Source organism: Athene noctua, chromosome 4 (genome assembly GCF_965140245.1).
Source record: "Athene noctua chromosome 4, bAthNoc1.hap1.1, whole genome shotgun sequence".
Taxonomy (NCBI): domain Eukaryota; kingdom Metazoa; phylum Chordata; class Aves; order Strigiformes; family Strigidae; genus Athene; species Athene noctua.
This window is the reverse complement of record NC_134040.1, coordinates 3,803,090-3,875,178: the sequence shown is the minus strand read 5'-3', so window position 1 is coordinate 3,875,178 and position 72,089 is coordinate 3,803,090. Positions and strand designations below refer to the sequence as shown.

Genomic DNA, 72,089 nt, shown 5'->3' with positions numbered 1-72,089 from the left:
ACACTTGCAATTCATTCTTTTCAGCATCTTTAGCTTGTATCTTTTGAATTTTGACTTTTGGGATTATCACAGGATTGAGACTACCTTCATCTTCACCCCTTCATTACCTCTAAGAAACACTGAAAAAACAGACCTATAGGATTGAAACTACCTCCATTTTCACTCCTGTTCCTCTAAGAAACACTGAAAAAACAGAGGTACAGGCGATAAAAACAATATTCTGTCCTTGGAGGTGTTCCAGAGTCAACTGGGCATGGCCCTGGGCAACCTGATCTGGTGAAACCTGTTTTGAGCAGGGCTAGATGACCTCTGGAGGCCCCTTCCAACGTAAAATTTGATGCTACAGTTCTACGAAATTCCAGCTGAACTACATTTCCCATGATGGCCAATATCAGTATACGGGCCAGACATCTTCATTCCCAGCAGAGTGACTGGGACCTAAGGAATGTACGGGCATGAGTGTGGCATGGTGCCTAACATTTAAATCCTTGCTCACCTCTAATTATTTGTGGCACCTTTCATAGAACTGTGATACTATCCAGAACCTGGGAGACAAACTGACCAGCCAGCATTGCTGAGCTGAAGACACCTCGAGTGTCACCTATTACCTATTTTAATTAATATCCAGATTAAAAGTGTTTTTATATCCAGTATTTAATATCCAGATTAATAGTGGGGTTTAGTTAATATCCAGATTAAAAGTGTTTTTATATCCAGTATTTAATATCCAGATTAACAGTGGTGTTTAGTTAATATCCAGATTAAAAGTGTAATAAAAGGTAATAAAGATATCCCAAATCCTGAAAAAATCATAGAATGGGGAAAAATTATATTAATTTCCAATAGATTTACAGCAACATGATTCCACACACTTTAAGAGTGCTATGTCATCTTAGAAGGGTTTAAGTGAGAAAAAGAGTTGCCATGAAGTTGATAGAATTTTACTTACAGCCTGGTGCATTCTCATCTCTGCAGGGCAGCTTCCTTTTCCACAGCAGTATGAATTCCTGACGAATATTCCTTGTGTGCCTGCTGTGGCCCCAGTTCTCCTCCTCTGGCTGCTGCCACTCATCCACTCTCCTGTATCGCACAGCTGATTATCCCTTCTGAGAGCTAGAATTTTACATTTACCCTTATTGAATTGGACTTTATTTTTTCCAGACAATTTTTTCAATCTGTCAAGATAATTTTGGATTTCAGTCTTGTCCTCCTGCTCGTTCACGTTGCAAACGCCATCAGTCTGCAGAATCTCAAAGTCATTAATAAAAAATGTTGAATGGTACCTGTTCTACGGCAGACTTATGCTTTTGCTTTTTAATATAGTATTCTGCTCTGATACTTCTCAGAGAATAGTTATTAATGCTTTTCTATTTTCCAGTCAAATGCCAGTACAATAAATAGTAGCATTATCTAATCCTTGTTTTCCAAAATTACGTAGGAGACTATCTAGTGAAATAATGTTCAGACCTTAAGTCACAATATTTGACATCTATGGTTTCTTTCCTATCCTCCAGGTCTATTGCTTTGCCAAAAAAAAAAAAAAATTAAAAAAAAAAAAAATTATTCAATATAGACTGTTCCTTAAAAAAAAAAAAAAAAAAAAAAAAAGTTTTGACTTTTATTCAGCCCTCTGTTGTCTTCACACTTACAGACTTAGTATTTATTTATTCTGAATGATGATAACTCATTGTATCGCCCCAAACTTCTTTCCAAGGTTTGGCACTGTGTTAGTCTTTCCCCACATCACACCCCACCCTGTGTTCTCCAAGGCCACTACCATATCTCTGTGGGTTTCTCTAGCTATCTCCCAGAATACACTAGGGGAAGGCTGTCAAATCCAGATCATTTAAAACGCTTACCTGTCATATCTCTTTCATTTTCCCATTATAGCCTGACTTCTCATTTCTTTTCTGTGATGTTAATTATGCCAAACACCTAATCATTCTTATTATAGTTAATTTTTATGTCTTTGGCCGGCATTTTCCCTCTCCCTTGAGATGAGGAACAACTGTGTCATGGATATTCATCTCATTCTTCTTATACTTATCAGATGCTTGTTTGTTCTTCTTTCTCTGACGTTTGTCCCTATATATTCGTGCTTGCCTAATAAACTTGTCCATAGTGCTTTGATGAAGTTTCTGGATCCTGCGTGTTTTCTGCCTGTCTGACATCCCTAAAGGTCTGTTTGGTCAAGTAAGTTTCTTACAACTTTCTTAAGCCATTTTTCACGTTGGGATAGTCTGTATGTCTGCCTTTAACAGAAATTGCTTAAAGCATTGCCAGTTCTCTACAATTTTTCCCTTAAAAGTTCTCCCTTCTGGGTCTTAACAATTTCCATTTGAGGGAATGCATTTTTCTGAAGACCATTATCAATATCTTGCTTTCTTTTTCTAAGGCACATCCATCCTGGTTCAGATTCATCCAAGCTCTGCTCTACCTTCATGTTCTCAGTCCATTCCTACCTATTTTATTTAAAGTTATAACACCTCTTTTTCTCTTTAGTTGGGGTTTTTTTAGTTGCCCATCAAAAATTTATGATTATTAACATCCAGAGTTTTATGGGTTCTTTATATACCTTCTTGTACTCTTCTTTGTAGACATGTCTGGGTCAAAAAATTCCTTTCTCACATCTGCCAGTTGCTACCTATAGGTATCACTGTGACTAATTCCGTTACTTTTCCAGAAATGGAATCAAAGATGTAAAATGAATCTTTCACATTGAGAGTTGGAAGATGGTTGTGGCACATGACAAAGATACAATCAGTGTTTAACAAAGGAGGGAATTGTTGCTACACGAGAGACCTTTCTACCAGCATATCGGTTCTGGCATCTCTCATAAACACTAAAACCAACTCAAACATCAAATAAAGCCAACGGGTGCACACAGCAGGAAAAGCTGGAGTGTTTGTTGAGGTCATTCTCATCCTAGCTTTATAGAAAAACCCAAAGACTCTTCCAACCCCAGCACTGACTCTGATTGCGGTTCTTGGATACACAATTTTATATAAACTGCGGCCAAGCTCCATGGAGAAGAGCTTTTTTCCCAGTTATTGGCTGGGTTGTTTATATTCCTTGTGGTTTATTTGTCTGCTTAATTAGTGCTTGAATCTCTTTGCATTGTATTTCCTCTAGGAGCTGATTCTAGGGTATTTTAACATCCTCTAGGAAATTTCTTGTAATGCTTCAATTAGAAGCTCTCTCACACTTAGCTTGTTTTGATTTAGGGCTCTGCATTCAACTGACAGAGGAACAGTAAGAGGCAAATTGTTTGGGTCCTGCTATTTTGATAGGTTTAAAAGATGAACGTTATTGATTGCATGGGTCAGCTCTTTGGTTTCTTCTCCTGCTCTGCATTCTTACTGATATATTCATTGCCCTTGTCTGAGTGCTTCTTGGTAATGCACTAAGCTATACGACTTACACACATTATTACATGGTCTTTACTGTTCTCTTCTTTCCCCTTCCACTGTGTGTGGGTAGTCTTTCCCTGTTTTTTTTTTAAAAAAACTTATTTACTAAATACGCAATTTGTACTAGACATATTGCTATTCACTGATGTTTAAAAAGTCAGGATCAAGGAAAAGAAAGATGGTGGTCCTTAGCTCAGCAGCTTCACTGACAGCTTTTTGCTGTGAACAAGAGTTTTTTTCCAGTTCAAGGAAAGTTCATTGCATTAGAACAGTGAAATAATTAGCCAGAAATTTTGTTTGATGGATCTTGTTGATCTTCTACATATTTCAGCCAGAACCCTTCTTCATCTCAGAATCCAATCACTAACTATCCTTTTGTACAATATAATTAACTGTAAATGTAAACCTCTGTTTGAAGCTTCCAGTTTAGTTTCTGTTAGGAAGTGTTGTTGTCCATGAATTTTGTTAAAATCTTCCATCTTTATGACTTTCCTAGGTGAGCCATGCTCATCTCTTCCCTTCGATTTGAATGCATCTAGCTGGAAAAGGTGGTTTGAAGGGGATGTCTATGGTGATTTGTGGTTGTGATTGCCAAGAATTAGAGGCAAGCGTACAATGTAAATGTTCAAAATAAATCAGCATGTATTGGGCTGGTCAGCTTGTTCAACATCATTTGGAGGAGTGTCCCAGAAACCTGGATATGTATCACATCTCGCACAGGCCTTGCCTGACATGCCCTGCTTTGGCTGCGCATCACAATTAAAGGATCATCACTGTGATTTGCTACCGTGGAGCTGAGATGGTTTCTGGAGAGAAGCTTCAATTAAGCAAATATCTCAGCTGTGTAGTTTTTCTTAACAGGAACGTGCTGCTTTGAGTACATTGTTTTGAAGGATATAGCATGGCTTTGGGAAAGCCAGCACTGCAAAGAATCCGCTCAAGCTGTCCAGCAGATACTTAGGAATTAAGTATATCACATGAGAAGGAAACAGCACATTCTCTAAATGTTGCCAACCACATGGAGATTCATCTCTCTTACGTTTCATGTCCTGAGATGATGACCGTGATAAGAATTGACTTAAATCCCACAGACCTTGGTTTTGCTTGCAGATTGGCTTAAGCTCATCTCCTAAGCAAGTAGTTGAAACATTTATCTTTCTTGGCTGAATTCCAGTTCAGGTTCATCTGTTATGAAATTGTTCCAGTTCATTAACCAGTCTGGTGATCCTGAAACAGTCATTATGGGAAAATACAATACTTTACAGAAAAGGAAAGATGACTTAAGGCAGATTTCAGATAAGAGCTTTAGATCCTTTGTCTTAGTCTTGTGACAGGTCTTGAAGGCTGCTTCTCAGCAGAGTGTCCCAGATCGTCCCCACCTCCTTCAGCTTGGCACACAGAGCTGAGCACTCACTGACACTGTCACGAGGTCATGAATGGGACCAGTAGGATGGCAGTTCCACCTCCCTTCCTGCCAGAGCTGGCACCTACAGCCTCGGAACACTCAGCCCATCCTCTTGCCCTAGACTATTCTTCAAGGCAGATCAGGGGATGGATGGGGCAGCACAGGTTAGTGAGGCACATCAGCCCTAACAGGGCACCAACATGGTTCTCCAGTGTGACAGAGAGGCATCCAAGGTATGCCTTTGGTTGAGAAGGACTCTCTGTTGGAGTGTTCCTGGAGCTGGCTTTAAAATTGTCAGCCTTGTACAGTCACGGAGAGTCGGAACATGGCACAAAATCATGACATTTCCTTTGTGCATTCCCACTGTCTACTATTGTTTCAGCTCAGAAGATTTCCTGAATATGAGGCCATTTTCTCATTTAGTCAACTATTTCTTCAAAAACTCATGCAAACTCTTCCAGGAACTATATACACTTCCTGTAGCAAAACAACCTCTGTCAAGAAAGCCTGTTGGTTTTGTTTGTTTTTTTTTTTTTTAAATCTGACATGTACTAGTTTAATTCAATGGTCCCTAGTTCTTACTTTAGAAGAGACTAGGAATAGCTGGTTCTTCACCACTTTCATTCCCCTTGATTTTTTATCCTGATCTTTAAGCATCTCTTTCCCAGACTGAGGAGTTCTAACCTACTTATTCAGACTTCATAGAAAAACTGCTGCTAACAGCTGCATGGAGTTGTTGCCCTCCTCTGTAGTTCTCCGGTATCTCCTTTGAGATAAGTGTGCCAAGCTTACACGTAGTATTCAAGATGTGGGAAAATCCAAATATTAAAAATTGATTCCGTATCATATTATTGTGTCTTTTTTTTTTTTCCACTGCTAACTTTTGTGGTGCTTTTTGGCTTACTTTATTAAGCTTTGGGCTGTTTTATAGAAGTCCTAGGTACTTACGGAAGTATCTATCATAACCCCAAGAGCTCAGTTTTTAGGTATCTATCTTGTGTGAAAGAAGATAATTTCTGCAGTCCCTGCAACTGACACCTGAAGGCATTGCTTCAGATGAATGTATCACACTGTTCTTATCACATTCAGCTTCATATCTTCCAACATGTTGTAAAAACCCCAAAAATTAAATTTGCCTCCATGAAAGCAGGGAGGTTTTCTTAATCTGAATCCAGCTAGTTATTTTCAAAGAATTAGATGTCACCCATGGAAGTATTAAAAAAACAATTACACAGACTATAAATACAAAGGGTTTCCTTACACAAAATTGTGCCATCAGCTCCCTTCTTTATCATTTTAGTATGTTTTAAGTTTCTTCCATCAATACAATAAAAAGATGAAGCCTCTTGGAGACTCCGGAGACCCAGAAGTCTGTTCTAAGTGTTAGCAGAGTCCTGCTGCCTGGCCTGTGGCAAGCTGTTGGATCTCTGGTTTCTCTTCAGTTATTTCTTGATTCTATTTTCATGGGAAATCCTGGGAGGAAAAGGTTAGCACATCTTCTCATGAAGAGGCCTCACTCCTCTTTCCCCAGTACGAACATGAAGAGTGACCTTGCTGGGAGAAGAAAGAAGTCTAGAATTTTTTCTCTGACTGTAGCGAGCTGCCTAGGAAAGCATAACAGCAGAGCAGGTAGGTAGTAATATGCCTATATACTCTGGTGAGTACTCTCGCCAGAGTATATAGGTGTATTACTCCTCCTCCAACCAAAGGAAGAGGTGATATCACTGTGTTTGATTTCCTTACCAGCCCTTTTTCCCTCCTTTAATTCATTTCTAGGCCATTTTGTCTGCATTTTGCTTTAACAGCTAATCTGGAGCCAAGAGGATATCCACCCTCAGACTGTCAAGATGTAGCCATTGTGCAGGAAAATCCAGAATTTCTCACTAGTAGCATACTGTACCCAGCTATTTCATAAAATAAGAAATGATCAGTGGTGGGTCAATGTTATACAAAGGGATTTTCATACATTGTCATGCTGAAAATACAGGAACGGGTGTTAAGACCTCTCCTAAACAAATTACTTTCCTGGCATTCAACAGGCTATTAGCATTTATGCTATTTTCGTTCACGTTCTCTGTCTCTCCTGACCCCTCACTGCTGTGCTAAGGTGCTTCCATTACATGGAATTAATTAGATTTAGAAGGCACCCCTGGATGGTGAGGACCTCACCACTGGTCTCTGTTGGGTCTAGCAACTGGCTTCCTAAATAAGTATAACCCAAGGCAAACATTTACTTCTCACACTTTCTACAGCAAATATGGCTTTACATGTGGTGGAAAAAAAACAAACTCTAAGACAGCCTCTCAGTTTTCAGTGTCTTTTGCGTTCATTTTTCATGTTTTATTTTCTCTCATCCTGGAAGGAAAACGGAGCAGTAGAAAGCATTAATCTGTAACCACAGTAATTTCCTGAATGCCAGAGAACTGCTGTCAAACCCAAGGATTCACTCGCTGCTGAAACATCTGTATTAGATTACTGCACTTTCCTTTTTGCTCCTGCATCGTGGCCTGCAATCAGCCACTGCTCCAAACCAGAAGCTGGAAGCAGCTGCAGACTTCAAAACCATTCCAGGCTTCCCCTGTCTAACAGTTGCAATGTAACTTTTACAGCAAAGACATCTTTTTGGATTTTATGGATGCTCCTTTAGCCAAACACCGTGCAGCAAACGGTAAATCCCGTTTCCTTCCTGGAACAGAGATGGAAAATTCTGGGTTGGGTTCCTACTGTTTTCTAATGTGGCTTTACTAATTTCTCTCTGCCTCTCTTTCCAGATAGCTGCCTCTAATCACCATTTTCTCCCACTGACTGCCAAGCTGCTCATAGCACACACTTTTCTGGAAGTGTATTTTTCTTCTTTTCCTCCCTGTATATTTATATTCTAGTCCCTACTAAAAATAATGATGATAGTTTTAATAATGACTGATCTTCCTTGACCTGATTTAGCTCTTTAGCTAGCTGACGCAAGAAGATTATTCATTGTCTTCTCCAAAGTAATTTTCATGAGTCTTTGGAAGTCATGTCTCCTGTCTGATTGACTCATTAGATTTCAAGATCTCTAATAGCCAAGATCAGAAAGACTGATTTGGATAATACCTTCTGGGAGTTTGCTCCTGACTTGCATGTCAAACCTGGATTTCTCTTGAGAGGTGGCAATGCATACAGACCCCACGGATTTATCACCAGAAGAAAGCATGATCCTACCGAGTGCCCTGAAAGACTTATTTTGACACCTGGCATGTTGCTGACATGAGGTGTGACAGCCACCCTCTGCCAGTGTCCCCACAGCAAGGACTCTCTTGGAAATGTTCAAAAAGGAAGAAGTGGGAAGGCACACGGGATAGACCCAAGCCAAAACAGTCTCTGTAAAATGGTGGCTGTTTGCATGTTGAACATTGCCAAGATATCCTCAGACTGAAGTTCAGTTCTCCCAGCCTTTGCAACCTGCAGCCTTGTGGGGCAGCTGAGCTCAGCTCACCCGCAGCCGTGGTGATCTAGGAAATCTAATAGTGGAGACAGAAAATTTGGCTTCTTTTCCTGAGGGATCCTGGTTAATGCCTTTGTTTCTTTGTCTTTAACTGGGGGATAATATGTAAAATATTTCTGAAATTTATCTCTAACTCCTTCCTTCCAGTTGGGATGTGTGATTTGAAAGACACCCTCAGTAAATGAGGTTAGCTCTTCACCAGCGGGGAGAGAGAGATCTGATCCCACTTTTGGGTTTTGGATCTCCCACCCTCCTCCCTGGGAGATGACAAAATAGGGTTTATGTTACAGTTAGCAGGTGGTTTCTTGAATAATTGTAGCATCGGTAATATGCTGGTAAAAAATGCAGAGAACAGCGTTGTCTAAAGCACCGTGGAGCAGCACAGAGGAAGAGACATGACTGCCTGCCCTTCTCTACAGCAGCCAGGTGTCACAGCCACCCGTAAGGGAGCTGAATTTCCATAGGGCTTAGCAATGACATGGAAGATTTCCAAACCCCATTGAATTTCATTTTCAGAAACAGGGTTTATAACCAGATGCAAAGCTACTAGTGAAGAAATTTGGGAAGTGCAGCTCGGTACCTTTTCCCATCTGAAAAGACGTTCTTACGGCGGACACCAGGGAAGTCTGATTCAAGGCAGCTCATTTAAGCCTAGCAAGGGCATCATATGTGCTACATGCTTGGATGGGCATTCACCTGGTAAATACATCTGCGTATGGTCACTGGCTCCCCAAGGAGTTTCTATTTCAAGCTCTGAAGTCCCACGCATATGTTTATCTATCACTGTCCTTTCTCCTCCCTCTCTCTGCTTACTGACAGAAAGCCCTGTCCTGGAAGGCCAAGTTCACTGACTGCAATGACAAAGCAGCACAGAACCACTTGGGAACAACTAATAAAAAACGGATGCTGCCATCCAAACAGCCTAGCCATTGCATAAGGTCATTCCTTTAGCAAAATCTTAATGAGGCTACTCTGACATAGTTCACCTCCAAACTGGAGAGCTATCAGCAACGATTTCTGGCTTTTACTAGCCAAGATGAAGCTGATGTTCCCTCCAGCCTCTAAATCAGAATGCAGCCATGCAGTCGCTTTAGAGCTGGGGGAAGAGAACAAGCCTATCCTCCATGTGTCATGCTAAAAGCAAACATCTGGCTAATCCTTTTACATGCCCATTGCTACGCCTGTTGCTAAATTCATTACCACTTTTAACTCTGTAGGTTGCAATACTTGGACTAGCAGCTAGAGTTATTATTTTCCTCTTCTTTTAGTAACTTTGGATATTTGTACATCGGTGACCTCTTTATTGAAAATAATATTCTGAGACTGGGAAACTGTCAGTTTAGCATCACTCATAGGGACACTCTGTTGGTTTATGGGGGATTGGAAAAAGGTGAGCTGAACTACATGAGACTTCAAGCAAAAGACCCAGAGATGCATTTCTGACCTTTCATGGGGAGGTCAGGGAAGGCTGAGCTGATCAATGAGATGTTGAAACACAGATAAGGAGATGTCCTCCTGCTCTCAGTGCTGTCATAGGCTTCCACTTTGTGACAGATTACATTTTAACAGAAGAAAAAAGTCAGGCATACAGGAGAGATGTAACTCTCTCAGACCCTAATTACCCATGTTATAGACCCAAAAATGTCTTTAAGATTTTGAAATAGAGAGGTGGCCAAACTCAGTCCAGCCTTCGCACACTCCCCAGAGTTCCCAGAACAGACACGTTTGGATCACAAGCACTGGGGAAGCAAGCAAAGCCCGGCCTGGCTGGTGCTACACATCACCAGAACTGGCAAGACAAACCTCTGCCAGGAAGGATTTTGTCTGAGCTGGATGAAGAAGCAAGCCAGCTGGACAGCAGCATGGTATATTGGGCCAAATCTCTCAGAAGATGTAAAACAGGATGGTGCATTATTTCTGTGGGGGGAAAGATATCAGAATTTGTTCCCAGAGGGCTGGTAAATGTCCTTATTTGTACAGAGAGAGACTACAGGAACAAGCCTCCATTAGACATTGCTACTCAATGTTGGCATTAAAATCAAGAAAAAGAATAATGCATTGGGGTTTTTTCTCCCCACACCCTCTGCTTTGCAAACATTTCATGCAGACAAGACACTCGTGCGCTTTTATCTGAGTACAAGCTCAAATTCCACTGTTTAAAATCTGGCGTATGTAACATGCACGGCATTAAATAGAAAATAAACCAGAAAAAACGCCACCAGCAAAAAGGAGACAAAGCTAGTGACTGAAGATATTAATGCAAGAGAGATTTTCTTCCAGGTGAGGCTTTCACAGTGAGCCACCCTCAGGTCCTGGCTGTACCTACCCCCCGTGTACTTGCCCACAGGTCACCAGCTTCAAACACACATTTTATTAACTCCTACCTCAGGGTAGACATGAGGTGAGGAAGTCAGTCGGGGGGTGAACTTTCTTAATGCCACAGAAATAAATGAGCCCGACATTTATTCCTCATCCTTTAATATTTTAGATGGCTTATATAAAAAAACCCTCAAAGCGTCACACACATTAAACCCAGATCTTTCTAACCTGTCACAAGGTAGCTGCTAAAGTAACTCTGGTCACTTCTAACTGAAGGCAAAGTTGAGGAACGGAACGCAGTTTGCAGAGTTTAATTTTAGTCTGAGCCTATGCTACTCATTTTCATGACATGAATTTATATTTCCCTGTATTTACTTGAGCTAAAGCAGAAGTTGGAAGCCTGGGAGGTCCCTGTGTTCACTTAAGAAAGCAAACGAGCTACTGGGAGAAATTACAGTGGAACGTGAATTTATAGAAATAGTATTTATTCATATTTATGTTCATATTTATATTTATGCATCATGAAAACTGAATTACAAAAGGGTTTAGGTTGTTGGGCTTTATTGGAATCAAGATCTTTACCTTGCTTCTAAAGCACACTCCTGGCCTGGAGTAGCACACACGGTTCGACTCACCCTTTTGCCCCACCTCTGCCCACCCAGCATCACCCTCTGCCCTCCGTTCTTCTCTTCTTGTGGCCACACACCACTTTCCCCCTTCTCCTCCCTGCTCCCATGCCCTCACGTCAGGTTGACACTGGACAGGTCTGTAGCAGGACCAAGCTCGGAGGTGCCTTCACATGCACACACCATGCTGGGCGCTGGGTGGTCTCCAAGCCCAAAGACCCTCACGCCCTGCAAGCGTCCCCTGTTTCTGGTTGCCAAAGGGAAGTCCTCATTCCTCTTTGCTATCTCACCCCTCCTCCTATGCTCTTGACATCTCCATTTCTCTATCCAACTCCTCTATCCCCTGTTTATTTAAGCAGCAGCTGTTGGGACAATTTTCTTAAGTTTTACGATTATCTTACGGTTGCAGGGATGGGATGACATGATGACAACTTCTCTTTGTGGGCCAAGTCCTAGTTCAGTATCCTTTTCCAAAAGCTGCTTCTCAGGACTTTTATTATGAACACAAGTGTCAACCGTGAGAGGCAGGTTTTCCCAAATCCAGGGAGGCTTTGTTTCAGGGCTCTAACCATACCTTCCCTTTGAGGCAGCTGATGGTCTGAATTTCTAACCAGTAGGGATAAATACAGTAATGGCAAATAAATGCTGACATTTGGGGGAAGTGAAATTTCTCAGAGAAACAAAACTGCCAACAAAAATATTTTTCTGTGATAATGGAGAAACACTTTGTTGCAATTTTGACCTTTTGTAGCATTTTTATTTAAATATTTAGCTATGCTGTGATTTATATTTATGCTATTGTTTATCTTATTCTATACATCAGTGACTGCTCTTTTTGCATCACTATTAGCAATTATTATACTAGATGATAATTCTGTTAGTAAATTCTGTAGTAATTGACCTTATGTTTTGCTCATTCCCCCCCCCCCCCCCAACAAAAAAAAAAAAAAGTATTTTGAAATGTGGATCTAAAATGTTCTGGTTTGTATTGAAGCATTTTATTATACGGGTCTTAACAGAACAAAAGACAAAAAAAGAACATCCCTGAGGAATGCTTCATTTTGAACACATCAACATTCCCACTAAAATAACAAACACGTCCAACCAGCCCTAGAAACCACGCTTATCTTCTTGTTCTATCCCACCAGCGCTGGCTGCCCAGATATCAGCATGGCACTCAGAGCTGTTCTCCTTGCACACAACAAATCTGGCCTCTGTCCTTGGCTCCTGTCCGCTGCATCAGTCTGAGATCTGGGGTAGAAGCTTTCTCCTCCTGAAATGCCCATAGCCCATGTCTACAGGCACCGACTGCTGATGGCCTGAAAGATGATTTGCCACCTCGATTTATGCCACCTCTTGGTTTGAGGTCAGAGGGGCTTCTGTTGGCTTCAGCCTCGCTCCCCCACTTGTTGTGTCAGCTCTTGCACTCAGAAAGCCAAAATCATTCCTGTTCTTACAAGTCTTCACTGTTAATGGCAGACAGACTCTGTAAAAGCACTTTCACTGCATTAAGAGAGTGGTCAGAAAGAAGTATTAACTTGATAACACTTTTCTCTTCCTTTCTTTTTCTCTTTTTCCATTTATTTTGCCTTTTTCTATTCAGTTGCTCCAAAATTAAATTAAGACCTGTAAGAGAAAGATAATAAATTACTCTCCGCATCAGCTGGCAACAAGCCATGAAATAACAGCAAAGAAAGTTTAGACTAAACCAGAGGAGACTTTCTAACCAAGAAGACAGGAAGAGGAGAAAGCCACCATGAGGGGTGGGTTTGGAAGAGACAAAACTATCTTCAGTAAAGGGGCTCAGGCCAGATCACCACTGTCCTTCTCTCCTGTGGCCTGGAGACCGCTGATGGCCACCAGAACTGCAGCAGGGTAGCAAAGAGCTAAAAACAAACGAAACCCAAAGGAGAAAACTGGTGGAGGTAGTAAATGTAGTCATGGGGTTGATGTGTCGGTGGCTGGGATGGTCTGGGGGAGTGGGAAGGCAAAGGAAAAGGGAAGATATAATGTATGTCTGAGCAATTTCAGGTAGACAGCATAATCGGATTGTCTGATTTTCTTTTCCCACATCTTTATCACTCAGCTAATAGAAGCTATTTCCTCTCCTTATCCTTCTTGCCTCATTAATCAAGACATAAACATTCATAGTGTAGCCTGATTTTTCCTAGATTTCAAATAAAATCGCAACAATACAACAATATTATTAAAATAGACATTCATCACAAACCTCACATCAACAAAAAGAATTCTCCACACCAAAGTCAAAATTAACACCATCGCAACACCAACAAAGGTGGCTAATTTAAGCACAGCCCACCCCTCATCCCTTAACCTCAATTCTAAGAAAGATTTCCCACAATTGTAATGCTCTCTTGCAATGTCCTGTCCATGTTTTTGCCTGTTAACCTCTCCCAATTACTGCCCTTATCTGGAATTTCTCAAAATGTCCACTTTTCCCACTTTGGGCACCACAAAGGACAGCAGCACAGCTTTGAATCATCTCTTGCAATCGCTTCTAGACCATTTTTTAATATGCTTGGACACAGGAGCCACTAGAGCTGGATACGGCCTCAGAGGGACACGCAGCGAAGACTGATCCTGGCTTCCCAGAGGATTGTTGAATCACCTGCCCATCTTTATAAACAATTAAATATTAAAATTCCAGCACTATTCTGCGTTGAATGTGAGCAGGATCCATCTCTCCCAGCTCCGGACCCGGAGATGCTGCAGGCAGCTGCACTGCAGCTAATCTTCCTTTGCAGAGGGAGAGGCACCTCTCTCCTTGGGGTGCCTTGTATAAACCTGGAATACATGCAAATGTTGATCAAAATCCTTTAAGCTGTGTTTTTCTGCACCAAAAATTTGCTTGTCCTTTTCAAGACTCAGGCATAACATGTAATTACCCGTTTACCAGGTGCATGTGTCTTTCCTTTTATTTAAAAAGCCCCATTCACGCCACTATATGGCACTACCCAAGTCCTAGGATTAACTCTGCCCCAAAAGAGTAAAAAAGAGGGAGGAATGAGATGTAACACGTCAAGAGGGTAAGGCTACCTCCTTCCAACTCAAACCCAACAGATTGGCGAGGTCCCAGGTGCTCGCAGGTCTCCATGTGTGTTTACTTCAAGCCCTTCAGTTCCTCCACGTAGACCTACCCAGACACTTTTATCGAAGTTTAAGTGCGTTAGCATAAACCTGTTCTTCATTAGTTTAAATTAACTGTAATAGCCCTGGTTTAGACTGAAACAAGGAGACAGATGGGAAGCAATGAGGTAACTGGTTCTTAATGAGTTGATGTTTGCTAGCTGAGCTGCAGCGATGGCACGGGACGTGCTCTCTCCCTGCCCTGGTTGGGAGGGGAAAGGCATCAGCACAACCCCAGAGGTTTTGTACATGGATGGGGAAGGTCCATCAGTCCTGAGGGCCACACGAGGTGGCAGCCCCCAGCCTTACCCCCACCAAAAAGTGAAGGTTCAGCCCAGCTATCCCATTCCCGCATCCCCTCCAAACCCTGAGATCCGTGCCAGCTCAAGCCTTCCAGCAACGTGGGCAAATTGTCTTTGGAGAGGTTGGGAAGGAGCAGGAAAGCTCACCCAGAGAGGGCAAGATGAAGGGCAAATGCCATCTTCACCCTACCATGTCATTTGGGAGAAACCTTTCTTTTCTAACCAAAAAGGTGGTTAAAATCCCACCGTACATGAGAAGACCAGTCCAGCCCTAACTTTGGAGAAAGGCAAATGTTTTCTTTATCTCTGTATGTCACTGGAGAGATTAGATGAGATATATTTATCTAGCCAGCAATCTGTGTAGCTGCAAAAGATACAGCTACAAAATTCCATGGGTTGAGATCATCCCATGCTGAGTTTAGCATCCCAGTAAGAAACGATACTTCATTTTGGTGGTTGACATGTTTTCATTGAAACATAAGGAAAATGAGTACTTTGACCTCAAGTGTTGGGTGTCTGGGCTTTTTTTTTTTTTTTTTAATTCACATTTTAAAAAATTGTAAAGGATTCGTTCAGTGGGATTTTTTAAGCAAGACCATCTTTTTGAACATTTTCCTTGTACAGTATTTGTTCCTGTTTACTTGTATTTTCCAGTTGCTCTACTTCGCTTGTTCCCAGCAGTGTCAAAAACCCAGCTCTAGGAAGGAGGGTGAAACCTTAAGGAAGAGAAAAGTCTATAAAATAATTAAGAAAGATGAAAAATGTGTCATTTCCTGCAATGATTGTCAAGAAAAATAGGGAAATAAATATACTTTTTTTTTTTTTTTAGTCTACTCTCATATCCAGTGAATCAACAGATCTCCCATGGTCTGACAGAGCAACAGTTAAATCCCCACACCGTCCACTTGGACTGCCCTTTAAAATCATTTTATTAAGAAAGTTGAAAAATCATGGATAAACACACTACAAGGAAATATTTCCTGTGTACAGTAGAAAGAAGCCGAGGGAGAGCCCCTGTTCAACACTGGGGTCAGGCCCCATCGCAATGTATGGAGGCAGGAGAGTAGGGTCACTGGGAGGAAACCAGTGTAAACAGGATCTGCTTCTATCAGTGGGAAAAAGAAACAACCCTGTTTAAATCAGCCAGAAATATGTGCCTATATGTTTTAATCACGAGCTGCCGTTTCCAAGTCTTGCAGCAGGGTTAAAGCACAGGCGAGGAGCTGCCGACCACAGGCTGTCCCTGAATACAAGACGCTGATTGTCACTTAGTTAGTTGTTAGTTCTGGAGGGAACGGGCAAGGGGCAGCCCGTGCTTGCAGGGGAGTGGGAGGACCAGGGTCAGCATGGGAAGGATGCTTGATGGAAGCCCTGGGTATGGGGCAGGAAAGGATACCTGCCACGCTTGCAGAGCACCCTCCTGGTGGGATGCTGGGACTGGGGGGGACCTTCCAGCTGTGCAGGGAACCCTCCCGGTGGGATGATGAGGTTGGGGGTCCCTTCCAGCCTTGCAGAGCACCCTCCCGGTGGGATGCTGGGACTGGGGGGACGTTCCAGCTGTGCAGGGAACCTTCCCGGTGGGATGATGAGGTTGGGGGCCCCTTCCAGCCTTGCAGAGCATCCTCTCGGTGGGATGCTGGGACTGGGGGGGACCTTCCAGCCTTGCAGAGCATCCTCTCGGTGGGATGCTGGGACTGGGGGGGACCTTCCAGCCTTGCAGAGCACCCTCCTGGTGTGTTACTGGGACCGGGAGGGACCTTCCAGCTGTGCAGGTAACCCTCCCGGTGGGATGATGAGGTTGGGGGCCCCTTCCAGCCTTGCAGAGCATCCTCTCGGTGGGTTACTGGGACTGGGGGGGACCCTTCCAGCCTTGCAGAGCACCCTCCCGGTGGGATGCTGGGGCCAGGAGCCACGGCACAGTTTGTCTCCCTTGCGGGGTTTCCCCCCCGCCCCCCAGCAGCGCACCCCCGGACCCCCGAGGGGGGGACACGGACCCGCCGGGCAAACCCTGCGCTCTGCTGCCCCCTGGCGGCGGCGGGCGGCGCGGCGGGACGGGACGGCCGCACCCCGGGGTACCGGCCGCCCCCCCCACCACCCACGGGGTGTCCGCACCCCAGCGCGGCGTGACCCCCCCTCCCACCAGTGGGTGACCGCCCGCTCCTGGGGGGTCCCTGCTCCCCCGGAGCGGGTACCTGCCCCCCCCCCAAGTGCGTGCCTGCCCCCTCCGTCTGTTCCCTGGTCCCCCGGTGGTGCCTGTTCGCCCTCCCCGAGTGGGTTCCTGCCCCCCCCCCGACGTGACTGACTCCCCACACCCCATCATCTCGCCTCCCCCCGCCGGCTCTGCAGGCGCCCGGCGCTGCTGCCGCCTTCACCCTGCCCCGGGCTCGCTTCGTCCCGCAGAGCAGCGCTGAAGCCGCCTCCTCCTCCTCCTCCTCCTCCTCACCCTCCTCTTCCTCCTCCTCCTCCTCCTGCTTCTCCTCCTCCTCCGGCAGCACCTGACGCTCGGGGCTCCCGACACCCCCCACCTCCCCGTCCCGGCTCCCCCCTCCCTCCCGTCGCCCCTCCCGGAGCTCCCCCGGGCCAGCGGGAAGGCGAGCGGAGGCACCGGGAGCTGCCGGCCGCTGCCCAGCGCAGCCCCCCCGGAGCATGAGAGGGCAGCGGGGGGGCACCCACCTCGCTGCCCCCCCGGGCGGGCCGGCGGTGGGGCTGAGGGGCGGCGAGAGCCGGGCACGGGGAGGGGGACCGGCTTGAAGCGGAGCGAGGGGGGGGGGGGGCGGTGACGAGGAGCAGCGCATCCCGCTCGCCCTCCATCCCTCCATCCCGGCTGGGGGGACCGAGCCTTGCCCCGCGGGGGGGTGGGAGGGGTGGGCAGGCAGGTGCTGAGTCTTGGAGGGGGCTGCGGGGATCATGCCGGGGGGGCTGCGCCTCGGCATCGCTTTCTCCTCACCCTCCATGGAGCCCGGACCTTTTCTACAATGACTTTCCCTGAGCTGAGCAATGGCAGCTTGAGTGAGAACCGGACGGGACAAGGCAGCCAGAGCGGTGCCAACCGGTCCTGGGGGCTGCAAGGTGAGGAGACCCCCGAGGGCAACGGCACCACGCTGACTTTTGCCTTGGACGTGCAGGCGGTGGGCGTCGGGGTCTTCCTGGCCGTCTTCATCCTCTCAGCCATCGTGGGGAACATCCTCGTCATCCTCTCGGTGGCGTGTAACCGGCACCTGCAGACCGTCACCAACTACTTCATCGTCAACCTGGCCATCGCCGACCTGCTGCTCAGCACCACGGTGCTGCCCTTCTCGGCCACCTTGGAGGTGTTGGGCTTCTGGGTGTTTGGGCGCATCTTCTGCAACATCTGGGCAGCGGTGGATGTGCTGTGCTGCTCTGCCTCCATCATGAGCCTGTGCATCATCTCCGTGGACAGGTACATCGGCGTCAAGTACTCCCTCAAGTACCCCACGATCATGACCGAGAGGAAAGCGGGGGTCATCCTCGTGGTGGTCTGGCTCTCCTCCATGGTCATCTCCATCGGTCCGCTGCTGGGATGGAAGGAGCCCCCGCCGCCGGATGAGAGCATCTGTAGCATCACGGAGGAGCCGGGCTATGCCTTGTTCTCCTCCCTCTTCTCCTTCTACCTGCCCCTCATGGTCATCCTGGTGATGTACTTCAGGATCTACGTGGTGGCCAGGCGGACCACCCGGAGCTTGGAGGCCGGGGTCAAGAAGGAGAGGAATAAATCCATGGAGGTGGTACTGCGCATCCACTGCCGCAGCGTGCTGGAGGAGCCTCTCTCCAGCACCAGGAGCAAGGGGCACAACTTCAGGAGCTCCCTCTCCGTGCGGCTCCTCAAGTTCTCCCGTGAGAAAAAAGCAGCCAAGACTCTCGCCATCGTCGTGGGTGTTTTCATTCTCTGCTGGTTCCCCTTCTTCTTCGTCCTGCCTTTTGGTAAGTGACTCCGTCCCCCATCCCAGCCCCAGTGCCCCGTGGCTGAGCCTCTGGGAACCTGCTCCTTGGGACAAACTTTGATAGGGAACTGATAGGTGAATAAACCAGCAGTGAATTAATTCAATTAATTAACATTTATTCAATATTTATTAATCAGAGTCATGTAATCAATCAAAGTAAATAGCAAATGAATAAAATAGCAGCATAATAATTGCTTTAATTAATTCGTTTTGCATTCAACAGTTTAATTAATGAAGCTCAGGCTAAAGAGCAGCAGCTCTGTTTCAAACAGGCTGTAATTACGGCCACAGTGGTCTCCAAACAGCTTTGCTGCCTCTTCCCCCAGCCTTCCTTCCTTCCACTTTTGGGGGAGGGTGCCTGGATCTGCCTCCATGGGCCCAGAGCTCCCACCTCTGTTGTCAACTGGTGAAGGTGCTGGAGATGAGCGAGGTTTGATCCCGCCAAGGAGCATGTCAGAGTCTGAAGTGTAAGCCTCGCGGACTTACGGGGATGCCAATGTTGTACAGGGACCTGGAGCAGGACCAGATCTTACCTACGAGGGTGATGGTCCTAGGTGACTTCCCGAGGCTGATCCACCTCCTCCAGGAGTCGTGCCATCAACTCCTGGCCCTGCCATGGTGCCCGTGTCACCAAGTGCTCCTTTGGGGTTGTCTGACGGGTTGTGCTCTAAAGTTTTGGCAAGTTGTTTGCCCAGGTGAAAAGGATGCAGCGGGGAAGTGTGATGTGCAAAGCACCAGTGCTACCCATGGCCCATGAAGTGCAGGAAAGGCAGCACTCTTCCTCACCACCTCATCTAACAACAGGCCCCCAACTCAGGGAACCTGATTAACCCTTTGGAGTGATGTAGCTAAACCTAGAGGGGAAAAAAAAAATAAAATAACTTCTGAATATTGACGATGGCCTTTGCCCAGAGCTCAGCAAAGCAGAGAGGTCTGTCACCCCATCTGCTGGGTGGGACCCACATCTCCCATAGCCCACCGAGGTCTTGTGTCCAACTCGCTCTGCAGCTAGGGAAGCACTATAGCTAGTTTGGCACTTTTTTTCAGGATTTTTCAAATCGTCTTGCTTGAGGCTGCCTCTCAAGTCAATGGAAACAGCATCGTGACCACAGGACTGATTTTGACCTGCAGAGGTTCTGGTCTCCCTCCAGCATTGTGGGAATGGCTGGAGACCAAGGCTGTTAGACACCTAGTTGAGGTCACTCAGTCCCCACCTGCCCTCCTGTGGGATAATTCACCAGGACCGAAGGAGACTTGGGAGCTGAAGTGTCCCTAGGGTGGTGGATCAGGGCTGTGGGGCTCTGGTCTCACCATGCTGTAGTCTTTGCTTCAGCTTCTCTCTCTGGGTGAGGGTGGTATTGGGTGAGTTTTTCTCAGCTCTCCATAGGGGTACAATTGCTGCTCTGAAGAGTTTTCACCCTATGTGAGCATGGGAGTTGATGGTATAACTCAAGCAGGGAGCAGTAAGGCTGCAGTGAACTTCTCTCACTACAGGACTCAAGATGAATGATCCTGTCTGAACGTGCCTCAGTTTCCCTTTCATTGATCAGGTGCATTGGGGGATTTTTGCAGCCTGAAAATAAATAACTTGGGAATTGTGAGACTCAGGGAGATGCCAGTATCCAAAGGCTGAGCTCTCCGGGCAGCCCCAGTCTGACACTCTCCTCTTTGGCTGATCAGCAGGGCAGGACCCAGCTCCAAACCTCACTCACATCTTTACACCTTACAGCTAATGCAGCTGGGAATTGGGATCCCGTTCCTCTGACTTATTCCTAGTACTTTGAAACAGAGAATAAACATCAGGCAAACACTATTCAGTAGAAAAAAAAAATAATTTATTTTGTTTTGCCATATCTGTTCTCCCTCAAAACCTTTGAACCAGCTTCTCCACTGATGTAAATCACTACCCTTGCACTGAAGTCAAAGGAGATATGCTGATTTACACCAGCTAAAAATCCAAACCTTATTCTTTAAGTACCTCCTGTGAACCCATTTGCTTCCTCCAAGCATGCAACTTGCCAAGTTCTTTATAAACATGGCTTTGATCTTTACTTCCTGCTGTATTATATGTATAATATAAACACAGCGAAAGTTAATTTATTTTATGACTACAAAATACGCCGCCTTTGATTTCACCCCCCTTTTATTAATTGCAATTCCCTATTCAAATCTGAGAATCATTCAATGCTATCTAAAAGGAGAACAGAAATTTCTGCAAGGTCTAATCTCTGATTTTACAGCTCAGGAGACAGGTCTGAAACTCAGAGAAATCAGCAAAGTTCACTGCAGATCCACAAACTGAAACATGCTGGGGCAATTCTCCTTGAAAAGAAAATTGTAAAAGGTTAAGTAGAATGGAGGTTTTTATTTGCTTGTTGGATAAATGAAATAATTTGGGACCAACTGGAAATCATATTGATACACATTTTAAATGGAAGTGAAACACTCATGAGCAAGGAAGATCACTTTCAGTTGAAGTGAAACATATTGTTTCGATTTAAGAGTGAATGGAAGTTTATTAAAAAATGAGTACTCAGATACATTTCAAAATGAACTGTCACATTAAAAAGAAATGGATAAGTGATCTGTTTTCTACTAAAAATATCAAAATATTTTGACTCATTTTTTTCTATTTGACATGAATTTTCAAGAATTTGTCATTGACTTAGACTGTTAACTGGCTGTTGTCTGATTATACTTTTTAAGGATAAGTAAATTTGACAGCTGAAAAAAAAAAAAAAAAAAAAAAAAGACTCCCAGCTCTACTCAGCATTGACGTAGCAGTCAGAAACTTCTGTACTGGCTCTGTCACCAGCGTCTGTGTGAGCCTGCACACATCTCTGCAACTCTCTGCAGAATAGTTTTCATGTTAGTTACATAGGAGTAATATTTATCACGTCAGTGCTGAGATGATGAAATAACCAATAATTTTCAATAACAGGATCTATGCATGTGCCAAATGTTGTCGGCCATCTCTGCATGCTTGCATAATCTACAAAGATTCTTTAAACCAGCTCAAACTCCCCGATACCTCTACAGTCTGTTAATCAGCTGAGTAATTTATCTCACTCTTGGGTTTGTGATACACATCCCCAAGCACAGGATGCCGTCGCCAGGAGTTTTAACACAATTAACAGTTTCTGTGGCTAATGAGACTCTTTAAGCAGCTGGTTGTGCAACAAGAGATGAAATCCTGATTGCCCACATAACTCTTGTGTGGGTTGTATCTTTTCCCGGGTGTGTGGCAGAGCTCTACCAAGCTGCTTCGTCTGGGGATCCTGGGTGGTGGTTGGGTGGTTTATGCCAGGGTGTCTCTTCCCTTAGCAAAGACCTGTCAAGAGAACATAACTGGAGGCTTCTCAGAGATGTGGGCCAGGTGTTTAAAGGTGCTTTATAGGACAAGATTCGTCTCCTTTTCATTGTCTCAGACATCTGTGCCTTCATGGATCGGTGGCCAATGTTAACAGGATGAGCTTCAACAAGGCCAAGTGCCAGGTCTTGCTCTTGGGCCACCACAATCCCATGCGTGGCTACAGGCTCGGGGAGGGGTGGCTGGAGCTGTCTGGGAGAAAAGGGTCTGGGGGTTCTCACTGACCAGCAGCTGAGCAGGAGCCAGCAGGTGCCCGGGTGGGCAAGAAAGCCAACGGCCTCCTGGCTTGTGTCAGCACTAGTGTGGCCAGCAGGGACAGGGAGGTGACAGTCCCTGTGCTCTGCACTGGGGGGGCCACACCTGGAGGGTTGTGTCCAGGTTTGGGCACCTCAATCCCAGAGAGATCTGGAGGGGCTGGAGCGAGGGCAGAGGAGGGCAACGAGGCTGGGGAAGGGCTGGAGAATCAATCCTGTGAGGAGGCAGGGCAGGAGCTGGGAGTGTTCAGTGTGAGGAGGAGGAGGCTGAGGGGAGCCCTCATCCCTCTCTGCAGCTCCTGACAGGACATTGCAGAGAGGCTGGGGCTGGGCTCTGCTCCCAGGGTATCAGGGACAGGACAAGAGGGAACGGCTGGAAACTGCCACAGGGGAGGGTCAGGCTGGGCAGGAGGAGAAAATGTTTCCCAGCAAGAGTGGTCCGAGAGTGGAACAGGCTGCCCAGGGAGGGGGGAGTCCCCATCCCTGGGGGGGTTTCAGGGCCGTTGGGATGAGCTGTGGGGGATGTGGGGTAGGGGAGAACTTTGTAGAGTCGGGCTGAGGGTTGGACTCGATGACCCAGAGGGGCTTTTCCAACCTGAGTGATTCTGTGATTCTGTGACTCACCTATTTTGGACATCCTCCTTAGGATGAGATGAACTGTGGTGTCAAACTGCCTCTTCCTCTCCCTTGACTACAAAAGCAGCCAGGGGCAACTAACCATCTGATGGTTTTTGTACTGCAGGTATTTGCAGAGATCTGGGATGTATCCTACTTTGGACTTTTTTTAAGTCTAATGGAAGCAAGATGCCCAGTTGAGAGAAAGCTCAATCCTGTGTTAGATCAAGCCTTTATGAGAGAGAGAGAATAGACAGAGGAGATCTCTCAAGTCACACAGCCATAGCCATTCCCTGGCTTTTTTGCTAAAGGAAAACCCTGCTAAAATTTAGGTGTGGATTTGTCCTCGCAGTGGTATACTGCAATGGGTCAAGGAACCAGAACCCCCTACACAACGCCTATAGCTAGATAGTCACCTGCTTTGTCAAACCTGATTCAGAAGGAAGGGAGTCAGAATAGAAGGGATGAGGCCCTACTCCCCATCCACTCTTCAGTTTCTGGGGAGCATGCAAAGACAGTGTGGGACCCCAGATGGGACCATCTCAGGGATGAAGCCAAAGGCCTTCTCCATCACCACCCCAGAAGCATCTAAGAGGAAACAACCATCCCTTGGATCAAGTATGCACTAGCCCGTACCCAGGATGGCATTTTACACTTGGCCCTCGTTTTTTAAGCATAGTCTAGCCTGGGTGGTGAGCTCCCCTGTTTGTTATTCTTTGGATTTGGTTAGAAATCAAGAGTGGTGTGAGAAAGGCCCAACAGCACCCACAACCCAGGGTTCCCTTCACTCTGTCCTTTCACAAGCAGCAGGTTACCCAGACAAGGAATAACTTAAGAGTTGCCTCAGTATGAGTAAAACCCTCCATATTCATGATCTTATGCCTGCCTTGGGGTGATGACTTGCCTGTGTTGCGGTGGAAGCTGGTACTCATTTCCAGCTGTGATTCAGAGAAAGAGTGTACTGGCTTTTTTACCTGCAGCCCAAAGGAAAGGCAGCTGCTATGCAAGCCAGGCTCAGAAAGGTCTCCTTCAAGCCATAGCCAAAATATTTTTGCAGATGCTGTTTCTCACAGGGCAGAAGACCTTTCACAACACATTTTGCAGAAGACGGGCTCACAGAGGCACAGCAGTGCTCAAGCTTGGGTAACTGTCACTTGTAAAATAAACGATGGGGAAGACAGTGTAGGTAGAAGCACATTTCGGATGAAACCAAGTCTGTTCTGGTAGAAGTGGAGAATCTAGTTCTATTCTGGTAGAAGAGCATTTAGCATGGTTTTCTAAGCAAAAACAGGCTTTGTCATCATTCTGTGCCTGTGTGCATGTAAGCCTTTCCCCACCACCTGATGAACTCTTTCATCAATCTCAGTCACTTTTGACAAAGTGCTAAAAGTCCTCAATATACCAAGTTCCTATAAAAATTGAGCAGATGGGTAAAGGAGTGAAAACTTTAATACTCTCCCTCACAAAAGGAAGGTTGCACAGTGAGTTTAGCCCCTGATTAGACATCAGAAAATACTCACTAAAAATCCACCACAAGACAGAATTCCACAGGAAACCAAACTTCTTTAGTTTTATTGTGCACAGGAGGACCTGATCAAAAGCCTGATTTAAAAGGAGGAAGATGAAAGACAGACCATGCAATTACTCTGATTGTCAGGGCAGTCTCTTGTATCGCCTGAAATTTTCTGAGTCATGGTGGAAGTGGCAGAATGGGCATGAAAAAAGAAATGGGCAACCATTGTGGAATAAATAGCTATGGCCCAGAGCATCAAATCAAACTGCAACAAGAGCAGTTGCAATGAACTGTTCCATCTGTCACATGTTCCCCATTGATCCTGGTCCCCAGGAACCATACATTCATAAAAAATGACAGCAAAGACACAAACACAGAGTCTCAAAAGCTCCTAGGTACAAGGCTCCCGTCTGATTTTATGGACATCATGCAGGCAAGAGGCAAGATTCTTCTCGTCTGCTTTGCACCACAGGATGTTCCCATCAAATGGGCTCATGCTAAATTAACATAAATTAATTAAATGATAGAGGATGGATGGGTCTTCCAGCCAATCACCCTTTCTCAGGGAAAGATCACTTGGCTCCAAACCATTCTTGATCTGTTTTTCAAGACTATTCATAAAGCATTGCAGTGGGGGCAAATCCATTGCTTTCCCAGGCAAATTATACTGTTGCTTAAGCTGCTCCCAAATGTGATTTCTGCTTCTCTGTTTCCAGTTCAGAGTGTCCGCAATAACATTAGGGCTGTGTTGCAGCCTGTCAGAATGTCATTCCTAGGGCATGATAGCAGGGGTGCAAGTGGTGGGCATGGCACGGGGACACATGGGGGTGTACAGCCCCTGCAATGGCACTGGAGGAATAGTCCAGGCTCAGGGGACCTGGCTGGGAGTCATCTGCATTGGTTGGGTCTGTCTAGAGAGAATACTGTGGAAAAGCAACCCGTGATCTGGGTTCCTCTCCAGGAAGAACATGTTGACATCCCGCAGGAGGGCACAGGAGAGAAGTACGAGTAGGCACATGGCTGAAGAGCCTGTCAGTGAATTATGTAGCTAAAGCATTTGACGGTGTTGATTGACTCCCTGTGCCCTAGTGCAGGAGCCACCAGAGTGCAGAGCAACAGGGAAATAGTCTACGTGTGCTTGAAATAGTCAGCCAAAAAATATTATTTTGAGACAAGTTGAGTGCGTGTGGTTCCCTTCCTATTTGTTACCCTGTGTAGAAGGCCAGAGGCGGATGGAGGGGTTTAATACAGTTTTTGATGTTACAAGAGATGCAGCATTCTGGACCTCAAACAATTATTTGGGCACCCAAGTTTGAACATATGCTTTGCCTCTGCCTGGCCAGTAATGCAGTGATGCACTCAAGTGACTGGGAATAGGACCCAGATCTCGCATGACCTAAGTACAGGACTACTGCTTCCAGTCCACCCACTGCACCACCAAATAAAACTATTTAAAGCCAAATGTCTGCTTTTATATCACAGTGTCTTGACGCATCTGGAGGCAGTTGCTATAATAGATGTACCACAAACAGGAAAAAAATAGATCTTGAAAAATGTAAAACTCCTGTGATTCTGTGGGCAAATTATTATAAAATCTCTCAACAGGAGTTTTGGAACCAATACCAAAATACACTGTATTACATTAAATGCATCTATATTAAGCTGGGTCTGAAAGTTTTATTGTATTTGCACACACAAAACTTTGTCCTGGATAGTCTGGAAAGGAGCTTTTAATTAACCTTCATTAATTTATATTTGGATAAATATTTGCTCATCAGTCCTGATAACCTGGTTAATGAGAGGCAACAAGGATTGCGTGGAAGGGTGAGGATGCACTTTGGTATAATCATGCAAGGTGGTTGTTTAATGCTACCAGATAGTTTTTATCTGTTTTTTCCACAACAAACAGCATGAACAAGGGAGTAGCAACCGTGTCATGTATAGCAAGTAAGAGTGTGAAGGCTTCATGCTACCTGTAGGGTTTTAATTAGAAGTGTGGTCACTTCAGTGAGTACCTAGAGCACTTTTGCTCAAGGCTTTTCAGAAAAACAGTATATTTCCTTGGTAAAGCAACCTGAATTATCTTCCAAGTGATCATCCAGGACTTTTACTTGATAAGATTACTGGGCTGTGTTCTAGGTAGGGCTGATAGTACCTATTAATTTTACAGGACCCTTCTGGACTAAAGTCCCGGTTTCTCATGCCAAATATTATCTATTAGGTAAAGTTTTCCATTCCGTGTCTTTGTAACAGGCTAAATTTTTTTCTGCCAAATGTTTGACAAAATGAAATAGCTGTATCTGAGAAAGATGACAGGAAGAAACACAGTGTTCAGTTCCTATAAAAAGTATTATGGAGACAGCCTTGAGTTTAAAAAGCTCTGGCGGTACCATGTGTCAGAGCAAAAACTTTTACTCCACCGGAGTTGGGGGATGCTTTATGTCAGGACAGGGCAGGAAAGAGTCAAAGGTGGCCCAATAGGGCCAACTTCTGTGAAGAAAGCAGGTTTCTGAGGTGGTGTCAAACCTGAGCAGTTTAGCAAGACCGGAGCTTGCCGAGGAAGGGCTTTTAAGAGCAGTGACCTGATGGTGTCTGATGGGCATTTCTGCTCCTCTGCGGTTCCCTGAACTGCTCATTTCCACACTCTTCCCATATTCAATGTCAAGACAGTCCCTGGCATTGGATGCCAACAGTAGACGGTCTTCAGCCAATTCCTCTTCAGCTTTCTACATAACCAAACAATGAAAAGCAGGTATTTTGAGGCTGCAGGTCATCTCATCCTGATTTGGTATCTAAACCAGTCAGATGAGTCACACCCTGAAGCACGAGGGTCTCCTCAGTGCCTCTGAGGGAGGCCAACTGTCTCCAAGGTGCACAGTGCACATCTAGACTAGCTGAGACAAATCTCACTCTGAATCCAAATATGGGACTAGCTTTGCCAAAGTCTGGCACACTTCCAGCTGGAGATGGAGCTGATAGGAGTTACGCTTTAAGGATGTAAAGTGCTCCATAACACCAAGGGCTCGGGAATCCACATTCAAAATACAGACATATTTTGGCATTGCTTTGTAGATGGGATGGTAAAATGTCTCTAAATCACCTTTTTCTCTTTGGAGACCTGTGAAAAGAAAGTTATATTTGTGAAGTGTTTGATCATAGCTGAGCTAAGTACCTTCAGATATCCATGAGGAAACAAATAGTTCTGTCATAGTTCCCAAGTAACAAGCTACAGACCAAGAGGGAATGGCCTCAAGCTGCCCAGGGCAGGGTCAGGCTGGCTCTGAGGAAGGATTTCTGTGCAGAAGGGGCTGTTGGGCGTTGGAATGGGCTGCCCAGGGCAGGGGGGAGTCCCCGGGATCCCTGGAGGGGTTGAAGAGTCGGGCTGAGCCAGCGCTGAGGGATCTGGGGGAGTTGGGAACGGTCAGGGGGAGGGTCATGGTTGGGCTGGAGGATCTACAAGGGCTTTTCCAACCCAGATGATTCTGGGATTCTGCCATCAGAGAGGAGCTGAGCAGTGTGAGTGTGTAAAGTGTAGAGCCATGTACTGACCAGTGAGGAGATACTGAATAGCTCAGCTGAGCTATTACTTAATTGAGCACCCACCTTCCCTTGCAGCTGGTGTGGCAGGGGCACTGCAGAGTTAACAGAGCATAGTCCTGAAATTAAATTCTTTAAATGTAAGAGACAAAAGTTTTGAAAATGTGGTTTTTCACTTTGACCTTATCGACCTTTTGAGTCCTTAACTTTGCAACTTTCTTAGTGTTCATTTAGCAGTTATATTATACAGGACACAGCATGACTTGTCTGCAAGCTATTGTTTTGTGTGTTCAGTAGAAACCACTGTTCACCTTAGTGGTAGGATTAAACAAGACCATTTTAAACACATAACCCAATTGCAAAGAAAAGAACGTGAAAATCTCTTTAAATATTTGTTCTCTGTATGAGAAAATACATCTTTAAAAAGGCTGAAGCTCAGAATCAGCAGTTGCAAAGGCTGTGGTTTACACACCACATTTTCAGCAATCATCTTTCCCTGGACACTGGTGGGATTTTGAGTGGTGCCTGCAGCAACGTCTACATTTTAACATAAACTCCTAAATTCAAGTGGCTGATGAGGACAGGAGCTGCCTGAGAAAATGGGTTTTTTCTTTGTAATGTCTCTTTCCACATAAATTCAATTCAGGAAAATACAGTTCTACCTGTGGATATTTCTATGGGGTACATGGCATCATTGGATAGATTTTTTTTCCCCCCGTCTTTTATTTCCCTTTACACGGTGATCCTCCTAACGGGTTTACATTTCCTGGTAAACCCCACTGTCTCCCACTTAGCCAAGACACAAGTGCTAACCTATATTGCATCACAGTTTATACCATCCTCCAGACAAGTAGTAATAGGAAAGAAACTGAACTGCAACTCTTGGAAGAATGACATTGTCGTTGACAACAGGAAATATTTAAAGGGGTTTTTGTTTAGTGTTTGGGCAAAACAGGGCTGCAAAGAGCTTCTGGCATGAAATGTACATAGCAAAAAATCCAGTTTTCCAACTAATGCATGTTTAGGCTGTTTTGACCAATCCAACTTGTTCTATCTGCTTATTCTTTTTACACGCAACATTTTCAGAGTTCTCCCAAGGTGTCAAAGCTTTGAGAGTACAAAGCAGGGTTTTTCATCCATCTTTCCTTACAGGATTACTTGACCCTTCTAGTGCCAAGCTGACTCTCTGGAGGTTGTGAATCAGCTTTGTCCTCTGAGGAGACCTTTTACCAGGAAAGCCTGGTATTAACTACACTTCATAAGTGCTGTTTTCTGCTCTATGTTGTGAACCAACTACCTCCTTTCCTTGGCATGTGATAACGAAGCAAGGCTAAGTGTGGTATCACAACCCTGAGACTGTTATTCACTTTCTCTTGGGTTGTCATCAAGACAGACCTGTTGCATGCATCAACTCAACTCTTCTGAGTAGAGACAGTGTTTTATTCTTCTGTGCTTTGGCATCAGTGACTTTTGTTGATGGGTCAGGCCCTAGAAAAGGATGACTGCCATAAAGTTCAGGGTGTTGGTGTTTTGTTCTTCACAGCAGGTGTTACACTGGGATTACCACTACGGCTATATCCACTAGATAAATGCACCCATGCAAGGAAGCAAACCCTACACTTTCCCCAGCAAAGTAGTGCATAGTGACTCGCATCCACATAACTCAGGGTGGTCCTCTCTGGAGGAGACTTGCACATCCAGGGTCTTCTCCAGATTTCACAAGGTATCTCAGTGGCTCTACAACTTAATTACTATTTTGAGCCATTTTTACTGCAAAAGGGTCTACGATAACACATCAGTTGTCGGCAACGTGTCAAAGAAGGAGTTAGGTAATCTAAGTGGCCTATCTTTCCGGAGGACCTCACACATGATGTCCATGCAACCCATCAGATTATCACGTAGCAACTATTGGGTAGTAACTCTCTGTGGGCAAGGTCTGCTCTGTGGAGTACGTGAGAGCACTCGTCTCTCCCTCACAAGGGACCTCTTGAATGTGACCACAGGGTTGGAAACAGCCAACCCTCTGTAGCTATGGTGGAGCACCTCACCCACTGTAGTTTGTTTCTACGCAAGATCTGTGATGGGGAGCAGGGAAAGGAGTTGAAGATCTGGAAGGCACAGTGGGAAACGAGGAAGAAGATGGCTTGGGGTGCAGTGAGGCTAGCGAGGTGCTGGGAAGGCTGGACTGGGAGCTCTTCTTGTCTCCAGCAGCCCTGAGGTGTCAGGGCTTTGAGGTTCCTTCAAACAGAGCATTTGCTGAGCCCCAAAACAGAACCATCCCTTCTCTCTCTAGTGCTCAAACTCACGAGAGTGTCTCTAAGGGCCAAACATGTTTTATGGTCTTGTTTTTCATTACCCACCTGCTCTTAATTTGACTGTGGCTGAAAGAGTTTGAGAATTTTGGAGCAAGGGTAGTTCATGAGGAATAGCTTCAGTATTAAAGTTCAGCAGCTGGCAGCTTTCACAGGAGAGCTGCTTTATGATTTAGCAGTTAATTGCCATTCTTATTTGCTGTAAACATTTCCTTTAAAATGCCATTAGGAACACTGAGTGATAAAGTCTTCCTTCTGAAGGCTTTGCCTTTACAAGCACTTTCCATCCAGAGAACTCTGAGCCCTTTGCACCTGTACCTGAACACACATCCCCAGATATCCTCATCCTCCTCCTTCCTCCAAAGCAAATTCCAGCCATGTAATGCAAAAACGAAGTCTCTGGTGGGTACTGATTTGTTGCTCTCCGATGTCCATGCTGGTGAGGAAACCTGTCTGAGTGGCAGAGGTAGCATTCACACCTTCCCACACAACATCCGCGGGGAACAAACTTATCCCAGTGGTGCCAGCTCCATAATTCAAAGGACTAAATAAGAAGAAGGGGAACAAACACAAATGTCATCAGGGAGGGAGACAACCCATATGTTTCAACACTGTTCATCATCATTCTTGGCTAGGGAAACTGAGGCACAACTTACATACCTGTGGTCACTTGGTAGCTCTCCAGTATTGCTCACACACCAGCTACTTCTGTCTATCCTACTTTCTCTGTTTTGGTGCTGTATAAAACCATCACATGGCAACAGAAGACTGTATTTCTGCCTGCACCATAATTTATGGGTGCGATTAGCCCAAGGATGGATTTGCTGGAGTGGCTGGAACAGGATATGGCTTTTTAGCTACTCCTAATGAATAGCCTTTCTCTAAGAGGGCTCCTTAGCTAATGCATTTGGAGCCAAGCCAGAGAACCACCAGGTCTGGTGGCAGAAAACCAACTGCCAGCTCGCTAAAGAGAGGGCATTTCCTCCTCCTGGGAAGTTTCCAACCAAAGGCAATTCACAACTCAGTCATTAAGGCCCCTGAAATGCAACTTTTATTTTTACCCCCTCCAGTAGCTGAAAAAAAACAAACCAATCAACATTTGCAAGGGATTCCTGCTGGGAGAAATCCCTGCCCCAGACAAGTCCAAGACGCCTTTCCCATTGCTCACAGAGCATACATTGATGGCACTTAGTAACGGGAGATAACAAGTACTGGACTGGCCCCAGCCAGCTCTTTACAACACAAATCTGCCCCAGAAGTGTGCCTGGAGCTGTATGAACATAAGGTGGTCGGTGCCACTTGGGTTCAGGACCTGGAATCAGACCGCCCTTCTTCTGTTCAGCAGGTTGTTTATTTATCACAGTTAATGGGATCTGTATTTCCCCCGGCGAGTCAAAGGCTAAAGCAAATCACAGGGGTAAGCTCCCGATCTCCTGAATTAAAGAACTCCTGGCTGCATTCCCCTGTAAGACTGTTGCAATGCAAGGGTTGCAAGCGCTGAGAAGCCCAAGACAAAAGCCAGGCTGCAAATCCTCCAAAGGATGTCCATGATGGGGAGAAAAAAATACATGAGGAAGCCTTGCAAGACGTCTCCCATGAAAGGGTCAGTTATACCCCCACTACAAAAGGCTGCCCCAGCCTTTGCCCAAGGGCTACGCTGGAGCTCGGTCCAGGACTTCTGCCACTGACAAGACCTTTGTGAAAGCATTTAGATGGGGAAAAGATGACAAAGAAACTTGTTCAGAGGGAAATTCATATCCTAAGCCTAAACCTGATGATTTGTAGTATAGAGACCGTGAGGAGTGGGGATATTGTCGTGGCATGATGTTCTTTTCTTGCGGCAGTGAGTCAAGAGGGGTTTAGGGCAACATAGTCTGGAATGGGACAGGAACCCTCCCTGCAGCAGAAGGATGGTCTGGAGCCAGGCATTGCCACCCCAGGGCAGGCTGAGGGGAAGGGGTAACAAGCACGGTGGGCTCATGCCACATCACATCCCTGACTGTTTTCCAGCTGCAGGTTTCCTCAGACCAGCCTCACAGACTGCTGAGGAACATCCCATGGGTAACGGTAGGGTTTGTGGACCTTCACATGCAGGGACTCGGAGCCACTTTTGAGCCCTTAGCTCACCAGATGAAGCTGTCAATGGTGTTATTTCTTGCCCTAGGTGAGAGCCCTCTCACGAGTCCCAGGCAGTGGATCTGACACATGCTTTCCCGCCCCAGATGTGTTTTCAGAAATGCAATTTGGAAGGGCATCAGGCAGACACACACACATGCACAACACACCAGTGAGACACCATCAGCTGCTCGCAGACCTAGTTTGAGCACAGACAGCAGAGGACTTGAGTTCAGAGCAGCTGCCATCTCTTGAACCTCTGCCTTTAAAGCCAAGTTCTCTAGGAGACACTTGTCAAACCACACCAGAAAAGTTTTTCAGCCATGGGCTATTTCTGTTCCCAGGGTCCCTTCCATAGGAATTATCTGGAAAGCTGTGAGGATGCATCGTGAAGTCGAGCTGGCAGCCAGCCACAGGCGTGTCTGCCTCCCTCAATGTTGCACTCAGGCTGAGGATTTGGGGAAACAAAGCAGAGTGACTTCACATCACAGGGCTTGCTTTCTGTGTATTCCTTGCTCAGAGACAAACATCCAGAGACAGAGGAAGAAGGAGCAAAGCTCAGAGTTTTCCAAACGTTGCATCTCTCCCTTCTTCCTGCCTTGCAAACGTGGAGTTATTTGGGATTAATCTCATGGTGCTTCACCTCCAGTGACACCACACAGTTACAGTGCTTCAGGGCTCTCTGTAGGCTGATCTATCTGAGATCCTTAATGGCGCAGAAGCCCATTAGCAATGTGCTTCAGCCCCTTCTGTGTCAGGTGCTATACAAACAGCAGTGCTATTTCTAGACCAGAGGAGTTCAAAGCAGTGGATCCAGATGGATGTGGGAGGCCGGAGAGCACCCAGTGGTATCTGTGTGCCTGCAGACTGCAGTTTTGACAGCATTCAGGCAAAGGCATAGGAAATAGTGGTGCAGGTATTGGCAGATATCTTCTGCTGTCCTAGGAAAGCAACAAAGGGATCAATTCCCTTTGCAGCTGCTCATCTCCTTGGCCACTGCCTTCCTTCGCTGGGTCCCTTTCCCTGAATAGCTCCTTACCAGCACTTCCCCTCCCATCCATGCCTCTGATAAACAGGGCACATCATTATTTCTGGTTCACAGATAGACAAAGAGATTAGGGGTAGGACCAGACTCACAGGTGAAGACTTCTATGAATAGTTGTCTGTGGGTGTCTGGATGTGAGCTGGAGGTCTCAGCTCCCATTATTGTCCATGCCTAGAGAGCTAGATTGCTGACCAGATTTGGATGGCATTTTACTTTCCTAAAATATGCCCAGTGATGTCCAAGATCCCCTAAGGTAGATGAAACAACTGTGAGGGTTTTTTTTTGTTGCAAGACAGGAGCTAGAGAAGCCCTGTGCTCTACTAGAGGGACATCAAGACACCAGGAGCGACATCACAAGGCATTTATCTCCAGCAGTACAAGTCATGGAGGCAACCTCAGTAGCTACTTTAGGATGACCTGGATTTCACCCTGGATTGTTTTCCCAAGAAATTAAAAAGAATACCAGACACCCTAGTGGAAAATACCTCTCATAACCTGCCCACACAAACATTTCTTTCTCTATCCCACAAACTGAAGTGTAGGTTGTGCCCTGAAGCTTGGTGTCTTGGTACGTCAATACTTTTTCCTTAGATGCACCCTTCCACAGGCTAATTCTGAAGCTGTGTCCTGAAAATAAAAATAAAACAGTCATTACTGCTTTCTCAGATGTCCTGTGAGAAGTCAGCCTGGCTTCCTTTACATCACTGTCAAGCATTAAAAAGCACATGCAATTCTTCAATGCAGGAACAGTAGGAAATAGATAGAAAAGTCTTTGTAGGAAGGGCTTAATCTTTGCTGACTGGTAGAGATAGAGAATAAAAGTCATCTAAGTGACTTTACTTTGACCTGTCTGTTTCTCCTGTAGGCTCCATCACTTGGCACTTGGTTATCTTGGTTTATCACTTGGTTTATGTGGGCAAATAGGACCCAGCAGGCCGAGTTACCTGCCAGTGGTGGGTTTGGCCTCTCCACTTAGGACATGCGGTGACAATAAGACTGTTGGATAGGGTGGTGGTGCCCACAAAGCTTGTCCCATCACAGCTTTCGGTCTTTGCCCACCTGCTAATGCCGAGGTGTGAGAACCAGCTCAGAAACACATAGCATGACACATGTGATGCATGGACTCTTCCTGAGCTTCATTAGCATCCCTTGATGATCCCAGCAGGCAGCGTGGCCACTGCTCTCCTACAGGACTGATCCATGAACTTCCCCCAAAGGTCAGGGGAATCAGGACGTGGGCGGTTTCATTTTCCTGCTGCAATGACAGGGCAAGGGAAAGTATTTACATTCAAAACAGAACTTTCAGTGTCTGAAGCTGTCAAAGGCAGCAAGGGTAGTGGGCTGAGCAGAGACTGTTTACATTGAATGTGACCGTCAGCCTGTCAGGATTTATTCCACATGTTTAGGTGGAAAAGGTCTGTTCCTTCTCTCTGTGTACTCTCGCTGCACACCCATCAGCATGCACTTAGAGAAACTGCAGGTGATGAAATTATCAGCCTAATGTATGGAACAAAAATAATTTTCTCCAAAAACAAGCATTTACTGTTCAAAGCAGAACTTGGTGACTCACAGCAGAATTCAGACAAGCCATTGGAGAGCAACATAGCCAGAAATGTGATCATGTCTTCCATCCCACCAAGTGCGCTGGCAATCCCTCAAGTACCTTCTTGTTTTGTAGTTCTTCACCTTTTTCTTATTCTCCCTGTTTCTCCTCCTATCTCCTCTGTGGCTCTTGTGTGCAAATACCACAGGCAGATGTCACCATTTTGAGAAAGGAGTGACTGCCACTGCAGATCATCATCTTGCATGATCCTGTTCAAAATCACTTGAGCTTCAAGTGTGTCCCAGTCCCTGACCCTCAGCTGACAGCGTCTTTGGAGAGGCCATTCTGGATGTTACTGCATCCAACTCTTAGAAACTTTATTTTTTGCAGTGGGAACATATTTGTGCCTTATTTGCAATCATCTAGTTTTGTGTCCATATCATCTTCTTCCTTCAGTAGTTCCATTCTTTCTCTGGCTTTCACCCTTCTGGTGGTCAGAGGTCATCTTCCCCTATATTCCCCTTCTTTTTTGCTGCATTGAATAAGCAAGTATTCATCCCACCTAATTAATTCCCTTTTGCCTTTATCATCCATATTCCTCCACTGGTCCATCTGGATTTACTCCCCTTTAGATCACTGATGGTTTGGATGCTTTGGGACACCAACCTTGTACTTTACACTCAAACTCTTGAAGGTGGACCAGGCAAATGGGTGTCTGCACAAGCAGTAATCCAAATGGAATTCCTGATGTCCCTGTTAGCAACAGAAGTGGCAGATCGCACCTCCAACCTGGAGAAGAGACAGAGAAGGCAACCACCTACAGTGTGTTGGTGGATGTCCCCTGTGATTGTCACCATGCAACCTATGCAGCTTGGTGCTCTGGCTGTTAAATCAGCATCTGGGTTTGGACTGTTTTGAGTCGTGTCTAAGGAAGAGTGTCTGTAAAAATAAACAGATGCTACCTGTCATGTCCCAGTGCCTGCTCAGGATTGCACCAGAGGGTGCAATTTCGTAAGCCCATCTCTTCTGCTGTCATTTTGCTCCGTAAGGGACTCTTCAAAGGACCCTCCTTCCAAACTCAGCTGGAAACAACTCCCCAGGTCACTGGAGGGGGAACACCTGGAAGTCGCAACGTCCCCATCAGCCAGTGCTGAAATGTGGATTAAGAAATGTTGGTCCACCGCCAGATGTGAGTCATCCTGCCTCACTCGCTTATGGTCACCATGGTGACTGGGTCAAGCACCTCAGAGAAATGATCTGAGAAAGTCCATTTTTCTTTCTCCCTGTTTATTTCTTGTCACTTCCAAATGCTTGCCTCTTACGCTTCTTCTCCAGCCCAGGAGTGACCTGCGTTTCAAGGATAAAGCAGCTTGCAGGGAACTGAGGAGACTATTTTTTTTCAAACTGCAGTCATCAAGGAGTCAATTCCACCCTATGCATTTGAAAAAGGTGTCACAGCCCATGAGAAATAACTTTGCTTGTGGAGACAGAGGGACTGGGCCAGCCACACACGGTATCAGGACCTGTTTTCCCCCTCTTTTCCCATCAGAAACTCCATCAGTGCGGTTCTTGGGTGGACAGGCATTGGAAGTCAGCCTGGGCTGCAATAAAGCAGGGTCTCATCAATACAGGTGATCACGCATCATCCCTCCACCAGCATCCAGCACCCAAGAAAAAGAAAACACCTTTGCACCAGTCACAGGAGCAAAGGATCTCAAGGTTAGAAGCCCCACTTGGATGAAAAATTTAGAAGCTTCTTTCCTTGGCTAGCCCTTTGTTTATGCTTAGCCATGCTGTCCCATTCCGTCCCATCTACACTGCCAAAAATGTCCCCTGGGACCCACTGCTCTTTGCAAGCACCTCCCAGCCCCTTGGGCAGGGGGCTTTGCTTTCCTTTCTCCTCCCCATCTCGTAGCAATGGACATCTCTATCTCTTGGTGTTAGAAAAAACCCTGTTCATGGGTCAGGCAGGCACCTGGGAAATGTTGAGGGCGTTTTTAATGGCTCTGCAAAATAAGACACTGAATTTAGATAGCTGCATTGGGGTCACCACTGGATTCACCACTGTTGTCACCCTGATACCTCCACAGATCCTTGTACCCAGAGCTTGTTTCCTTCCTTCACAAGGTTGAATCCTTCCTCATTTAGTGGCTATTGCTCTCCGTCCCACTCTGAATGCCTCTTCTAACCAACCCTGATGGTGCTAAGCTGGTCACTCAGAAAAATATCAGCATTAGCAAATTTTCCCTTGATTTTGTCATCTCTTAGGTTATCATTATAGCATGTTGGTCCATTTCATTCCCTGCACAAAACAGAAACACTACAGCAGTCTTTGACAGTTAAACTGGAGTTTGGGTCTTGCAGATCTTGGCAGAAACCACCAAGGCTGACATCAGTGCTAAGCTGTAGCTGAGCCTTTATTACCCCAAATACTGGTAAGAAGCAAAAAACATCCCACTAGACAGATGTTTCCATTAAATTTGGGAATGTCTGCAAAACCATGCAGAAAAATCCTACAAATGAAAAGCAAACTGAGCTGTTTATTTCCATTAGCAAATAGAAAAAGAAAAAAAGAAAACAACAAACAAACACAACAAAACAACAGAGAATGTAAGAATGTGATCATTTGGAAACAATTCATTATTTGTTATTCCTAATAATAAAATCTCTTTGTACTGCAGTTACATGCAGGAGCATGTGTGTAGGAGCTAGAACTCTTGTAGCAAAACAGTAATTCCTCACTCTAAAGACTTTATTGCCTTGGTTTTGTGAGTTTAACTGTGAAGACTGTTGACCTCTAGGCACCATAAGGTTGTGGGACTATCACAAGTGGTCCACGGCAGATGCACAGAAAAATATCAAGCATTAAAATGTGTAAATTTTCAGTGAAATTTGGAAAATGAGGTCGTTGAATTACCCAAGGGAGATCCAGAAGACTGAGAATAGTCTTTTATCAGCAGGTTTAGGATCTAATGAAGGAAAAGAGAGAATTGTTGGGTCAACAAAAGAAAATTAAACTCTGTTTTTCAAATTGACCCATAGTGTCCTATTTCCTTCTGTGTTTTGATTAGACTTGGTTTGGTTTGTAAACTTAGATGTAAGGAACTTTTGATACAAAGTACTTTGACATGGCTGTGCCTCCCTATCCCAAAAGAAGTTTTGACTAGAAAAGTTTCAGTATTAAAACTTTGCACTTTTTTTTTTTTTTTTTTTTTTTCACATAGTCCCTTCCTCTTTCTTCTGCTCTGGCCAAAATAATTTGATGACTTTGCCCTGCATGAAAATTTATATTTGTCTCCTCCAATCAGTAAGCTTTTCAGTGAATGAAAGAGGCAACCAGTATGTTTTCGCCCTGATAACATCAGATGTCTTCTTTTCTGGCAGGCTGCATGAGAATGGTGTCAGAAGAGATATCCTGGTACAGCCTGGAAAGCTTTTGGGAATCTCTCTGTATAAAATGATTAAGAAGGTTGGATAATAAATCAGAGACATGTTATTGCTGTGAACAACCATGGCATTTCTTGGTTGTATCCGTTTTTTGGTTTCCCTTTGCAGAACACGTCCCAGGCTGAACTGCACCTTTGCTCTTCTGTATATCCCAAAAGCCATTTTAGGGAAGTAAGTGGCCCCTTTCAAAGGAATGTCATAGACCCTTAGCAGCAGAGGAGAGTGAGAAAGGATGTCACCCAGACCTTAAAAAATAATCGCCCTCAAGCCATCCCAAAATCCAGGCAGAAGGGGTCAGTTCGACATTGCTGGCCTTCAAGTTGTCAATGCACTTGGCTGTGGGAGCAGCACCAGGGGCCAGGCACCAGGTCAGGCTCAGCCATGGAGCCAAATTTTTCCCAGTGTTATCTTGAAAATCCCCCTCTGGGGCTCTGGGAATAGACAGTATCACCAACACCTCCTCGTATTGGCCACAACTGGAACACCTGTGCCACGGGAGATGGGGAACAAGGGCAGATTCATGACCATAGAGATTCTAAGGGAGCTCTGACAGTCTGCAGAGCCAGCTCATAAATTGGACCATTTCCTCTCTCTCAAAAGGAGCATCCAGGGATTTCTCCATGCCAGGGCATCAAAGAGGAGATTATAACCAGCTGTCTCATGCAGCTAATTGATACCAGGCCTCTTTATTCCTCCGGGAGGTCTCTGAGGGAACCAAGCCAAGGGATGTCGAAAGGAATGAACAAAGGAACATGGATGTCCCAGAGTGTGAGGAGGGCAGAGATGACCTTCACCCCAGGGTCTCCTTTGGGAAGCAATCTCTCAGCCGGTCCAAGCCCCCTCCTTTCCATGAAGACAGAGTCCACAGTGGAATCTGGACTGATTTATCACCCTGCACCCGGGGGAATATCTCATGTCACCCAATTTCTTCCTTTTCTGGATTAAATAGCCTAGTGCAAGGGCAGGACAGGATGACAGTCCAGGCTGGAGAATGAAGGGATTGAGAGCAACCCTGAGGAGAAGGACTTGGGTTTACTGGTGGATGAAAAGCTGAACATAAACCACCAATGTGCACCCACAGCCCAGACAGCCAACCATGTCCTGGGATGCATTAAGAGAAGTGTGACCAACAGGTCGAGGGAGGGGATTCTCCCCCTCTGCTCTGCTCTCATGAGACCCCACCTGCAGCCCTATGTCCAGATCTGGAGTCTTCAGGACAGAAAAGTCATGGACCTGCTCGAGCAGGTCCAGAGGAGGGTCACACAGATGGTCAGAGGGATGGAACACTTCTGTTGTGGAGAGGTGCTGAGAGAGTTGGGATAATTCAGCTTGGAGAAGAGAAGGCTTCAGGAGACCTTATTGCAGCCTTTCAGTATATAAAGGGGGCTTTTAAGAAAGGTGGAGAGAGACTTTTTACCAGGGTGTGTAGTGATAGGACAAGGGGCAATGGTTTTAACCTAAAAGCGGATAGACAGAGATCGGACATAAGGACAAAGTTATTTATGTTGAGGATTCTGAGACACTGAACTGGGTTGCCCAGAGAAGCTGTGGCTGACCCCTCCCTGGGAGGGTTCAAGGCCCGGTTGGATGGGGCTTTGGGCAACCTGGGCTAGTGGAAGGTGGCCCTGCCTATGGCAGTGGGGTTAGAACTAGATGATCTTTAAAGGTCCCTTCCAACCCAAACCATGCCATGATTCTGTGATGCTTTGTCACTCCAATGACTGGGAGTCATCTGGAAACGGTGGCTTAGAGGGGCAGCCATGCTCTTGTCCCTCTGTCCTCCACAGGGTCAGCGTAGGATATTCTACAACTCAGCAGAATGCCTCTGTGCTTTGATTTTGCAGAGAAGAAAAAGTTACCTTATTAGAGAGCTCACATAGGAAATGCCCCTTTAGGACAAGCTGAAAGTCAGCATCCATTTCTCAAGGCACATTTTGGTCTTCTCCCGTAACTGAAAAGACTTTCTTCAAACAGAAAGTTTGTCTGAGTAGAAGCAATTTGTCCTCCGTTCTCATCAGCGATCAAAATAATAAGAGACCTTTATTTCTCATTGCTTACATCACTTCTGTACTTCCAAATCAGCAGCTTAACTCTGTGCCTAATCCAGCATGGCTGGGGATGGAAGTGCTGGCTTTTACAGCAGTCAGGGTGCGGGGCTGAAAAGTCTGATGTCATCCATGCTGCAGACCCATGTGTATTTGCGTTTGCAAACCTGTAAATGGCTATTCCAAATACAAAATTGGCAGTTTATCTGTCTGATTGGCATCTTTTGCATTAAATTGCTGGGAAATTGTGTGTTATGTAAGTGAAGAAGGAGGAGTGAGGAATGAGAAAAGAAAACCACTGGGCAGAGGTTAAAATGGGGATGGAGAAAAGATCCATCTGTGCAACCTCTCCCCTTCTCCTTTATTTCTGCAGCCATGCCAGAAGGTTCTGTGCTCTCCAGTGTCAATCCAGAATCAGCAGTAAATGAGAATCAGTTGTCTTTTACCTTCTCATTGTAATATTTGGATTCATCCTCCTGCACATCTGCAAAGCACTTGCGGTTCTCTTGAGTGTAGTGGCCCAACACAAGTGAAGCATTTAAACAGATGCTGAACTCACAAGATTCCCAAGTAGCAGCTCTGGATGTTAGCCAGCAAAGGAGGATTTCATTGGGAAATACCAGTTGGAAAACCAAGTGGAAATGTCCCAGGTTTAACAACCTCTACTTCAATTGCTACTCGTAGCTCCAGGGCAGTCCGCTCATGCCAAGTTTCCATGGCTTTCTTACCATGCAACCAGCAGAGTGAAAACCTTGGCAGCCCTGCACTAACCCAGGGCTGACTCCTGGATCCAACACAAGTAACCTGGAAGCCCTGAGCACCCTGGATCCAGAAAGGGTTTTCTCGTGCTTCAAGGTTTCCTGCTACAAGTATGGTAATTTGGGAGACTTTAAGACACTCCAGATTCCCAGATTCATAAATTCCAAGGGCCTCAGGATTTCCACTCTCTGATCTGTGTTCTCAGCCCAGGGAAACCCCAGGGAAAGCATCTGGCCAGGGACTTTGCATCATCTTCTGAATCCTGTGGCTAGGGAGGCTTGAGAAGGAGGAGAAGGGGAAAACTACCCCACGATGCAGATCCATGTAGTGGTGGTGGACTGTTGGCATGGCTGTCTCCATGGATTAACAAGTGTTTCCATGTCAGCTGGTAGCTGGCAGGTTTCCAGAGATACATCCTTTTTAGACAACAGTGTACACTGAAGCTTCTTAGAACTCATTTTTTTTTAATTTATAGTTCCTCAGAAATTTTCATTAATTATTTTATTGCATTCTGTTTTTGAAAGAAAACAAATATCAAACTCTGAAATTTCCCACAAACCAGGCATCTGGATTTCCAGACAGTTCTGTTCCCAGTATTGACACACTGAAAAAAAAAAAAAAAAAAAAAAAGAGTCTTAACAATTCCATCTTGTCACATTAAAATCATGGGGATTTGCACCACTGGCTTTACGGAAATATAGATGGTTGGGGCTGAAAATTGTCTTAAGAGATGATCTAGTCCCTCCCTTGACCTCAGGCCAGAGAAACTGGATCTGGCCTATATAATGAGTAAGTAGTAGAGTATTTCCATTACATGGGAATTTCTGTTTGGCCTGGTGCTATGAAACCGGTTCCAGTGTGCAAGTTTGCTTTTGCTGCTTCATGTAATTCAGGCAGTATCTGCATCACTGCAAGTCCGTTCTGTATGGGTTATGGTGAGGAAAAAGCTCTACCATCCAACAACAGTGCAAGTATAAACTGTGTGACATAAATTGTCCCTAAATCCAACTCCTGATGAATAGCTTCAGCCTTTGCAAAGCTTGTCTCCTCTTTCTAAATAACTCCATTGCCCCAGTCTCTTGTAACTGGCTTTCTTTATCTTAGGACTCCCCTACACACAACATACACATCGACACCCTTGCCCTGAGGATGAGCTGATTGTCTTATGGTGTGAGTTAGCTGAGAGTATAGTTTATCAGCAGATATTTCCAAGCAGCATAACTTTAAAAGGAATATAGATTATCTCATGTGTAGGTTAAATGCATGAAACCATGGTATCTGTTATTCAGAAGTAATTATTTATCTCAAAAAAAAGAAGATTAAATAGAAAGCCTGATTTTTCAGGCTTTGATTCTATTTTTTTTTTTTTTTTTAGTACAGCTGGTGAATATTGTCACTTGTAAAACATTTGGTGTCATTCATGTGATGCTGGAATTTTGCCACCCTCATCCATGGCATGCTTTGCCGTGCCTTACTTGTTTTAATGACTTAGAAAACTCTCCAAATTTCTGAGAAGACACTTGGAACCCAGTGGGAGAGATGGGCACCAATGACATGCTCTTTGCTGTTTGCACAAAAAACCTGGTTGGCCATGGTTTTATTAGTGGTTGGACCAGATACCTCCAGAGATCTCTTCCAAACTCACTTATTCTGTGTCTCTAAAGTCAGATCCAACTGGAGAGTTATGTAAGTCAGCAAAGTTATAATTGACCCAGTTTGTTATACTTTAATTATTCCACTTTTGGCTTTTTGTTCCAGTGTGTTAGGCCCATTAGACAGCTGATGCCCACCTATGTCTCACAATTGCAGAGAAATAAGCTGTGTCTATATCAGCAAACTAAATGCCTTGGAAGTTCCCAGACTCTGTGGCCAGCTGGCAGATGACAGCCTTCATCTCAGCTAGTGAACACTCTCAGCCCTCAAAACAGGGTGGCTGTGTGCAAGCTGCCTGTTGGGAATGGCCCTTGGGAGGTTCCTCTCCCTCCTCATGCCTTGTGCTGGTTGCATGGGCCAAAGTCATTCCTTTTTGCTTGCATGGAAATGTCTGTTCCAGTGGTGGGGATGTTCCTAGGTAATCTTCAGATTGACCACGACTAGGCAAACTGGGCAAACGGGCTGGTATAGAAATGCTTCAGAAAATAAATACACACGTCCAAGCATTTACACAGGAGGTAGCTACCTAAACTCTCATTACCATGCAGGGAGGTATGGGGAATCATGTCGTTTCCATCAAAGATGTACTAGGGTCTTCCATCTTCCAATTTCTACCTCAGAAAGGGGCAGATCTCCTGTAGGTCCTGTGTCATAGCTGCCAGGCCCGTGTAGAAGTTTTGGATGTCCTGTGTCATGCCAAACAGCACAAGGCACCTCTGCATGGGCATTGGAATTGAGCCTTTCACTCACATGCAGATAACTAAATTCAAGTGTCAATCTGTGAGATGAATCTTACCCTTGAAAACCCCACATAGTCTGGGTCCCAGCCATTCTGGCTCATTGAAGCCACCTTTTTTATTCTTTTTCTCTGTCATTTGGTGCATCTCCTTCTTTTTAAACAATGTATTTCAATTCAACCATGAAGATTAACAAAGCCTAGTCTTGTCTTAATAATATTCTCCCTCCATATCATTGCCTGTATTTTTTCCACCAACTTCACGTTCAAATGAGCCTGGACTTCATGTCTGAACCTAGGTGACCATTGCGCAGCTCTCCTGCTTCTCCTCCTCTTTGTTATAGGATCCACCATCTCCAGAGGTAGCTGGGATCCACAGAGCCTATCCTCGTTTAAAATGGATCAAGGAATGACTCTGAGCTGACGTTTGTATTTCTTTACTGAAGCAGAACTCAGAAGTGTCAATCTTTTCATCTGTTCATATTTTACCCTAAGCATGGAGTCAGGACGCATCTGCTGAACATCTTACTGCTTTGCTTTCCAGAAGAGACCTGAACACAGCACCTCCACACGCATTTCCAGCTGGGGAATCACATAGACTTCATGGGGCTGTGGAAAATTGGTTGCAGAGAAGTGCAAATTCTGATCTTTGGCTTCTTCCTGTTTATTTTGCTGGAGCAGAGGGATGAAATCCAGCTGAACTCAGGAGGAGTCAACCACAACCTCCTTCCCTGTTTACAAACAGCTGGGGAAATGACCTGACTGTCCTAACGGGACAAGCTTCCGACTGGCTGGTGAGCCTGCAATGAAACTTGTGGTTGCTCTGAGCAATGTTCAGGTCTAGGAGAGAACTTCATAGAAAAAGTTTGGAGAAACAGCAAAGTTTTGGGAACTGCACTTTTTCAGAAACAACCTGAACAACATAACAGCTTGAAATGTCTATTACAAGCTGACATTTTATCTTCAAGGGAGTTATGGAGGTTCATGGGAGCCTCTAACTCACTTTCTGCAACCTAATTTTCTTTGCTGTTGCTGTTATCTCTTCTACTGCTCACACACCTCAGCCCATTCCTAGTTATCTATTCCAGCATCAATCATAGAATCACGGAATCATAGCATAGTTCGGGCTGGAAGGGACCTTTAAATGTCATCTAGTCCAACCCTCCTGCCATGAGCAGGAACACTTTCCACTAGACCAGGCTGCTCAAACCCCCATCCAGCCTGGCCTTGAACCCTTCCAGGGAGGGGGCATCTAGCACCTCCCTGGGCAACCTGGTCCAGTGTTTCACCACCCTCATAATAAAACATTTCTTCCTAGTCTAAACCTTCACTCATTTGGTTTAAAACCATTATCTCTTGTCCTATTGCAACAGGCCCTGCTAAAACCCCCTTTATATATTGAAAGACTGCAGTAAGGACGCCTGGAGCCTTCTCTTCTCCAGGATGAACAACCTCAACTCCCTCAGCCTGTCCTCACGGTGGGGCTCCAGCCCCTGATCATCTTCATGGCCTCCTCTGGACCCACTTAATCTGGTCTGTATCCTCCTGATGTTGGTGCCCCCAGAGCTGGACCCAGCACTGCAGGGGGGTCTCATGAGATCGGAGCAGAGGGCCAGAATCCCCTCCCTCGCCCTGCTGGCTGCATTTCTCTTGATGCAGCCCAACACACAGTTGGCTTTCTGGGCTGTGAGTGCACATTGGTGGCTCATGTCCAGCTTTTCATCTACAAACACCCCCAAGTCCTTCTCTGCAGGGCTGCTCTCAATCCCTTCCTCTCTCAGCCTCTTTGATACTAGGGATTGCCCCAACTCAGGTGCAACACCTTGATCTTGGCCTTGTTGAACCTCATGAGGGCCACATGGGCCCACTTCTTGAGTGTATAATATCTGTCACAATATGGTATGTGCAGAGACCTCTCAGCAAATCTGAAATGAGTTTGCTTGGATCCAGGATCAGCTCAGGCTCAACTCCATGCCTGGCACGGAGATCCTGCTTTTCTGCTCAAACATGGACTTAATGGTATTAGTAATGGCAGTGTATTGATGTTTTTGCGATTACTTCTAAGAGGTATTAAAGAAGTTAACAGACCAGGGCCAGCTTCTGCGATTTCAGGCTTGGAGGACAGTCGAAAAAACAAAATACACCTGTAAAGACTCAGCTCTAGAAATTAGACATTGGGCAGCCACATGGCTGTGTGCAGTCTTGGAACCAAATAAGCCCTACTTTCATGTAAAATAATCAGTGGAGTGGAGTGATTTGGGCCTTCCAAGTGTAATGGAAGGATCCAAAAATGCTCAGGGAAGGCCTCACCTCCAGATCTCCAAGGCTGAAGGCAGAAGTGCCAAGCCTCATATACTTTCTGTGGTTTGGGCCCCATGTACAAGAACAGCAGTCCAAACACCTTTTTTCTTCTTGCACACACCCCAACACACATGCACATCCAGAATTTAAGAGCTTGGTTCAGTTAGAAAAGCAATTTGTTTTCTTTTAAACAGCAGAGGAGTAGTCTGGTTGCAAATTACTGCCCTGTTCCCTGCTATCTTGGGTCGTGCACTCTGGAAGTCAGATGCATATGACGAAAAGACCAGGGTATCTGAATGATGTCACGTGGCCTGGAGTATAATTGGGAGACAGCACCCATCATCATATACAGCTGGAAGAGCTGGGATCAGGGGATTTATCTGCTTTCCTCTAGACACAGATTCCAGGAGGTCACCCTGTGTGTCATCAGGCTTAGACCAACAGAGAGTTCGGCCCAACAGGGAGCTCAGCAGCCAAGGTACACTTGAAATTAAGTATGTTTATTAAGGCACTCATCAGCAGAAATTGTTTGGCAGGCAGTGGAGACACAAGGCCAGGCCAGGCTCTGTAAAGCCTCTTAGAGCTGCAGCTGGCTCCTCAGCATAACGGTCTGCTCCTCCCAAAAAAGAGGCACAACAGTGAGAGAGAGAGAGATCCAAAGTGCCAGGTATACCTGCAGATCTGACTCCTAGAAAGGAGTGTTGAGACACAGGTGGGATTTTTCATATGTACCCCCCTTTCCAGCCACCTAGGACAATTTCAGCCCTGCAGCAACAGCTGGAGATCCAGCACGGAGGAAAATGTGTTTGTTGGCCTGTGGTGCTTTACAAGATATTCACTGAAAAAAAAAAAAATTCATCCCTTTCTCTAAGTCTTATGCTGACACGTTTCCCAGGGACATAAATCTCAGGTCCCAGCCACTGCCCTTCCACATTCACTTTCAGGCTTTGAGCCTACCTCGAAAAGCACCCTGGGCAATCAATCCATCAGAGATTTTTAGTTATTATTATTTTCTTAATATTCGTTTCATTGTGCAAAGTGGACCAGCTCTAGCTGCCCAGTTTGACCCAGAAGAGCTGCCAGGTTTTGAAAGTACCATCTCTCAAGGGTTTCCCTCAGCACCTTTCAGTGAGAGGTCCAGGTGACATTCACCCCAGCTGAGTCACTGAGGAGAGCAGCCCCATCTCTTCTGGGCCAGCAGGAGGTAAAGGGACCTCTCAAAAACAGAAACAAGGTGGTAATTGTTGAAGATTCAGATGTCAAACCTGCAAGTAGAACAAAACAATATCCCAGATGCTTCTGTGCTACAGTCATGGGATTTGAGATCTTTTTATGATAAAGCCCATAGCTCCTAGAAGATATAATAAGGTGAAAAAACCCACAGTAACAACCTCTTTTTGCATGGATCTACACGGGCAGGCATGCAAGGGACAGATGGACTTACCCTGAGGGATATTTGAGGACAACTTCATTGCTTTCTCCTTAATCTACTTTCAAGGGGCTGAGACATCCTTATTGAGGAAAATTAGTATATGCCTGGGAAAATATGAAAGCAGCTGTGGTGCCATCCCATCACTTGCTTTTGTCCCTGTGGCTTGCCTTGAAGACTTAGGCTGTTTTCTGGCATAGCTTACTCCATTTCTGAGTTTCTCAGCAGATGTCTACGTCACTCCTTACAGGTGGCAGGGGCATGGTAAAGGAAAAAGCTACAGGCAGCTGGCACTGAACAAGATAACCGGGGAAATAAGGTGGAAACCTTAGCAAAAACCCCAAGGAAATAAGGTGGAAACACCTTAGGGAGAGGAATCAGGTAGAGGGAATGGAGAAATAAATCAGTCACCTACCCACCACCAAGAGGAGAAGCAATGCAGGGTGATGGGAGCACCAGGATGCAAAGCCTCCCGACTCCTTGTGCTCATGTGGGCAGGGCTCCCCTGCCACTGAGTAACTGGCACAGTTTGCCAAGTGCATGCAGGCAGGGCTGCCCTGGGTTCAATTTTCCTCATTTGGGCATGGCCAGGAACGAGCGTGTGTCCTTTGGCACCTGTCCCTGCGAGAGTGAGACACAAACGCAGAGACGAAAGCACAAGAGAGAGTCACTGGCAGAGGCTGTTTGCTTGCCCTGACAGCAAACAGAGGATGTTTTGATGTGGACCTTAAGACAGCCTACCCAGAGAAACCACTAGGTGTATGAAAGTGAAGGGAGATATTAATTTTATAACCATTTTGGTTGTTTGAGGGCTTTTTCTTCCTTGATCTTGGTTATACTTTTTTCACTGGATGGAAAGGGGAAAGCTCACAGGTTAGGAGAAAGGTATAATATCAGAAAAGTTCTTTTTCATGAAGTTCTACATCAATACACCTGCTCTTCCAACTCCTTCGGGGGTCCTTAGAACGCACAGATGGGCTGTGGGCTCACAAATACAAGGCAGGAGCCAAACAGCACAGCACAAGAACACCCAGGCTGCTCCCACCAGCCCTCCCCAGAGCTGCGAAGCAGTAGTAGCATGTCACACGTTGATTTCTTCAGCAGCACAATAAACGCAGGTTTTATGCTGCTGGGACCTGAACCACTGTTCAAGGCTGGCTCAGGTTTCTAACTCATGGCATCCACAGCTTGCTTGGAGAGGAAAGACCCAGAAAGCGCTGTGCAGTGCTTATTTCTTCCCAGCTTTGTTTGCTCTGGGTAATTACTGACACACTAAAAGATATTAGCTCTGGATGTGAGAGTGCAGAGAGACTAACTGGTCTCAAATACCACCGCTGTAGCTCACTGTAATTAATTAAATGTTGACAAGATCCCCAACAAGCAAAACCTTCATTATACTCTATCAAACCCCTTGGCACGGATGCTCAATTCATTGTCAGTCCCCCTAAGATAAAATAGAAATGTAGACATCTACGTGTGTCAAACTCAGGAAAAGATCCTGCAGTGGGGAATAAAGGTCCACTGCTATTTGCAATTAAAGCAGCTTCTGGAACAGACCAACTATTTCTCAAACAGTTCTTGCACTTCCCATGCCTGAAGACCCTCTGTGACATGATGATTTTTGCAACTCTTCTATATATATTCAAGACCTACCACATATTGGAATGGAGTTTGTTAATCATAGTCATAGTCTGCAAGGCTGGAAGGGACTGCTCCAACTATCTACTGTGATTTACAGATGGCTGCAAGCCTCAGTGTCTCATCTAATAATTTCTTCAACTCCCCCATTACTCAAAAACAGTTTTCTCCTTAGAAAGACACTCGGCATTAACTCAGGACTGAAATAATGGAGAACCCATGTCTCTAGTTATGCTTTTTCCTGTTGCTTTATATCTTTACTATTAAAAATGACTGCTTTCTTTCCAGGGTAAATTTATCTAGCTATAACATTAAGCCATTATTTTTTTCTACCATTCTTGGCTAGATTAAAGATATGTTCGCTATCAGAAACAGCTTCCCCTATATTTCACCGCAATTCATGAGCAAGTCACTTCAATTTCTCCTGGATAAGGCCAATAGATCAAGATCCTTTAATCTCATGCTCTAAATCAAGTTTTCCGGACCTTTGTGTTGTTTTAGAGCCCTCAGAGCATTTTCTGTACCTTTGGCTTCTTTTCTGCACTGTGAGCACCAATATGTGACATGATTTTCCATATGAACAAACTCCATTTTTCAGTCTTCCTTCGTCTGGTTCATCTGTTCCTGTTCTTGGCTTTTTTTATGATCTGAGCTTGTGGTGTTATTATTAACGCTCTGTGAAACGCTACTCCTAGGTGGATCAAACATGTCTTTTCACCAACAGCCTTGACTGGGAGGTAGCTGTAAGAGAAAGTCATCAGCTGTTACTGGAAGGAAAGATAATCCTCTAACAAACTATTTCACCAAAATGTTCCCATGTGTTATATTCAGGGTGGGCATGAGTAGTGACACAGAACTGACTTTATTGCTAACATATGAAATACTGGGATCGATCCTGGGAACCCTCACATTCGGAAGATATTTTCATTCTCAATGTGTAGCTACCTTTAAAATCTGTGCCGTGACTTTTGTTAGGGATCATCAGATGGCTTAGTTTCATCCAGTATTACAAGATATTTGTCTCTATGTACAAGAAACTTGATAGTCTTGAAGAAGCATACCATTGGTGTTGTCCGAGACAGATGGCTTCATTTGCCAGGGAAATTGCTTTTTTCAGTGTTTTGAATATCTGGAGGCAATTTGTAGGGGATCTGCATTGTAGGGAAGCTGGATCCTGTCTCCCAGCAAATGTAGAGTCTCTCTACTCAGCCATAGATTCATTGCACAAGACAAGACTGAACAATTCTGCTCGAAGACCTACGGACTGAGATGGCCTGGGGACCCACTGGGAGTCCCCCATTGGACCCCCAGACTCTCTGCCATTAGACAACACTGATGGTGGAAGTGCCCAGGCAAAGCAAGTTATACATGGCATGGGTTTTTGTTCCGTTGACATGAGGACCCATCAAAGTCTCCTAAGAGGCAGATAGCAAATCAGAAACTAGTTGGTGACGATGGAAGAAGAGGAAATAGCATTTATCTGGAATGATACCTGTCTTGACAGGGGCTGGCTGCAAAAGCAGCACTTTCCTAAGGAGAGGTGGAAAGTCCGAGAAGTGAATATGCAAAATTAGCATACCCAAAAGTTAATTAGGAGTCAAAGCCACATCAAGACAGTGAGTGCACCCAGGTCCCATGTCTGTTACTTCTGAGCAGTGAGTGAAGAGCACAGGAGGCAAAAAGCCTTGTTTATCTAATGAAAATGCGAGAGAGAGGCAGACATATCTCATGGGAGGTATTAAAATTGCCATGAAAATTGAATGCAAATTTCCATCCTTTCCCTTCAGGATCAGAGATTAAAAAAAGAAATAGAGACAGAGCAGAGATGGAACAGGAAGCATGTCAGTGGAGAATGAGCCTCATCACCATAATGAGGCACTTGGAGACACTCATCACTTCTCAGCAGAGATCCCATTGCCCTGTGCAGGCATTTGAACAGGCAGTGCAGCAAATTTCTTGCATTTTCTCTCCTGAAATATCTCCTTAAAACTCCATGTGGCTGTAAAGCTTAAACAAAACCACCATGATATGATGGCTTGTCTGCTGCTTTGTTTCTTGATCCTACCCAGCATTGTCTTCATGCTTGTCCCAGGCTCATCTCTATGGCTAAGAAAACCAGGCAGCCAGTTTTTGCCTCTTGCGTAATTTTACTTTCTATTCAGCCACAACATCCAGGTGGATTGATGAGGTAATAAAAAGTAGTGATAGTCTGCATTTTCTGGGCTTGTCACCCCTTCCCGCTGGCAGGTCCTGGCACCATTGTGCATGTTTATCTCATGCCACCAGCTCTGTTGGAGACTGCTCTAATCTGGGCATCTCAAGCCCTCTCCTCTCCTAATGTGGTGCAACCCAGTCAGTCTCTCCCATCCATGCCACCAGACATCTTGCTGTGGATCACAAATCCTGGGGTACAAACCCCGTGTGTGCTGCAGGTATGCAGAAACCCCTGCTCAGCATGAAGGATCAAACATCTCCTTTGGGGACTGGTTTTCCCACCACTTTGTGTTTGTACAGCACCAAGCACAAAGTGGGGTCCTCCCATCACATCAGTCCTAGCAAATAAAAGGGATCAGGGTCAATTTGTTAGCCATGTCCCTGGCATTGCCACAGCTAAACCCTCCCAAACAGGGATCTGCATGCAGGTACATCCCTCAGCTCTGCTACCCACTGCACTATGTCAAAGCCAAAGTCATGCCAGGGTCCGTGCTAACACCCTGGGTGCCCCTCGGCTGAAATCTGGTCATTTATCCCGTCCCTGTTCCCTGTACTCACAGAGATATGGCTTGCATGCATCACTGCTGAATAATCAGATAAGAGACACACAGCTGGTCACGTCAGATGGATGACATGACCCTCCCCATGGAGATGGGACAAAGGACTGAGCAAGAGGGATTCTTGCAGGCAACCGATGTGGCATTAAACAGGAGACTTTACCCTTGAAGTGAAGGGTTTCAGGAACTGTTGGGAGGGATGAGGATGTTGTTATCTTACCATTCCTGTTATATTTTTGGAGCCCTGTTACACATGCCCATTGTTTTCTGAGAGGGGGAAAACATCTCTTTTTGAAGTGGAATGCTTTTAGAGCTTGGTATCAGCTGAAAGCTGAAAGAGGAGAGACAGAGCAACTCTTTGCTATCTCCCCTGAATAATTCCAGACTGGGGGAGAAGAAGGAAATATGATTTTTTTGTTTTGTTTTGTTTCCCTTCTTGTCAAAAAAAAAAAAAAAAAAAAAAAGAGAGAGAAAGAAAGAGAAGGCGAGCGATGAGAAACTCTGCAGATTTTTCCATGCAAGTTAAAGCCAGAAGGGCTGTGCCTTGGATCCGGGTGCGGAAACAGGGCAAGCGTTGGAGGATTTTCCCCTCCAAGCTTGAAAAGAAACAAGAAGTTGGCTGGCTGGTCTTGAATAACCCCTCCTGAGCCTGCAAAGCCGGTCCCGATTTTTCATTAGAGCTGAAAATATCAACCTCCCCCAACCTTTCTTCCCCACCCTTTCCTCCACAACGTCACAGCGCCCGGGTCTGGCGGTGCAGCTCTCTGGAGGATGCTGTTCAGAATCCTTCGCAGCCGGCAATGCCGGGAGGGGGCACGGGCTGCGAGTGGTGCAGTGCCAGGCTCCATGGCCGGTGACGTGCTGTCTGCCCAATTCTGATATAAACAGAATGTCCTTGGGACCGGCACGGTGGAAATGCACTGAGGAAGCTCCCACACCTCCCCTCGATAGGGTGTTTTTCAAACGTTGGCGTCCCGCCACTAGCAAGTTGTCCAGACTCGGGGCCACCAGTTTTGCCAACAATCAGCTTAAGTAAACCTTCCACTGTAGCATCTTTCTTGATCAATGGCTTTATCTCTGTGTCCTGGCAATACTCACCCATCCAAGGTGAGTTCTGCTCACCCCACGCTGTAAATTAAAGTCAGGACTCACGCGTTTCGCTTTGGGGAATAATTTTTTTCTGGGTTGGACCCAATGAAAAAATGCCTTTTTCCTTTGTGCAGCTCGGATCTGGCCTCACTGTACATAAAATGCCATGTGTTCCCAGCAGGATTCAGCCCTTCTAAGGCCTACCCCGCAGCCAAATCTGATCTACATATTTACGAGCTTGTAAACAGGACAGGGCGGGTAAGTTCACATTCTTAGAAAACCAAGTGCAGAGAAAAGAACTTCTGAGTTGGAAAAACAAAGAGTAGTCTTGGGTCCAACCCAGCAAACACAGTGGTTTTTCCAAGATTTGGATGACTTGCTTGAGAATCATTCCCTTCCACTCCTTTTCTACAGGATTTCCCAAGCTTGGTTTTTAGTTGGGAAAAAAAATACACATTCTCAATATTTCTGACCAGAGTGGAGGAGATGGCTTGTTAGAAAAGGGCATTTTATCTTGGAGGTGAGTTGAAGCCAAGCTTCTGTTTGCAGTAGCCAGAGAGGAACAGCAGTTACTTGCAAAGGGAGGTTTAAGGAGGCTGTTAAAAGGAGTTGCACAGAAGCAGCCAGTTGAAGTGATCACCACAAAGTGTCAACGTGTCTGCCAAGAAGTGCAAGAACCAGTAGTCTAGAACAGTAGTTCCCAAACTGTGCTCTCCAGATCTTGATGGTCCATGAAGGCTTGGTAAAAAGTTCATGGACAACCAGAGTATAAAGGAGCCAGCCAGCCTGCAAAAAAAAAAAAAAAAAAAAAAAAAAAAAAAGAAAGAGGAGGATTAACAGGTTTTGGTTTAGAAAACTCGGAGAACCGCTGTTCTAAAGCCTGTTGTTATATCCATTCACTATTTATTGATACAGGAACAGAGAGCTCTTTGTGGCAAGCGCTGAAGAAACATTTTTGATATCTCCTTGAAAGAAAAGCTTTGATGACATTCCATGAAATATTTGTGTCAGAAGAGTTATCACAGGGCTCGGTCACAGCAGTGTTTGTACTAACGTACGTACCTTGCTGGGAAGTTTGTCACTGCTTCTCTCATCATAATACCTAGGGTTTTCTCAAGTAGATTGTTGTGGTGAATCTTCAACTGATCCTCCAGAGAGTCCTTTTTGTCACCTCTCTTCCTTGGTTATTGGGGTTTAGTCTTAGTTCTGTATGTATTTAATTCTCTGTCCTCTATATACAATATTTTAATCTCTCTAAATAATAATGCTGATAATAATGCTGATGACCATGAAGTTCTTGTTCTTGTCACCAGTCATATAAGATTTATTTTGCTGAGCTGTATTTGTGCTAGACTAAAAGCCAGGCATCCAGGGCTCAATTCAGTAGCCTAAACACCAGTCTCTAGGGCCATCTGAAGGACCCTATCGCCTCCGAGGCACTGCACAGATCTGCCTGATAAGAGACAATTTACAGAGGACCCACACACTTTTGAAACATTGACAGTAGACCAGTATACAGTGGGGTATAAAATGGCTCTAGCCTTGTTTAACCAATCAAGTCACACCAGTGAGACAGCAATGCAGGCATCAGGAAGCTAAGGACATAGCCTCCTACTGCAAAGAGTTGTGGTCCACCAAAAGAGAGCGTTATGCAAGCCAGCAATTAAGGACAAAGTTTTCCAGGGCCAAGAACTTACCATCATGCTGTTTGAGTCACTAGTAAGCTCACACAGGACTTGAATAAGCAGGATCTTTGCTCATTAATATTTGCAACCAGTTGGATTTTTGCCCATGAGACATTCTACCTATGGCTTACTCCTGTTGCAAGTTGGCAGCTTGTCAGCTTGTCCATGAATGCTTCCCTTGCCCACGGGTTGGCCATACTGGCTGCGTTACCCAGAAGTGTGCCTGAGGTGCCATCATGCAGAGAAGACACTCCCAGGCTCAGAAGCAGCCAGACCTTCACGCTCAGGACGCTCTTGCATTTGCAGAAAGGAGAGCCACGGGAGTGCTCCTCTCTGAATGACACGCTGATTTTTGCGTTGCCCTGGAGGGAACCTAGCAACCCCACAAGGCCACTGTGTTCATTCACATCCTGAGCCAGATGGAAATTTTCTTTTCAAAGACTGCCCCAAGTGTATTTCCTCTGCTGAACCATCCCGGCAAGAATCTCACTGTGGTCTCTGCCGTGCTCATTCTAACATCAGCACATGGATTCCAGTCTTCTTCCTGCTCAGACAGCAAGAACTCTCGACATGCAACTCACTTACTATGAATTTTTTCTTCTCTCAGGAGACATTTTTTTTTTTTCTTCATTTGCATCTGGCAAATAAGAACCTTCCTGATATCTCCCTTTGGATTTTCCAGATTGGCCAATCTTCTGATCTTCTGGACTTTTTTTTTTTTTTTCCTAATTTTATTTATGTCCTTTTGTTGAGTCTCATGATTTTAAGATTTGTTTTAAAGTCCCCTTTGGGGACTGGAGTCAGGCTATTATCTGTGAATCATTAAGGAATAGGCAGTTGGATACACATATATCTTTCCCAAGCATAAGAAACACTGCAAAATACTACCTTTAAGGAAGTCTGTAGTAGAAACAAGATGAAAAAAGCCTACATCTTTGTCTTCTTTTTAATTCTGTCATTTTCAAAGTCCATCTTCCTACTAGTCCTGCTGTGTTCAGCATTGTCTGTGACTCTGAATCTGTTGCCCAGCCCTTCTTTTTGGAGTATGAACCAAGAAGCTAAAAAGGGTGCTCCTGGGGCTTGGTTTGAGGACATTAAGAGGATAATGTCTAACACCAAGCTTGGGGCTACCAGGCCCTCAATACAGTCCCTTTTCAAGTCTGAACCAGACATACTCTTCACCAAAGAGCAAGCAAAGCACTCATCATGTGTTCATCATATGGCCCAAGGTCAAAGGTCAGCAGCAGTCCTCAGACAGAGCCCAAGCCCTGTGGCTTCATCACAGACATGAGAAAGCTCGTGGGCCAACACTGCCTTACACAACATGCAAAGGACATATTTGGTCCTACTCTTCATTCCCTTGTGAAAACGTTGCCTTAATGATTTCAAAATTCAGAGTGAGTTTGGTTTGCAGTATCCAGGTCAGGTGTGGTTTCAAAATCTCTCTCCCTATCCTCTGTCTAGTCCTGCCTGAGAAGGGTCCACAAAGCTCCTAACAAGAAGCAGGGAAAGACTCACAGGATCATAGAACCATAGAATGCTAGATTGGAAGGGACCTCAGGGATCATCTGGTCCAACCTTTCTTGGCAAAACCACGCTCTAGACAAGATGGCCCAGCCCCCTGTTCAGCTGAATCTTAGAAGTGTCCAATGCTGTGGAATCCAACACTTCCCTGGAGAGTTTATTCCAGTGGATGATTGTTCTTGTGAAAACTTTTCCTCATGTCCAATCAGAATGTCCCCAGGAGTAACCTGTACCCATCACCCCTCATCTCTTCCATGTGACTCCCTGTAAAAAGGGACTCTCCATCTTCTCTGTAGCCACCCTTTAAATACTGGAACATGGAGATAAGGTCTCCCCTAAGCCTTCTCTTCTCAAGGCTGGACAACCCCAGTTCTCTCAGCCTCTCCTCACGTGGCTGCCCAGGCCCTTGATCACCTTCGTGGCCCTTCTCTGGGCCCTCTCCAGCCTGGCCACATCTATTTGTATAGCAGGGACCTAAGCTGAGCGCAGTATTCCAGTGTGGCCTGGCAAGCCCTGAGCAGAGTGGGGTAATGACTTCTTTCTCTCTGCTGGGGATGCCCTTGTTGATGCAGCCCAGCACCCCCTTGGCTTGCTTTGCTGCAGCAGCACACTGGTCACTTACATCGAGTTTGTTGTCCCCCCGAACCCCAGGTCCCTTCCCACAGAGCTGCTCCACAGCCTGGTAGATCCCAGCCCATGCTGCACTCCGGGATTATGCTTTCCCAGGTGCAAGATACACACTTGTCCTTGTTGAAGTTCACAATGTTCTTGTTACCCCACTGGTCCAGCCTATCCAGATCTTCCTGCAGAGTGTCTCTCCCTTCCAAAGTGTCCACTTCCCCATTCAGTTTGGTATCATCAACAAACTTCATCAGGGTACACTTGATCCCATCATCCAGATCACATGTGGAGATTTTAAACAGCGTTGGGCCCAGGTTTCCAGTTTGAAAAGGAGCTTTTTACCACCACCCTCTGGGTGCAGCCAGTCAGCCAGTTCCCCACCCACTGCACAACCCACTTCTCTAGACCATAACACATCAGTTGCTCTAGAGGGAGGGTGTGAGGAACCATACTGAATGCCTTGGAGAAATCCAGAGTCCACAGCTTGCCCCACATCAGCCAAGCAGGTTACTTTGTCATAGAAGGTGATCCGGTTTGTCAAGCACCATTTGCCCTTGATGAATCCATGCTGTTTTTTCCCAATCATGTGCTTCATTTGACTTGTGGCATCCCCTAGGAGGATCCGTTCCATAACGTTCCCGGGGACTGAAGTGAGACTGACGGACCTGTAATTTCCCGTATCCTCCTTTAAGCCTTTCTTGTAGATGGGGTAATATTAGCCACCTTCTAATCTTCTTGGATGTCTCCTGATCTCCATGACTTCTCAAAGAATATGAAGAGTAACCTTGTAATGACATCAGCCAATATTTTAACAGTGGGTCAATATTTCCTTCTGTTTCTGCTTGTTGTTTATGTACCTGAAGACCCCTTTCTTGCAGTTTTTCACAGCTCTGACCAATTTTAATTCAAGCTGAGCTTTTCCTTGTCTAACTGCATCTCTGCACACCCTGACAATGCCCGTGTAGTTCTCAATTTGTATTTATCCACTTTTCCATCTCCGGTATACCTCTTTTGGTTTTGACAGACTCAAAAACTCGCAGTTAAGTCAAGGGGGTCTCCTGATCCACCTACTTCCCTTACCTTTAAAGGGGACAGACTGGTTTTGTGCTTCCAGGAGAGGGTTCTTAAAAAAATTCCAGCACTCACTGGCTCTTTTATCCTCCATGGAAGCTTCCCACGGGATCCCTCCCAGCTGAGCTCTGAACGAGCTGCAGTTTTCTCTTCTAAAACCTAAAACCTTTATCTTAGTACTAACCTTCAGCATGCTCAACAGAATCCCAAACTCCACAATACTGCGATCACTGCAGCCAAGGCTATCACTACCCCAGGTATTACAGAGCAGGTTTTCTCGGTTTGTGAGTAGCAAGCCCAGCAGTGCCTCATTCCTGGGTGGCACATCTAACATTTGTAGGCGGAAGCAGTCCCCTACGCATCCCATATTGTTCTTCCACAAATGTCGGGGTAGTTGGAGTCACCCATAAGACCCAGGTTCTGTTGACGTGAAGCTTGCTTAAGTGACCCAAATATTGCTTCATAGGTCTTATCGTCTTGGTTTGGAGGTTAACTGAAGATGTCTACTGCTGAGGTCCCCCTTGGATACAACCCCTCTTTTCTTGACCCAGGGCTTCCACAATCACTGTAATTTGACTTCTACACATTGAAGTTTCTCCTTAACATACAGCGGAACTCCTCCTCCTCTTCTTCCCTGACTGTCTTTATGAAACAGCCTATAGCTGTCCATTGCAATCCTCCAGTCATGGGAATTGTCTCACCCACCATGTTTCAGTCGTTCCTATGATATCATAACTTTCTGACTGGGTGTGGAGCTCCAGTTCCTCCTGTTTATTCCCCAGGTTGCATGCACTGGTATACATACACTTGTGGTGGCTGGGCTTCCGGTTCTCATCTTGGAGGCAGCCAAAGAACATTTGTCGCTGCTCTGGTTGTCCCGGCTTGCTCCCCAGTAGGTTGCAATGGTGTGAGTGTTGCCACTTTGGACCCCGCCCCCAAGTCCTTCAGTATAAAGCCCACCTCACCTGGCTGGGCAGCCTGCAGCCAAAGATTCTCCTGTCTCTTCTGGACAGGTGGATCCCACCCCTCCCTAACAGGCTATAGTCATCAAAGAATCTCCATTGTTATAAAAGACAAAATCCTCACTACGGCACCAGACACAAGCAAGAAGCTGATTTGCATTATACATATATTTCTGGCTGAACCCTTTCCTCCAGCTGGTAAAATAGAAAAAAATTAACTTGAGCACCAATACTTTTCTCTTGCACCCCCAGGGCTTTGTAGTCTTCCTTGATGCTGCCCAGGTTCTGGCTTGTGGTGTCATTCGTGCCCACATGAAAGAGTAGCAATGAATAGTAATCTGTGTCTTGACAAGTTCTGGCACCCTCTCGGCAACATCTCGGACCTTAGCTGCCAGAATGCAGCATACCTTTGTGATTTCTTGTCGGTCTGGGAGATGGAAGCCCCAGTGCCCCTTAACAGAGAGTCACCCCACTACAAGTACTTGTCATTTCTTTTTGCAGTATCCTCTGCTTGCTCTTGGTACAGTTTCTCCTTGCAGACCTTTCTCGTATGTGTCTACAGTTGTTAAAGCTTCATACCTGGTTCTGGTTGCAATGCCGGAGGGTGGGCACTGAAGCAGAGTCCTGCTTTTGCGGGTCACGAGGGTTCAAGGTGCCTCATTCTCTGTGGTGCCCACCACAGGACCGTGGTTCTGAAACCACTTCTCTAGCTCCGTCTTGGCCCCTCTAATACTGCCCAGCTTTTTAGCTGTTTCCTGCAACGTGGCCACCTGACAGGACAGATCATCAACCTATGCACATCTTTTGCAGGTACTTACCTTTTCTCCAGGAGAAGGGTCTGGGCACCCATTGCCACCTACCATCTGTACCCAAGTCTCCTCCCTTACCAGTTCCATCTGGTTGGAAGCATCAGATATCTCAGGGGCTTTTTCTGTAGCAACACTGGTTTTAACTCTGCCCACGATCCTGGCAGAAATGTAGAGCACTCCCCTGGGCTGTGAGCCTACAGGCAGGTGCAGGGCCCTTCTCACGTGCCCTTCTGTGCAAACTGCTGTGCCCTTTCAACCCCTGTTCGCAACACTCCTCTCAATCCTCATCCTGCTGACATATATACTTCAAAAGAATGGTTTTGTCATCATGCCACAGGGCTACAGATTTGAAGGGAATCCCTTCTTGGCCCTTCTACAGACCCAGGGCTCTATATAACTGTACATCAACCCTTCTGCAGTGTCAGGCCACAATCCCTTAATTATTCCTTTATTATCTTGAGCACCGCTTGTTTATAGATCCCTCATGAAAGATGGAATGCCATTTATTCAGTTCAGGGCAACAGAGCTTTGTGCATGGTGCTAGCATGGGACACGCAGGTCCTTGGAAGGAGAATGCAATGAATATAATGACCTTCTGGGGATTTGCTGCTGCTGCTTTCAGCTGTGTGTCCCCAGAGGAAGGGTCTGTGCCCTCCCAAGAAACCTGGCATACTGAAATTTCTTTGGGGCCCTTCACCTGTCTGTAATAGTATAACATAAGCACGTTCCAAATTCACAGGTTTAGCTACATTTGTTCAGGGACCAAGCCAAATACTAGGGGTGAGCTATACTGCTAAAAAAAAAAAAAAAAAAAAAAAAACCAAACAAAAAAACAAAAACAAAACAAAACAAAAAAAACAACAAAAAAAAAAACACAACCCAGTTTATAGTCACAAGCCCCCAGAGCAAGCACTGTAGAGAAGACTAGAGCAGACTAAGTACTTTATAGCACCTCCTGGGCCCCATGCAGGGCCCCAGTGGTCCTACAGCATAATCACTCTGTTGTTGAGTTGTGAATCTCTGGAAGAGCAGGGGGAATTGTGTGGCAGCCCACCAGAGTGGATCTTCATTCTGAACAGCTGCTTTGCTTTGCATGCCCTGTGATGTGGCATGAGGGCATAAGGAGGGAATTAAGGGTGTGGAGCCTGGTGGGACAATGTTGGAGGACTGCATAGTCATATGGCCTTTTGGGAATGGTCTCTGGAGTGAACTGTTCCCTGGAGCAAATTTATCTGGAGAGGTCTAGCTGGACCATACCAAGCAAATTAGCACTGTACACAATGCAAGACTTGAAATTACTTATTAGCTTTCTGTTAGGTAACAGAGTAGATGTACCTGTGCAGCCTTTCACTGTGTCACCCTTCACGTCACGGGAGGCTCACTGGTGAAATTTTTCCAGTGATGAAAGTCCTATCCTGCACAGGAGAGAAACTGGTGCATGGGAAGTTTGGGCAACTGCTCCTGAGAGAGAAGGAGAACATCAGATGCCAATGACGTTAAGGGTGAAATCCATCAGGACTAACCTTGGATGCCCATGATGTAGTTGATGTAGTTGCCCATGGAGTCTGGGTCCATGTCTGAGACCTTGTGTGATCCACATGCCTGGTACAGGCTCATGCTTTAGGATGAGATGTATCATTGCCTCTTCTCCACAGAGTCTACTGACAAAACCACTGGCTGTAAGAGGAACTCAGGGACCTGCTCGGATACCTAAATCCAATTAGGTGACTCACAGAAGATACCCACAATTTTCAGGAAATTTGATGCCTCAGAAACATCCTCATGGCAATGACTCTCATTAGCGGTCCAGATTGATGGGATTGTTCTGAGAAAAGCTCCAATGTGAGCTCTGAGGGGAATGAAGGGCAGGTTCAGCCAAAGTCCTACTTACGTGCTGCAACTTAGAGGAAAGCTTTGGAGACACCACTGTGACCATATTGCCTAGAAGTTAGGGGACAGTTTTGGGCACTATGAATTAGGCCAGTAAATTATCAGAGCAAGGCTCTGCTGTATTATCCTTCTTGTGCTGACAGGCAAACTGCACTCAGTCCTCAATTTTGAGATCCTGCTTGAGAATGACAGTGTTTTCTGGAGACCTTAACCCCACCCAGGCTGGCCTCTCCTGCCTTTACAACCACCCTCAGCCTAAGCCAAGCTTCCCCGAGACCCACCACACCACAGGCTGCCCTCCCTCCCCATGGGGACCCCGCACACCAGATATGCACACCCCACCACGGGCTTTGGCATGGCCAGGGGCCCCCCGGGAGGGCCACCCCAACCATCAATGTGGGACAATGCAACACTGCCAAGAAGGTCGGCAATGAGCAGGGGAGGGGTGACTTCTCCCTGCTTTTCTTCTTGGCCAGATCACAGTACAGAAATTGGAGCAAAAAGTCATGTCTGTGCACAGAGAGGCACAAAGGCAGCTCATTGGCGTGACGGAAGCTGTCGCTTATCTGTGACATTTTTTATGGGGTTGGCTGGAAGGCTCACAGGCCTGAGGAATTCCACCCGATATCCCAACGCCATCGTCCTCCAGGGAAAATGCCGGAGTCACTGCGAACATGCTGTCCTCCTCCCTACGCCAAGCAGCTCTTGGATCCCTCTGAGGAGGGCAGTGAACTCCCCCATCACTCCAAGACAAGCCACCAGCTGCAAGGAGGTGTTAACCCTCTAGGGACCCTGGTACGCCTACAGATGCCCAGCAGAGGTGATGAATAGCGGATGAAGGAGAAGGTCAGGAAAGACTGGTCAGAAGCTGAGACTCCCCGTCTCCTGGGAGAAATCCTTGCTGATATCTAGCCCATTCCACAGCTTGGCAGCCTCTTCAGGGAGGTTGTCAATCATTGGGGCCCAGCAAGGACCTGGCAAGGAGGGGTACAAGCTGGGCAATGAGCATAAAGTGGCAGCTCATTATTACTTTGGACCAGATTTAATTAATCTACTTTGTGAGAGACAGAAAAAAAGAAGGAAGAAGCTGACTCTCTGTCCAGGAGAGCCCATAGTGAACTTTGGCAGCTACAGTACCTCCTGCATGAGGGTTTTTCCTATATGAGCTGCAATCCTCTTTACTTGCTGCTCTGATACATCCTGAGTCCTCAGACCCCTCCTGACCTTTGAGGTCACGCTCAGGAGAAGCTCAGTTGATGGGACAACTGTCCCCACTACAGGCCTAATCCTATATATGGTTTTCTGGACCTTCCTAACTCAGGAACAAAGTGGTTTGCCTCTTGGTAGATTTTCAGTTTTCCACGACTTTGGCCAATCATTTTTTAGCATGCTCAGCCTCCTGCTGCAGGGACATCCGCAGCATCCAACATGCTGTGAGATGAACTGTCCCCTCTTCTTTGCTTTTAACCTACCACCCACTAACCTCCTTCTCCTGTGATGAGTCTTGTAGTGGAAAGGGCAGTAAATAACAGCTCCCTCTTTAGCTTCTCCATTCCTACAAGTTCCAACTCTCCATAAGTTGTTCTTGTCCAGGATCCTTCCCCATACAAAGCCCACACCAAGCAACAGCGAGGCCCCTTGTCAGTGTGAATAAACCCAATGGTGCTCACATTTCCCATTCATGATGGGACAGCACTGGGGCATGACTCGGGCACTTTGTTTTACCCACCTGCTATCACGTCTGCAGCACTTTTGCACCATGGACTATTCAGGACATGCTGTAAAACGGGGACCTTTTAAAACAAAGATGCCTCTGCCAACTGCGGCAGAGAGCAAGCCTGCTCACAGATTCTGCCTGCGTACTGGAAGCCAGGGCCAGAATTTAGATTGGACTGGGTCCATTTTCATTTGTGCATTTGTCTCTTTTCTTGTTTTGCTTTAATTTTTTGAGCGCTAAACACTGGGACCAGCAACTCTCCAAACAATCCAGTGATATCACCTTCAAGTGAGTCATGGGGAGGGCAGGGTGGAGAAGTGCAGACAAGGAAAGATCCTAAGATTGTGCTCACTCAAACAAATGAAAAATAATGGGGTATGTGTTTGGATATGTAGAGGGGAGATTGCATCCGCTAGCCACCCAACACATGTCCACGGCCTCAGAGATTTCTAGCTAGCTGGTTTTTTTCCCAGATGTGAGCAGGGTAACATTACCTAGGAAAAATTGTGTAGATACACCCAGAGTATAGACACAACTATGCACATCCTGCACACACACACACACACGTTGTAAGAACACCACATAAATTATTTTCTTGCTTTCACTTCAGATCACATACTTTATTGGCCCAACTTTTGCACCACCAAAAACATGATATCCAATCTTCAGATCATGTTTAGACTGTGACTTTGGTCACTTTGCACTGTGGGGGCAGGTTCTCCCTGAGCTCACCTGCAGCTTCCTTAATTTTTTAATGACCCTGAAGATAATTAGCTAGGGTTACAGCAGGACCTGCAGTCCTTGCTCAGACCCAGCTCTATCACTAGGATTCAGACTACAAGATGTAGAATGACCTTTTATAAAATGACAAAAGATATAAAGGCCCCAAATGGACTTTCAAGTCCCACAGCAGTATTAATTATATAATTTGTGCCTTATTAGGAGAAGATCAAGACCTCAGTGGGCTCTCTATGAGCCAACATAGAGCTTTCTCACAAAGCAGCTCCATCCCATCACTGGGTATGCAGTCAGGATGGAGAAGGAGCACCTCAGAGGTCTGTCCCTGCTCTCCAGGCTGTCTCTGTGTCTCACACGTGGATTTGGTTAGGTTGGATGGAGACCTCCCTGCGGGGAGCACTACCCCGAAACGCAGCAGTCCCATTCAGGCAGAGCAAGTCACGTCTCCATTGTCCTCTCCCTGTGAGGGCTCTGGGGTCCCAGATGCTCCAGCACAGCATGGTTTGCTGCGTCCCAGCACACATACTGCACTGCTCACCACACCGAGAACACCCCACGGGTGGATGTCCTCAAGGTGGGTGTCAGCACCTCCCCCTCCCCCTTTGGAAAACTTACCAAGCTCTGCCATGAAGTGTTAAGCTCAATGCCCAGAAGGTGTCCAGGGAGATGATTTGAGGGAGTAGGAAGAGCTCCTCTTTGAAACAAGACCAGGTTTCACAAACTCGTATTGTGACACAGGTCCTACATTTGGGCTTTGTGTTCGCTGATGTGGCCCTGTTTTGGCTTTGATGCTTTTGGGGACAGATCATCAAAAAGTTCTCTTGCACTGAGATATCAGGTTAAAGTGCTGGTTCATCACTTTGTCTTGTTATACCAGATGTTTTACTCCCATTTTCTATTTCTGGACCTCGGATACATCCGCCTGTGTTTCCTGAGCTCTTCAAGTATCCATTACTCAGTACTGTCTTCCCCACATCTTAACATCGATGCTCCTACACAGTAACAGTTACAAAGCCCCGTCCAAAAACCTTCCCTCTCTCAAAATGTTGTTGCATAATTTTGTGTCTGAAAGCAACAGCTAATTGCTTCCTTTCTTTGCTCATTCCCTAAATAAGACCCCGCAACTCTTCCTTACGTGCAGCCTCCCAGTGCTTATCAAGAGAATCTGATGCTGCAGCATGTACAAAGTTCCCAGACAAAGACCTGTTCTGGGGACTCCCTGCCCAGTTCTGTTCATCCCAGAGTGATCAAATGAGGAAACTATGGATGCACTCAGTACACGTCTCTTCCAAGGGGCACGCTTATTTGCATGGTAATGAGGATGGTAATGAGCCCCTTGTCTTCAGATGTACACAAGGTTCTAGCAGGGGAAAAACAGCCAAAGTTGAGATTCAGGGAATTCGGGGCTTTTTTTTTTTTTTTTTCTTTTCAATTTGTATATTTTATCTGGATGCAAAAGACAAAGCATGTAGTACAGAAACTGCATTGTGCAATGAACTGCTAAACACCAGATATAAATTATTATTTCAACAACAAACAGGCTGTTTAAGCAAGCACCAATCTCTTAAGTAGCCTGGCTCAAGCAGTAATTACTAGTCTCATTTCTAAGGAGACCCTTCTTTTATTTGCTTTGTTACCATAGCTTTTTGTTTTCTTTTCCTCTCTGTTAAAGTTAAAAAATGCTACATAAAGTTGCAGCTCCTCTGAGAACCCGGCGCGCACTGCAAACAGGATTCACAACAGCACTGTGAAAGAGATTATGATAATCTTTTCCCTCAGTGGGGAAACTGAGGTATGGAACCTCTCCCCAACAAGGCTATGAGTAGGATTACATGATTAATGAGCTCCTTCACCTGTTTTAGACCCAAATGCTCACACTGAGCTATGGCAAGGCCAAGCTGGGACAATGCAATGTCTTAGGCCTGAGAGCCGGGGATCCCTTGCAGACAGCACAGGGCTCTGGGTAGAGGCTGGTTCCCTGCAGGATGGAGAGGAAGACAGTTGGGGCAGGAAAACAGACCCACTCAATATTGATAAACCTGAGACTGAGGAAAGGAATTGATGCCACAGCATGGAAACCCGCCACTGGTCCACATTGCCCAAAGCATCGGATGGTGCCTGTAGGTCCAGGGTGGTGGGCTGGGGGCAGGGTGAGAAAGGAGGAAGGGTCAAAGCCGTGGTCGGATGGAGAATGGAGAAGATGCTACTGGTGGTGCAAAGGGGACTGTCCTCAGCACCACTGAGGTGTTTAAAAGCTCCTGGCTAAACATTCAGGGGTGGTGTTTCTACCGTGGTTAGGAATGGATGTTGTGATTCAAGCAGCCTAGCACCAACCTATAAAGCTCACCACTGTCCCAGAAGGAAAAAAAAAACCTTTAATGAAAAAAAGCCCAAGGTGGGGCCATTGTCTCTGCAGACTCCTAACTCTGGTGTCCATAGTTCAAAGCCATGGGCTACCACACCAGTGGCTGCTCATTATACTGCAAATATCATGAGCTCCATGAAGCCCTGTGGTGATTTTGGCCCAGGTAGAGTTAATTTTCTTCATAGTAGGTATGAAAAATATTAACATTTTGGGGCTCTGTTTTGGATTTGTGCTAAAAACAGTGTGGATAACACAGGGATGGTTTCATTACCGCTGAGCAGGGCTTACACAGGGTCAAGGACTTTTCTGCCTCTCACCCCATCAGTGAGTGGACTGGGGGTGCACAAGGAGTTGGGAGGGGACACAGCTGGGACAGCTGACCCCAACTGACCCAAGGGGTACCCCAGCCCATATGACGTCATGCTGAGCACATAAATATGAGGGAAGAAGAAGGAGGAGGGGGACATTTTGAGTGGTGGTGTCTGTCTTCCCAAGCCACTCTTACGCGTGATGGAGCCCGGCTTTCCTGGAGATGGCTGAACCCTGCCTGCCGATGGGAAGTGGGGAATTAATTCCTTCTTTTGCTTTGTTTGCATGCACAGTTTTCTCACTTTTACTCTTCTGATTCTCTCCCTCATCCCACTGGGCAGAGTGAGCAAGTGGCTGGGTGGGGCTTGGTTGCCAGCTGGGGTTAAACCATGACAAAGCCTCAGGTCTTTCCAGCACAGAGACATCAGTTCTGTTTACTGTCCTTAATCAATGCCTCCTTCAGCACATACTGAGAGCCAGCTTGTACTCCAGCCCTACGACTTGGGCTGGCCTGCGGCAGATATTTAAGCTGCATGGCTGCATCTGTGCTTTCCCTGCCTAACCATCAGAAAACACTGAGATCTGTCTTTCTTCTCCCACGTCCCCATGAAGGATTAGCCCACGTACCTAATACTGAGTCCAAGTGTAATTTCTCCACTTTTTTAGGGATGGGTATACAAAAGCTTTGCTGGAACCAGTGCTCTGGGTTTCCTGGATGATGGTTTTTCTACAGCAAACAGCTTGGGGAGCTTTTGTGTAGTGTCAGTCCTGAATTTCTGTCTTCTGGCACTTGTTTTACTGTTTTGACACCAGGGTTTTAAGCACAGGGAAAATAATAATGATATCCAGAGCTAATGTTATTTACTAAAATACAAATTAGCGCTCAGTCACATGGCGGCACAATTTGTCATCCAGAGCTAAAATTAAAAGAAATTAAGACTTGAGTCAGAAAGTTATTTCAGATCTGAGTAGGGAATGCTAAGTGATGGGGCCATGTGGGAGCAACACTGACATCTTCTGGCTGCAAAAAAACCCTCCAGCTTTTTCACCAAGGAAACCAGTGGGAACCTCCAGCACAAAAGCAGAAATATGGGTTGAGGTGGACAAAAAAGTTTTCTGGTAGTAGGTACAATCTGACCCCCCACTTTAAGAGTCCACCTTAGCATCACTGCAAAATTTGAACAGAGAGTGTGTGACACTGATGACCCAAAATCCAGGAGTGTAGGAGGGGAAGAGGTGTTGCTCTTCCATCAGTGAAGGGGACAGGGCTGTATCCATCCTTTTACGTTGCAGTGTTGAACTGTGCAGTGCAACACATAGGAAGAGTCAGGTACCAAGAACTGCAAACCAGTCGAGCAACAATTTTCTCTGTCTGATATGGAATGGGAGAGGGCCTGGCTGCTCGTGCTGATAAACCAGGGAGTCCTGGGGACCACTGAACCTGTTCCCCAAAATTATGCCCTCAGCCCCTGCTATAGGGTCTCAGAAAGCAGCCAACAACACTACCCCTACCCACCCCCTGCCAGGTGTGTCAGGTATCTCTTGGATACAAGTGTCCTGCATCAATTCATAGCAGGATGGTTGAACCACAGTGAGGTAAACAGATTTGGCCCTGGGGTTGTTGGGTCCTGTGTGACAGCTTTCTCCTCTGGAGTGGCTCCCCTTCTAAACATGGTGCATGCTAGATGGGGGGGGGGGGGGGGGGGGGGGGGGGGGGCGGAGCTGGATGGTTATCTATCTGGAGAGAGGTGTGAGAAAAATCTTCCATCCTCACAAACCCTCATACCTGTGTGGCTCCTGCAACATTTAACAGCCTCCCTCCAAGCTGTCTGGGCGTGCCACGGTGGCTCACAGCTGCGTTTGAGGGTGCTGGGACCATTGATGGGAGCCTTTCTGCAGTGGGGGTTAAGAAGGTCCTGCCAAAGACATAGTATTATCCATCATTATCACTTTAGGGTTGATGCTTTGCAGTCCTGCAGTGGCCAGATCTTCATTTTGGTGGCAACAACATTGTTAGTCAAGGACCTAATAGCAGAATCACACCTTCAGCCTTCTCTGCAGGTCTCACCTCTTCCAGACTGGGTTGACCACCACTCTTGCTACCCTGCGCTGTCATACTCTTCCCCTTCCTCTAACCGTATTTCTTTTAATCTCTTCCAAGGTTCTTTCTTCCCATCTCTGAAGCCCTCGGAAATTGTCTTCAAAGTTATCTTCTGGCTGGGATACTTCAACAGCTGCGTGAACCCCATCATCTACCCGTGCTCCAGCAAAGAGTTCAAACGAGCTTTCATCAGGCTGCTCAAGTGCCAATGCCACCGGAGGAGACGGCCCATTTGGCGTGTTTATGACCACCACTGGCGAGGGGCCTCCATGAACAGCTCGGTGCAAGACTCTGAGACGGACCTGAGGCCCAGGATTAACACCCTGAACAGCTCATTCATATTTAACTCCTCCTTGCAGGAGAGAGCCGGTAAGAGGCGAACACTCAGCTTCAAGGGCTGGAAAATGCTCACTCCTTTTCAGAAACCAGCATCCACTCAGCTGAAGGAGAAGATGAACAGCCTTTCTAACAAAATCCGGGGTGGCTCCAGCAAAGGGGGGGTGACAGCCACCTACAAACCAGAGGTGGAGTCTGTCTCTATCGGGATCCCTCATGACTTCACGGAAACCATCGACTACCAAACCTATGACTTAACAGACTGCTGCGGGTTAAGAGAAACAGATATTTGAAGCCACTGGGACAGCAGTTGATGGTTTCTTTAGGTGTATCTAGCAGAAACGTGAAGGGATACCATCTGTGGGTCTGTCAGGCAGACTGGAAGCAGCAATCAGGTATAAAATGCAGTTGCCCAAAGGTTATACAAGCATGCCCCACAAGGAGGTCAGCCCCTTCTGTGGGATTATGGGTTCCTCAAATAAGAATCAATGGCATTATCCCATTTTAATGAGACTCAGCAGGAGGGGAAGATGTGGGGTGGATATGGCCTTAGGACAAGAGCTGTTTCCTCCAATGGATGGTTATCTTTGACTTTGGAAGAAGCTGTGCAATTAAGGGAAACCAGGATGTCTCCTTTGCCTTAAAAAAACACCACCATAAATCTAATGGAAAGCTCAAACCCCAAAAGATGCCAACCCTGCCTTAGTACATGTGATCATGTTTCCATCCAGAGGCAGCACCCAGAGAGGACTCTGTCAAGCAGCAGTTGGCAGTCGATCCTTTAGGTAATGGGTTGGGAGCTTGTAGGGCTGGACAGGACCTCCAGCCAAGGCCTTTGCTTTGGAGGGAAAGCAGACTGTGGTATTCCCAAACAGGGTGGGGGACCCTAGCTCTCAGCCATCATGTCTGCAGTGACCACGGCTTTGCCCCTTCCACATAACCTGGGTTTAGGCCAGAGAAGAAGCCCAAACGTGTACACTCATGCCAATGGGTGTGCAGGTCTCTCTTCTCTAATTCCAACCTGTGATGCATTTCTTATTTCACTTTCCAGTGAAACACTTGCAACCCACCTTGTTCTAGTGCAGATCCATCTGTGACACAGGGAGAAAGCAGCTTCTTTTGGTGTCGGTCACTTCTTGCTCTTGTTGTTGTCTCTTTCAAACAACACGGAATAAAGATGCGTCCTAAGGGCTCCGCTCAGGTCCATAGCCAACCTGCATGTGGCTCAGGAAAGGTGGGATAGCGGAGTTTGGGGCACGTTTCTACTACCTATAGAGACAAAGCTAAAATGGAGCTGATGTGCAGTTGGAGTTCCCTCATGGAGCTCCCTCCCCAGTCAGGGACATGCCCATGACTCTTCTCCCAAGTGGCTTCCCATGTACTTGATACATCAAAGCCTTTCATGGCTATCAACAATTGGCCTTTGTTATGTCTGGAAGCATGGTCAAAAGCAATGTCAATAAAGGGGGTTTTGCCCTGATCACAGCCCCAGAGCGTGAACTTCCTTCAGGATGGCACCACGGCCTCCTCCGGGGACCTCAGGGAGGTTGGAGTCATGACAGACCCACCTCACCCAGGCTCACACAAGTCATGAATTGCAACTCAGAAAACGGTCACTCAGACTCTACTTGGCCATGTATTGCATGCATTGGTATTATCAAATTTCAGATAGGACAGTGAGCCACAGAGACTGATTGTCAGATTGGGCTGTGAGCAGAGGCAGGAGACACGTAGGCAACAAAAGCAAAGTCTGGATCTGAGGTGCAGTGTCTCGAGCCAGATGACGGGAACAGGAACTCAAGGAGTTTAAGCATGACACTGAATGTGTCCTGGATGTAAACTCATCCACATCAGCACTGTCCCCCAAACCCATTAAGAGTCTTTCATGAATGTGCCTACAGCACATCTAGCTAATCCTCTTAAGGGTGGCTATCAAAGGAAGATTAAAGGCTTCTACGCATAGCAAAGAGAATGTCACCTTTCTTTCTGCTGTTCATTTGCTTTAAAGGATATCAGAACAGAGGAAAAGTTGGACTTCTTCTATTTTTTACTTCTTTTGTACAGCACATACTGAGACAATATATCTGGAGTTGGCCCTATCTCGACACCCTTAACACCTTTCTGCCCTTTAATCAATACAAGACTCCAAACTGGACAAATTACTGCGCAAAGACCTGCAGATTTTGTCCAAATATTTTCCTCCCAGCAGCAAATCCCACCAAGGCACATAGGCAGCATTGCACTTACACTGAACCCAGACTCATTATTGCCCGCATGTCCTCCAGTGTCTGCACAATCACCCAGATGTTGCCAGCTTGAGAGGCTCAATCCTACCAAAGCAAAGGCCTAATGCCCCATGGGAACCTCTGTGGAAAAATGCTTTTTTTTTTTTTTTTTTTTTTTTTTTTTTCCCAATTTCTTTGGCCTTCGAGGGAAGTCAGACCCTACAGTGCTAATGGGGTGACGCAGAAAGTCATTTTGCAATGTGAAGACTGCACCTGCCACTGGTTTCTTGGGGTTTTGAGGGATCCTGATGGGAGAGCACACTGGTGGCCACTGGGGACATCGCAAAGATGGCATCAGGGAGAGGGCTGTTGCTGAAGACCAGAGATGACTGGAAGGTCAAGGTGGAAGCATTACTTCTCCCACCTTCCACCCACTTCTCAGGATGCAGGTACACACACATGCCACTGTCAGAGGGAGTAAATGCCCCCAGATCTGCATTTTTGGACCCTGCATTGCAGGTCTAACACATGCACATGCATAATGTAAGCAATTCGGGGACACAGTTTAGGATGAGCTGATACAGGTATCATCAGAAGTGAAAGTCTAGTTAAGGGGAAAGATGGCCATTTGCCACTAAATGCTCTCTGATGCTTAGGAGCAGATTTATTTAGTGTCTTTCCATGGCCAGACACCCATAGCACATGGTAACGTGCGCATCCATGACCATACAGATACAGATACACACTTTACTATGTTTATAAATATGTGTCATCTCCAAAATAGCAGACATTCTGCTATAAATGGAGAATTTGCAGGGGCTTTTAGCAATTGCTGGCAAGCAGTTCTTTCCCACAAATGAGTTGACAGTGTTGCTTACACTTGCCTGTGATCTTTTAAATACACTTCTT

General features: G+C 46.0%; 1 protein-coding gene across 1 annotated transcript; it reads left to right on the top strand.

Annotated features, from left to right (window-relative positions):
* The first annotated feature begins 17,636 nt into the window (after positions 1–17,636).
* ADRA1D (adrenoceptor alpha 1D) lies at positions 17,637–71,318 on the top strand. The gene is made up of 2 exons (XM_074903708.1): positions 17,637–18,635; positions 68,680–71,318. Exons 1-2 carry the CDS (start codon positions 17,669–17,671, stop codon positions 69,246–69,248), a joined length of 1,536 nt encoding a protein of 511 aa, XP_074759809.1. The 5' UTR covers positions 17,637–17,668; the 3' UTR covers positions 69,249–71,318.
* The last annotated feature ends 771 nt before the right edge of the window (positions 71,319–72,089 follow it).

Coding starts and splice junctions, on each gene's coding strand:
- ADRA1D (XM_074903708.1), top strand. CDS start 17,669: ATGACTTTCCCTGAGCTGAGCAATGGCAGCTTGAGTGAGAACCGGACG. Junction 18,636..68,679: donor CTTCTTCGTCCTGCCTTTTG/GTAAGTGACTCC, acceptor ATCTCTTCCAAG/GTTCTTTCTTCCCATCTCTG.